Below are 61,526 nucleotides of genomic sequence, written 5' to 3'. Positions count from 1 at the left end.
TGCTGGGAGCTCTGAGCTGAATTCTACCCCCCCCGCCCCGCCCACCACCGTGACAGGTGCTTTGGGGAAGACCCTCAGCTTCTCTCATCCGATTCCCCTTCTGAAAATGGAGATAGTGAGGCTGGGCCCCCAGACTTTGTGAAGACATGGAGGGGATGTGACCTAAAAATGAGTCTTTAGTGCTCGTAAGTGATCACTGGTGAAAATGGAAGTGGGTTCCTTCTCATCTCTCTACATAGCCCCCTCCAGCAGCTACTGACCAGCCCCGCCCGGCCACAGTGGGGTATGTGCGAGGGTGTGTGCAGGGGTGTGGCACAGCCAGGACAGGAGGGGAAGCCTTTTCCTCCTTCACTGTCCAAAGTTCTCAGGCTTCCTGAGTGGCCACTGTGGGAACTTTCTTCCCCACCTTTGCTCCCTCTGCTCCCATCTCAATTTTTTCCCCTCATGTTCATTCATACCTAGGCCTGGTGGGCACTGAGGATGCAGAAGGAAAAAGATAAGATGCCTGACGTTAGGAAATAAGCCCTAATCTAGACGGGGAGACAGGCAGTTACAACAGGACGTGATGAGGAAGAGACACCTGAGCCAGGTCTCGGGGGGTGAGCAGATTTGGGGGAGGCTGTGCCCCAGTGCAGAGACACAGCTTCCCTCCTGGCCTCCTCCTGGGGCCTCAGGGGGCCCAGCAGCACTGTGCCTGTCATTCTTCCTAGTGCTTTGGGGACCCCTCAGGAGAGGGTGTTGGGGAGAGAATACACAAGTGAGCTCTTCAGACAAAATCTCAGTCTCCTAAAAGGGAACCCTCGTGCACTACTGGTAAGAATGCAAATTGGTGCCGCCACTATGGAAAACTGTATGGAGGTTCCTCGAAAAATTCAATAGAACTACCATGTGATCCAGCAATTTCACTCCTGGGAATATATTTAAAAAATGAAAACATTAATTCGAAAAGATACATGCACCCCAGTGTTCATAGCAGCATTATTTACAATTGCCAAGATATGGGAGCAACCTAAGTGTCCATCAACAGATGACTGGATAAAGAAGATGTGGTATATACATACAATGGAATACTACTCAGCCATAACAAAGAATGAAATTTTGCCATTTGCAGCAACATGGATGGACTTGGAGGGCATTATGCTAAGTGAAATAAGTCAGACAGAGAAAGAAAAATACTGAATGATATCACTTATATGTGGAATCTAAAAAATAAAACAAACTAGTGAATATAACAAAAAAGAAACAGACTCACACATATAGAGAACAAACTAGTGGTTACCAGTGGGGAGAGAGAAGGGGGGAGGGGGAAGATAAAGATAGGGGATTAAGAGGTAAAAACTACTGTGTATAAAATAAATAAGCTACAAAGGTATATTGTATAACACAGGGAATATGCAATATTTTATAATAACTATAAATGGAATATAACCTTTAAAGTTGTTAATCACTATGTTGTACACCTGAAACTTATGTAATATTGTACATCAAATATACCTCAATAAAAAATTTTTTGTTTTTTGATTTTTATTTATTTATTTTAATTTTTTTATTTTTTATTTTTTTTTTCCACAAACACACACACACTGTATTTTATTTTTACAAGAGATAAATAGACTGACACCAAGCATTGTACATGGATGACCACAACAAGAGCAACAATGATTGCAATTACCAAACATGAAACACACTCATACTATGTCATAATATTGACAAAAAAAAAAAATCTCAGTCTCCTGCCCTATTTGAAATCCCCTTCCTAAGCATCTCCCTTCCTCCCTGGCTGCAGGGTTAAGAGCATCTTTGGGCAGAGAACATTTGATGGCTCTCTCCTATTTTTTTTTTTTTAATTTATAAATTTATTTATTTTTGGCTGCATTGGGTCTTCATTGTTGCACGCGGGCTTTTCTCTAGTTGTGGTGAGTGGGGTGCTACTCTTCGTTGTGGTACGCAGGCTTCTCATTGCGGTGGCTTCTCTTGTTGCGGAGCATGGGCTCTAAGCACGTGGGCTTCAGTAGTTGTGGCACATGGGCTCAGTAGTTGTGGCTCACGGACTCTAGAGCACAGGCTCAGTAGTTGTGGCACACGGGCTTAGTTGTTCTGTGGCATGTGGGATCTTCCCGGACCAGGGCTTGAACCCACGTCTCTTGCATTGGCAGGTGGATTCTTAACCACTGCGCCACCAGGGAAGCCCTCTCTCCCATTTTATACTGACCCAACCTAGGAAGGGATTTCCAAGACCCACATTTATACATTCATTGTGAAGAGTGAGTGTGAATCTGTTTTACAGCCAAGAGGTGTGGGCTTCCAATCCAGCACGAGACAGACATTTAAACTGGTTCTATAACCCCTTCCCCCCAAAGCAGCCTGATGGAGGTGCCCCCGCTTACTAGCTCTATGACCTTGGGCAAGTCACTTAGCCATTTTGGTTTTATCACCTGTGCAGTGGGGTCAATGATGCCTGCCTTGCAGTCTGATTACAAAGATTCAATTAGGGAATGTGGAGCCTGTGGCGCAATGTCTGGCACCCAGCAACATTTGCTAAGTGAGAGCTCCACCAATAACTGCACGACTGTAGGCGTGCTGAGAGCTTTCTCCACCCCTCCTTCTGGGTGTGGGATTCCCATGTACTCCATGTACCCTAACCCAATGATGCCCTCCCTCCTCCTGATGTGCCTTAATGTGAGCACAGCTAGCCCTCAGGCCATGAGGCTGAGCAGAGGTCAGACTTGGAGCTATATGAACCTTGGTTTAAATCCCAACCTCAGGACTTCCCTGGTGGTCCAGTGGTTAAGAATCTGCACACCCAATGCAGGGGGCCTGGGTTCGATCCCTGGTCGGGGAACTAGATCCCGCATGTCACAACTAAGAGCCTGAATGCTGCAACGAAGATCCCGCATGCTGCAACTAAGACCCGGCGCAGCCAGATAAATAAATAAATAAATATTAAAAAAAAAAAAATCCCAACCTCTGGCACTTGTACTCACTAATGAGGGGATCTTGGCCTCCTTACTGGGCTGTTTGTTTATCTGCAAATTGTATACAAGCTCTAAGACAACAGGGAACTTGCCTGCCTGTCTTGTTCACTGTATCCCTAGCCCCAGGAACAGTGCCTGGCATACAACTGGGTCCTTGATATATGCTTTTTTTTTTTCTTTCTTTCTTTCTTTTTTTTGGCCATGCCATGCCGGATCTTAGTGCCCCGACCAGGGATGGAACCCGTGCGTGGCCCCTGCAGTGGAAGTGCAGAGTCCTAACCACTGGGCCGCCAGGGAATTCTCCGTGTATGCTTGTCAAAAATGAATGAATGAATACGTATCTTGCAGAATGTTTATGAGATTCAAGTGAGGTTAAAATGCATGAAATGCCTGGTATAGTACTTAACTCTTGGCTAGTACTTCTTAAATATTTCATTCTTTCTCCCCTCTTTTCCCCTTTCGTTGCCCTCCCTGGACTTATGAATATTACGGACAGTCATTTGAACCCTATTCCACCTGCCACCCATCCTGAACCTCCACACCATTTTCTGACAGCAACCAAACTGTCTTTGGCTGATGGCTCCACCTGGTGGTCAAGTGGAGAACTGTCTGGTCCAATGCGTTCTCCCACTACCTCCTTTCTCCCTGCTTTAGTCTCTCTTCCCTCCCTCTGCTGCTCTCACACTTCAGTTAATTCCAGTTACTGTTCTTCTCATACTAGCAGGTCAAAACGCATCTTCCTTATGCCCCTTCCTCCTTAGAGTGGGAAGGGAAAATCAGCTGAGGGGCTGAGGGTGTGGGGATGTGGTCTCAGAGCTGTGTCCCTCTGTCCAGGCTGACACTCAGACTGGGGATGGGCACAGAGGGATCCAGCCTTGCCCTCCAGGACTCTGGAGGAGCCCTCGTCCCCGATGGCCCTATTCTCTGGGTGGAAATTCAGGCAACCCCTGTGTGCTCTTGGGGCCGGGGGTTTGGGAGGCCAGGGATCTGTAGCCATCCCAGATTGAAATACCACCCCTTGTTGCAGCTCCCCAACTCCCATACAGGGGAGGAGATGGGGGTGGCTCTAGGGGGATGATTTGAGGCCAAAGGATAGGAAAACTATTGGTATAAGAGCATGGTTCCCTCCACTTGCCTAAGAGGAATCATCAAAGGAGTTTACTAAGAATCTGGATTCCCTAGTTGCTATGGATTCAGCAGGTCTGGGCTAGGGCTGAGGAAGCTGTATTTTTAGTAAGCTCTTCAGGGGATTCTCATGGTGAGGCAAGTTCAGGAAACCGTCTTGGGCAAGAAACCACTCTGAGCCACATTTTCCTCCTTTGCAAAATATCAGTAATGCGGCCTATCATGGCAGGTTAATGGAGGAATGAGCCATCGAGGGCAGGAACTTCCCAGGAGCGGGGCTGAGTTCCTCCTCCTCTTACTTCTCCTCGTGCAGCCACTGCTGGACTACTATTCGTTTGCTCCTGGGCTGGACTCTGCCTGCCTTAGAGGCAGATGACACCTCGCAGACTCACCTTTCTCTGGACTGCGTGGGGCCAGGCTGTGGAGAGTCCTGGTGGTGGAGTCAAAGCCTAGGACCCTCAGGAATGCTAACGTCCCAGCCCAGCTCCGGGGCCTTGGACACGCTGTCCCCTAGCTGGTAGCCTGAGCTGCCTGCCTGGGAGGCCAGAGACCTGAGGGGGTATGCAGCCTGGTGGGGACAGGGCCAGCCTGACGAGGGTCACAGGACCCAGAGAGTCATGGACCGTAGGAACGACTGTCACCCCAAGGAGCTTAGAGAGCTTTGTGGCCTTGTGAGTTGGAAGAGGTGTTTATGGCTTTTAGTAAAAAATCCTGTGACACCCTGGCCCACTCACCTGGTGAGAAGAGTCCAGCTGTTAAGCTGTTTTTCATGACTAAACAAGGTGAGACAGTCAACCTTTGGCCAAGTTCACCCCGAGTGACAGGAAGCAGACTTGTTTGCAGTTTGGGGGAAGGGAGCAGTCATTAGGGCCAACGTAGCAGCTGCCGGGAGGAGAAAGGGCTTGCGGGTGTTGGAGAGGGCGGTCCACCCCTCTGCTATGGAGCTATTGGGTCTAAACCAGTGACCCTGAAGAGATGTTAAATATTAATTACAAACAGATAAGGACAGTGTTCCCTGGTGCTGTGTCGCAGGGAGGGGAGGGGAGGGGTGAGGAAGAGGAGGGGACTCGTACTGGGTACAGAGGAGGGAGGGCGTTGCACGCTCCGGAAAGGGTCTCACCGGGGCAACTGGACTTTGATGCTGTTCCTCAGAAATGTTCAGACAGGGCTTTGGGACAGGATGGGGTCGGGGGCGCTTGCCCCTCGGGGACCCCATGGGGCCCTCCCCTCCTTATGCCTCAGGAGTCTCATCCTACAAGAATCCAAACTGGTGTGGAAAGTTCCTTCTCTTGATGAAGACAAAAATCGCTAGGTTTGAGCTCCAACTGTGTCACGGGCTCTGTGGGGGCCTGTGGGGGGAGCCCCTTCTCCTCATCATAGGGGTCACGTGAGATGCAATGATACAAAGGATGTGACAGCGTGCTGAAAGCTCAGACAAGGACCCTGTGCAAGGGCAGGAGGACAGGGTAGCCCTGTGCTGCCTCTGGTGGGGTGTCGGGGAGGAAGGTCCTCTGAGAATGCTGCTGTCACCCCCAAAGCATCTTCCACCTGTGAACTCAAGGAGAAGGTTCCATTTGTCCCTGGACCCTGTTTCCTGCAATCCCTTCCCTCGCCCCCTCCTAGATAGTCCAGCTCCTCCAGCTCGGCCTGGAGCATCCTGAGGAAATCAGGATAATTTAAGCCCATGAGAAAATGCCCGATCCAAAATCAAGCTGAATTGGGGGAGTGGGTCACTCCTGTACCGTCCTATTTTTAAAAAATCACGACAGGAAATACTACTGTTTATTGGGCACTGTCCATGAGTCAGGCACTATGAAACACTTCGCAGACATTATCTAATTTCATCCTCACCACAACCCTGTGAGGTCAGTGTTATTATCCCCATGACACAGATGAGGAAACTGAGATCTTGAGCCATGATTCATTTGCTTGAAGTCACATGGCTGGTAAGTACTAAGTCCGGAATTTGAACCCAGGTAGGCTGAATCCAAGGCTGAGTTTCCATAGTTGTGAAGTAGGTACAGTTTGTAGTTGTGTCTCCTTCAGTTGCCCCATGGCCCAATGTTCCTTTCAAACCCTGCTGCCAGGATAGGGTCTGAAACTCCTGCTGACAGAAAAGGCTTCTGTGTTCTCCCTCCCTGGTGGACCTGCATTTCACTTGGGGTAAAGCCTCTAGCAGAGGAATGAAGCTGAAATGGTGCAATTCCAGGCAGTAGCCCTGGTTGGGGATGAGCCGCAGGCCGCACCCCTCCCTGGAGTCTTGCCATCAGGCTGCCTCTGGACTTGGCAGAAGTGCAGGTTGTTCTGGTTCTGCCCAGTCTGCTATGAGGGGTCCTTTTTCAGGCTCCTTTTCTCACCTTTGGGGAACCACAGAGGAGGCAGAGGCCTCACTCTGCTGAACTAGATTATGAAAGTGGCCAGGAATGAAGAGAGGTAGGCTCATGGAGAACTTTGTGTCCAGCGTATTAGGAGCCGGGGCCCTGGATCTCCGGGAGATTCCCCATATTAACTCCTGCACTCTGACTGTCCGTCCTGCCCTGCAGAACTTGGCGTGCACGTGCTCATTTGCACTTGCTCGTTTGTATATGATGCACTTCTGTAACTCCTCTGGCTGGAGCCCTTCTCACGTCTTTTTGCTCCAGAGGGAGCTCAGCCACGGCAGGGGTCCGGCAACCTCCTTCCGCTGGTTCCTCGAGGGCCTCCACCCGGAGCTGGGCTGCAGAGTGCGTAGCGCCGCTGGGTGCGGGAGTGACGGCCAAGGATGCGAGGTGAGGGTGGGGACAGGAGAAAGCCCCAGGCCCACCCTGTTCCCTCTCAGGACTCCCACTGCACCGTCAGGGCCAGGCCTCTGAACAGAGAGTCCAGCTCCGTGGGCGACTCCAGGTCTGGGGCCCGAGGGCCTGGGCTCTTGGCCTCAGTCTCGGATGCTGGACCCTCGTCACTGGGACACACGAGGGACTCCAGCAAGCCCCAGGGACTTGGACCCTTGTCTGTGGGGGAACATGGGCGGGAAGGAGTCTGCAAAGGGAGGGACATGGGGTGACCCTCGATCTGGACAGAGGAGAGGAGGGGCAGCTGGCCCTTTACGTAGCTTCGTGTCCTTGGTTCCCCTCTGCGTATGACATCAGAGTCAGGTTCTCTGTCCGTGTGAACCCCCAGATGCTGGTGGAAGGATTTTACTTCTTGGGGGTCCTCCATAGCCAAGGAGGTCACCTGCTGCAGAGAAAGGCCACCTGAGCTGCAGCTTCCAGCTGGTGCCTCTTTCTGGAGCTGACCTTTAGTTCCGAGGTGTTTGGGACCAGAGAGTGTCATGGGTGGGGGGTCTCTGCCAGAGCCTTCCCCGCATATCCCGTAGGAAGGAGGCCAACTGTCCGGAGTGGCCTGAGGGGTGTAGGAAGGGGTCTGGACCTCCGAGATGGCCTGGGGAGTGTAGGAGGGGGGTTTAGCTTTGGGGGTTACCTGAGGTGCATAGGACGGGGGCCCGCCCTCAGGGGCAGCCTGCGGGGCATAGGACAGTGGGGGGAGTGTCTGGAGAGGTGGCCCGCCAGAGGGCTGGAGGATGGAGAGGTCCGGCTGCCCAAGGTAGGCGATCTCAGACAGGCTGTGTCGCGGTGGGGCTCCTGGAGGCTCGATGGGCCCGGAGACCTTGACTTGGGAGTACTGGACAGGCTGGGCCAGGCCGCTCGGGCCACTGAGGTCAAAGACGGGGCTTAAGATGTGCTCCTGGATGAGCTGCAGAGGCTGGAAGGTCAGTACGTGCTGGACATTCTGTGCAGGGAGAACAGTTTGCCCGTTAGAGTGCGTTCAAGCTCCCCTGGGGTGCCGTGCGTGCCGCGGTCCTCCACAGGGCTGGGGGTGGAGGGGAAGGGGTAGACCATCTGGGGGCTTTTCCGAGATGTGTGAGCCCCGTATCCCTTCCCAGGGATTCCTCTAAGTGCTGGGGCCTCTGTGAAGGGACAGGCCTCCCGGCCTGTTAGCTGAGGGCCGCTTCCAGAGTCTGGGTGTCTAGGGAGAGCGGGTAGGCTGTGACTTCTCTAGGAGGCGGGCACTCTGGAAGCAGCTGACTCGGATTTGGGGTGCCCTTGGGGAATGCTCTCGAGGTGGTGGCTCAACTGCTCCTCAGCTCTGGGCCCCTAAGGGCCTCACGCGGGGAGAACGGTGGGGAAGAATGGGGGGCAGGGGAGGCCCGGAGAGTTTTACAGGAAATGGCTCATCTGGCCTTTGACTTGGAGGGGTGGATGGACGTGAGCTGTCTCTGCGAGCCCCAGACTGTGCAGGCGCTGCAGCGGGTGTGGCTGCTTTAACAAAGACGCAGCTCTGGTGGCCAGACTTGGGCCGCCGCTGTGACGTGTATGGTCTGCAAGGGCTTAGTTTAAAAAAATTAGTTGCCAAGATTTGAAACATGGGAGATTTCACATTACAATCTGAAATTCTGACTTCGCTGGAAAAAATGTGAAGATGTGGCAACAGTGGGCCTGCAATCCCAGGTGGCAGTACCTGGGCTGCCCGTTCAGGCAGGGTGTGCGTCCCCTTGAAAGCCACGTGGGTTTTCTATTCCGTGCCTTCTCTTCCTGATCCCTAGCTCTCTTCCGTACACCGGGGGAGCTGCCAGCCACATCTTTAGGCTGGAGGGAGAAATGAGGGAGAGCTGGGGTCCCAGGGCCCGTGCCCTCCCCTCGGCCTCTCCATCCTCCCCAGGACCCCTGCTCACCAGGGAGTTGGGAGGCAGAGGCGGCTTGGTGATGTATCTGTAGCTCAGGTAGCAGAGCCCTGCGAACAGGAAGCCCACGGAGAACAGGAAGGCGCCGGAAAAGGAGTAGGTCCACGTCTGATCTAGGTGAGCAAGAGGCCAGAACAGGAAGGGTGAGGCTGCCAGTGTGGGTACTGCCAACTTGGGCCTTTTCCTCCCCTGCCTCTCGGGCCAGGCTTGGGAAGGCCTCTCCTATCCCCAGTACTTACAGGGCCCGGGGCGAGGGCACAAATGGAGGGCCACCCACCGTACGTCTAAATATTCGGAATTTCATCATGTTTTTACATTGTTAAGTAAAATATGTTCTGTGCTCCCACCTTGACAGATATACTTTTCATAACAACACGGAAGGCTTGACTTTTGATTCTTGGACGCCTCGGGGTGCCGTGCGGAAAGGTGGAGGTGCAGGGGGAAGCTCCCGCAGGCCCAGCCTGGCTCCAGCCCACACTGCCAGGGGCCTCACGCCCAAGGATACGGGCTCATGGTCAAGCTCATCCACGCCGCCTACAAATACCCACCCGCTGGCCACCCTTTGGGCCGAGGGCCTGAACATCAACAGAGTGTCTGCCCTCTGGAAGAAAGACCCAAGGAGGAGATCTGCCGAGACTGGACACAGGCTCTGGCCATCTGTACAGGGAATTTCGGAGCTCACAGATTCCAGGGGGATCTGCCCATGTGGACCTAAGGACTCTTCATCTTGTGGGGAGGGCCAGAGCAGGGCGGGAGCGGGGCTTTCTAAAGTGCGGGGCTCAGAAAAGGGTCCCTCTTGCCTGGGTTTAAGGACAGTCCTGCCTTCCTGGTGGGGGCGGGGGAAAGAGTCAAAGGGAGGGGAGATGTGACAATGGGAGGGGTCTGTCCTCCCCACCTCTCTACCAAGATCTGAGCTGGGAAGACCTCACTCAGAAGTGAGCCTGGGGAGGCACCACCCTTCGAAAACGAAAAGGAGAGGATGGCTAAGGGCTCTACGCTGAGCCTCCTCCTTATGGCCCTGCATCTTCGGGATGGGTGGGTGCAGCCAGGTCTTGGCATGACACACTTCCTGTCACCAATTCAAGTGGGACTGGCGAGTGGCTTGGTAAGGAAGAGGTAGCTGGAGTTTTTGTTAATACTGGAGATTTGTATTACCTGGGGGTCTTGACTCTCCAAGTCACCATCCTTCTGTTCCTGGCCCCTGTGTGGCTTCAGCTTGGGGAGTTGATCATCAGTTGCCAGTGACCTTGGCAATGACTGTGAACCCTGGGAATTGCTGGAGCCTTTACTTCTAGCCCACTCCTCGCTCCTCCCCCAGCCCCTGTGGCTTGGGCCTCTCTGGGTCAGCTTCCCACTTCCCCTGTCACATGTACTTCCACCAGGGAGAAGACAGGACCCAAATGCCTCTACATGACATGCCTAATGTAACTGGAAAACTGTTGCTCCCTGTACCAGGACAGGACAGGGACTTGGAACATTTCTGCCATTTCACTCACGGGGAAGTAGGAAGAAATAATGGAAGCAACACTGGAATGTGGGATGTTAGAGGTCTGGCTCAGCCACTGATGAGACCCTCATCTTCTGCACGACCCTCTCTGGTCTACCATTTATTAATAACAGTAGCCAGCGATGATTGAACTCTTACTACATGCCGTGCACTGTGTGGGGTGCTCCACCAATGTTATCCCACCAAACAGATGGCCATGGATGTTCACTCCTTACAGATAATGAAGCTGAGTCTCAGAGAGGTTAAGTGACTTGAACAAGGTCACACAGCTACTCAGTGGAGAAGCCAGGATTGACATGTATAATTCCAAAGCTCATTCTCACAGCCACTACACAGTGATGCCTCCGTTTCCTCATCTGTAAAATTAAGAGATGGGGTGAACCAACACCTAGAGCCCTTTCCAGCATCAAGATGCTGGGTTGATGGTCCAAGACATTCTGAGAGGTAGATAAAGGAGGGATTCTGGGCTCTGGGGATAAGACAGACCCCGGGATACAGGGTCAAGGGCAGGACGTTTCATTATGATATGGAAGTAAAAGGAATAAATGTGCAGTAGAGGGGACAGGCTCTAAACAAAATTGCAAAGTGGTGATTAGAGCCCAGGCTTCAGGATCAGATGAACTTAACTAGGTTCACTGACCAGCTGTGTGGTCACCGGCAAGTTGCTTAACCTCTCTGAGCCAGAGCTCCTCCTCTGTAAAATGGGGATAATGCTATACAACTTGCAGGATTGTTATAAGGATTCAATGGGATAATATATGTAAAGAATTTAACACAGTGCTTGGCAATAGAGTAGGTACTTAATAAATGGTAGGAATTGTTATTAATATACTTGATTATAAAGGATAAGGTGCTTTCTATATGTCACCAAGAAATAGCCACCATGAAGTATGATTCATATAAAAGCAGCTACAGTCTTAGAAAAAAATGATATCATATCATGAGCTAGATCACATAAGGACAAACCAACAGAAGGATATGGGTGGAGTGGTCCACATGTTGTCAATAAGCAGGAGGGCAGGGGTGGGCCAGGAATGAACAAGATTTATCTAGAAGGTCCAGGGGAGAGTCACAAATCGTATACACACTCCCAACTCAGTGCCTGTGAAGTTGGTTTCCTCTTTCTAGTTCTCTTATTGCCAAATTCTATTCTGGTCTTCATGTGGCCCTTTCCCCGGGAAGGGCATGCCCCGTGCAAGAGGTCAGTGCTGGCTGTTGTTCCACCAGGCATATCTTCCCATGAAAACAAATGCACTGGGACTCGGGTGGAGAACTGAGTCTCTTGTGGGCTTTTGGGGAAACCAATGAGCTGAGTTTCTGAACAAAGCTGAGGACCAGAACCTGACCTCTGATGTTTCTACCAAGCTGCAGTTATACCCTCGGGCCCAGCCTCTAGCAGCTGCCTTGCTTCTATTCATCAGAACAGAAATCACCTACTGACATCATTAATCTAAACAAGATGACTAAGGTGGAGACTGTTTTCCAAATCCATCCAGTCCAATGCGATCGCTTTTTTCATCCTCTAAACTTGGAGTATTACATTTCTATCTCTATGAAAATAAGCACTAATAAAAACATTAGGATGCTTACGATGAGAGTAGAGTTTCAATGTGCTAGAGTCGAGTGGGCTGGGACACCATCCCACTGAGCCAATGACTCAAAACTCTTTCTGTGGTAGTGCAGTGGTGAGAACGTGTTCTCTGGAATTAGGCCTAGTTCCATCCCTCACCACCTGTGCAATCTTGGGCAAGTTACTTAACCACTCTGAACCTCAGTTTCCTCAGTGGAACAAAGATGCTTCACAGAAGCACGAGAACTGTGTTTCGTAGTGTCTGGTCCCTGGTTGGCACTGCAGAAATGCTATTATAATCACTGTTATTTTTATTTGACTTTAGAAGGTACGGAGGGATCTTTTTATCTTCTCTGCTCTCCCATCTGCAGATTATTTCCTGGGATCTCTCACTTGAGTTAACATCAAGGTGAATATGCTTTGCCAGGATACACACGCAGCTTGCCAGAGAGAGGAAATTCAGACATAGGCTGGAGTGTGGAGATTAAACATTTGCTATGATAACCCAACAGCTAACTCATTTATGAATAAACAAAGATTGACTTTAATAATACACTAGTAATCCTTCTATGGTTTTTTAGAGCACTGCCAAGCCTCACCTTGGTTACAGGGGGGAAAGCACAGAGTCAAGGTTTGAATTCAGGAGTCCCCAGTTCCCTCTGGCTTCAGCTGAACTTACCTGGCAGCGTTTTCGCTCGGCACATGTAGGGGGTGCTCTTCTTGGACCAGGTTGGAACAATACTCACGATGGTTCCAAGGAACTCCGTGTCAGGGGTCAGGCCAAAGAACTCAAATTCTCTCTGCTTCCCTCCAAGGTGCTGAATTTGACAGAGAACACAGAACAACATCTCATAAACACCAACCTCTATGTGGAGGCTTGCTTACACCTCTGCCTGGGTTACTGCACTTAGTAAAATGGTACCACCAGCTGCCCAAACCATAAACTGGTAGGTCAGTCTGCAGTGCTCCATTCCCATTCCCCTACCTTCTGCTTTCTCCCTAAATCCAATCAGATGCAAACTTCATGCACTTTCACTTGGAACAGTGTCTGGCACATAGCATGCAGTCTCTAAATACTAGCTGCTGTTATTATCGCCACCATCACCAACACCAACAATACCATCACCACCACCCCACCATTCTTCCTTCTTCCAATTCTCTTTCCCCCCCTTTTTTAAAATAAAATATCAAAAATGCTTTGAATATCCATCCCTCTCTTGCCTCCTCATTGCTTCTGCCTTAACTGGGCCTCAATATCTTTGGCCTGGACTCTTGCAGTGGCCTCCTTACTGGTCACCAGTCTCTGGTTTTGTCCCTGTCTACTTCCAAATTTATCCTGGTGCCACAGTGATCTTTCTAAACAATTAATATAATTATAAAGCTCCTCTATTCAAAATCCTTTGGTGGCCCGGGTCATATTACAGGTCCCTGCTCCCTTTGTTCACTCTTCCCTCCCTACAGCCCGCTTGGTCCTTTAGGCTCTGGTGAGGCTGAATGCCTGTCGCTCCTGCAAACACTCTGCTTCTGAAGTAAGCCCTTGCTCCTTTGCATCTGCCCATCCTTCTGCTAGAGCTTCTTCTCAGTTCTTGCCCTCGTGTATGTCTCGAACCTCTCTGACCTTGAACTCTTCCCTTGGCTGCCTCATTCCATCATTCTGGTTCTCCTCTTACCTCTCCGATTGCTCTTTTACTGGTTTCAGCCCCTCAGTGTTGTTCTGCAAGTTTCACTCTTCACCCATTCTTTCTTCTCTTTCCACGTATTTTCTCACTTAGTGATCTTTTCTGGACCCGTGGCTCTGGTGATCACCAACGTGTGGATAACCCCCAAACTGATCTCAGTAAGAGCTATGGAGTTCCTGGCACACACCGCCAGTGTCCTGCTGGACAGCGGTCTGTGGGCATCTCTAACTTGACATGTCCAAACATCCTGATCTCCTCTCTCTGGGTCCTGCCCCATTTCCAACCCCAAACCCGCACCTGTATTTGATTCCCTAATTCTGTTAATAATGTCTCTCTTGTTCTAATATCCAAGGCTCAAACCTTAAAACCATTCTTGACAAATCCCTCTCATATCCTTTGTATCTGATTACCCTGAAATAATCCATGAAATTTTCTTTAAAGGGCCAGGAGCTATGTTCTTGGGAGCTTAAAAGCTAAGAATTTTCTTTTTGGTCCTTTGCATTTCAGCTACGCCTTCTCTTTTCCAGGCACATGGAGGCCAAGGTTTAGGGTTATTTGTTGTTTTTTCTTTTGAAGGGGGTGAAAGTGGGTGAAGAAGTGCATGAATGGATTTAACAGCTTATTGTTTTGTGGAACTCATATGGTTGAAATTAACCCCAGTAGAGTTGTCAAGGCCCCAAGAATCCTCCTTCCCCAGGTTTTCACTGCCTCCACCCTGGTTCAGGCCCTTATCGTTTCCAGCCTAGTACCATTGCAATAGCCCCCCTGACTTCCCACCCTGATCACTCTTTCATTTCTACATTTGATCTCTCCTCGTCCTGCTCCCAGTAATTTATAGCTTCTATTGGACCAACCTTCCGTAAAATAACAGCTATAAACTCTGGCCAAAATGAAAACTACCTATAAGCATTGGAAAGTAAGTAAAAGCAGGCAGATACCAGAGACAGGAGGAAGGGAATGGCACTGAATGAGTTTCTCTCTCTTTTTTAATGTCTTATAGCCTGGAGGCAGGCCCCCATTTATACCATGTGGAGTGGGTGAAACCTAGATGAAAAACCCTGTAATCTTACTGGTTTGAGTAACCAGAAGACAGAGTTCAGGGCAATCACAAAAGTTGGAAAGTGAGGGAGAAATCACAGATAGGAGAGCTTCATAGAGAGAGAGCCTGAATTCTGTGTATAAACTTTGCCCAAATCCCTGGCTGGTGCCTGAAGTACGCATGAGCAGGGTAGACTCCAAGCAGCCCAGCTAAAGTTTCAACTGAACTTTACTGAACTGAGATTTTGGAGTTTGAAGTTCAGCCAAATTCACTGCCTACTAAGACAAAGAAACAAACAAAAATCAATACTCTTTGGAGGAATATGACAGAATCCAGAGTCCTTTCAACATATCATTCACAATGTCCAGGATGCATTCCAAAATTTTTAGACATGTAGAGAAAGAGAAAATGTAATTCATATTCAGGAGAAAAGACAGTTAACGGTGACCTATCCCAAGATAACCAAAATGTTTGAATTATCAGACAGTGTTAAAGTGGCTGGTATAACTATGCTCAGGAAGTGAAGGAAAATGTGCTCATAATGACAGAATGACTAGGAATTTTCAGTAGCATAAACTATAAGTACTAGAGACTATAAAAACTAGAAACTATAAAAATTAGAGAATTTAGAACTGAAAAATACAATATCTAAAGTAAAAATTCCCACTGAATGGTTTTAACAACAGATTGGAGATGACAGAAGAGTCAGAGAACTTGAAAATAGAATAGAGAGAATTAAATAGTGGTGACGGTTGGACAACTTCTTGAATATACTAAAAACCACTGAATCCTACACTTTAAAGGGGTGAAGTTTGTGGTATGTGAATTATATCTCAATTTTTAAAAAGGGAAAGGCTGTCAGAATGCTGTCTACAAGAGATACACTTTAAATATAAAGGCACAGGTAGGTTGAAAATAGATGGATGTAAAAAGATATACAATGAAAATTATAAATATAAGAAGGCTAGAATCACTATATTAACAGCAGATAAGGTAGAGTTCAATAAAAAGAGTATTATTAGTGATAAAAAGGGAAATTTCATAATGATAAAAGGGTCAATTCACCAGGAGGCTATAACAATCATAAATGTGTATGTGTCTGATAATAAAGCTTCAGATAGGCACAGAATTAAAAGGGAAAATAGACAAATCCACAATCAAAGCTGGAGATTGTAATACTCTCAGCAATTAAGAGAACAATAGACCTCCCCCAAATCAGGAAAGACATAGATGATATGAATAATACTATTAGCCACCTTTATCTAATTGATATTTATAGAGTACTCCACCAAACACCCGCAAAATACATATTCTTTTCAAGTGCACGTGGAACATTCACCAAGATAGCCCATATGCTGGGCCATAAAACAAGTCTCCATAAAGCACTGAAATCATACAGAATATGTTCTCTGATCACAAACTGAATTAAGTTGTAAATCAATAACAATAAAATATTCAAACGCCAAATATTTGCCAAAAATTAGTTGTGATAAAGACTCTCCTTGCTCTGTAATCTCTAATCGCTCCCCCTGACTACTGAAATAAATAAAGATTCCCCCATCCGCCCTCCCGACCTCTACGGCATGGTCCCAGCCTGGCTTCTTAGGGTTAGCGTTGTTCCTCTCCATCAGTGTTTCTCAAACTTCAGAGTGAGTAAGAAGCACTGGGTTGTTCACTAAAATTCAGATCCCAGGGGCGCAACTCTAGAATTTGATGAAGCGGATTATAAGGGGGCCCAAGAACCTGCATTTTATGGGTTTTTTGTTTGTTTGTTTTTTGGCCGTGAGGCATGTGGGATCTTAGCTTCCCAACCAGGAATTGAACTCGCACCCCCTGCATTGGAAGGCGAAGTCTTAACCACTGCACCGCCAGGGAAGTCCCCAAGAACCTGCATTTTAAACAAAGGCTGCAGGAGATTCTGATGCCATTGGTTTGGGACCATGTTTTGAGAAACTGTTTTACATGTCCCTGTGCTTCAGCCCAAATGGGCAGTTTTGTGCTTTCCAACAATATCCTAAGTGTTCCTGCTTCTCTCTCTGATCGTGGTGGGACAGTGTAGGCCATTGGAGCAGGGAGGGGAGGAATGTGGGCTTGGAACAAAGCTGGATTTGAATCTTGACTATGCTATTATTTGCTGAACAATCTTGAGCAAGTGACTTACCCTCTCTGAACCTCTGTTTTCTCATTCAGAAAATGGAGATAATAGCAACTACCTCATAGGTTTTGTGATGAAGATTAAATGACACAGTAAGCATATATTACCTGGTACACCTCAGAAATTGATATCAGCGCCAGAAAGTTTTCTGTTCTAGAGGTCTTTCCAGATCTCTCTGAGCTGACATCTCCTCTCTCCCCTCCCAGCCTCCATTCTATCCCACACAACACTCTTATTTCCCTCTACCTATAGCTGTATGAATTTGAATTTGAATTCTTGTTTTAACTCTCTCCCCACCCATTAGATTATAAGCTCCTTGAGTGCAGGAATAGTCATTCAATGTAATTATGAATTAGTGGCACACACTGCCGGGGGAAACACTACATATTTTATTTTTTGAATACAAAAAGAAATGTATAACATTTGACAATTTATGCCTTTGCCTTCCACATTTCAGTATTACTGATCTTAAGACACTGCCTGTATCCAGTTCCCACAGAAAGTGGAGAACCAGCAGAAAGAACTGCAGCAGTAGAAATTGATTCCAGTGTTTCCCAAAGTGGACACCTGAGGATGTTAATAGAAGTTGTTCCCCTGGATGTTAGAAGGCATTAGGCAAGAAAAAAATACATGTAATGCAAAATAAAAGGAGTTTCTCTGATCAAATACATGCGAGAGAAGTTGTATTAAGCAAATTGAAACTGGAGTCTTGACTTTGCAGGACTTGTCAGAAGCTTTAGCATGCTATTGTGTGTGTGAATCTACAAGAGGTAGGCTGTAGACATGTTCTGGGAAACACTGATTTATATAACACACCTCCTTTCTACTTGAAGCAATGCAGAGAGGGAAATGGGTTTCCGAGGCAGGGAAGGACCAAGGTGGCACATATATTTACCCTTCATTTACCATTTGGTAGGTGTGGTTGATATGCAGCTTTAAGTGATAGAACAGGTCCTGGAAGATGTCCTCCAAGGTTAGCCGGTGGCCATTCCCTGTGTGGATGGGCGTGTAGGTGGGATGGACAATCATCTGGATGGATCTCACCTTGGGGATACAGGTCACATCAGGTGGTTTGATGATAGCTGGAAAAAGGGAGAGAAAGAAAAGAAATGAAAAAGTTAGAATCAGCCAGGAGTGTCTGAGAGGCTGCCTTGGACCTTGGGAAATGACTGCTTTCCACCCCCTCCCACCACAACCCCAGCCATGCTTCCGAAAGCATCAGCTAAATGAAAAGGTGAGAAGAGAAGCAACTGGTGTTTGGGTGTAAGGCTGGCAAAAGGGTGATCAAGGGTGAGTGGGAAGAGCCCAGGGAGAGGGGCCCTGGACCCCTAGGCTGATCATACCCTTGTCCCAGCCTCCACACATCCCTACCTTGAGTTTTCCCGGAGCACCTGCCCCCTAGTCTACTGGCAATGACAGCTTTGGGGACTGATGGTTCAACTACATATCCAAACAATGTTTGCGGTGCCCAATATTATTGATTCAGCCTCAAAGGTCAGGCCTAAACTTCAACCTCTCTCAAGATGGAATTTCCAAATAACCAAACGACCTTGACTGGTTTATAGACCCCTTTGGGAATTTGAATGCTATGGTTTGAAAGCTATTGAATGCTATGGTTCTTTTCTCCCCCAAAATGTACATATACAAAAATCTTGCACTCAGTTTCAGGGTTTCATGAACCTCACTCCCCCGAAGCTAATTTATAGAAAGTCCTCAAAGAGTCCATTGACCTCCAAGATTAAAAAGATCTGAGCTAGAAGAATGTTCACTTCAGTGTTGTTTATAAAATTGAAAAAGGTGAGTTAAGTGTCCTCCAAAAAGGAATTAGGGAAGTCAATTAGAGTACCTCCATCGAATGGGTCATGTTCGCAGCCGTGAAATATCGTGTTGTGGAAAAATATTTAATGACATGGGCAAATGTTCATGATACCATTATATAAAAAACAACCAACCAACCAACCAGATCACAAAAGAGTAGATACAGTTGCTAGTAACTGCGGTTATGTTTAAGTGTTCAGATTAGTTGGGCCTACTTTTATTTTTCTTTGTGTATTTCTATATTTTCCAAATTTTCTACAATAAGTATGCATTAACTGAACAAGCCAAGAAACAATATAAAATAACTTGTTTAACTTTATTTTTTATTTTCTTAAAAAACCCTGTGGCTTTTAAATCAGTTAGTGAACATCACCTACTTAACATGTGTGAGGAGTTTGGCAACTCATCCATCCATCCACTCAATCCTTCATCAGCTACGTATTGAGCGTCTCCTATGTGCCAGGAACTATGCTAAGGGCTGGGAACCCAGTGGGTTCCACTGCCACACACGCCCTCATGGAGCTCACTTTCAGTAAGGGAGGCAGATGATGTAAGTGCCAGCAAACACAGTAACTGCAGATTGTGATCTGAGCTCTGAAGACAGTGAACAGTTTATGGTGACGGAGAATAGCAGACGATGACCTAGTGAAACGGGGTTGTTGAGGCTGGCGGTGGGGATGCTCACTTAGGAGGTGATGTCGAAGCCGAGACCAAGACCGAGGATCGGAAGAGAGTCAAGGCAGGAGTAGGAGGGCCGAGTTAGGGGGGCCTTGGTTGCACTCAAGTGGCAAGATTAAGGTGGTCTGAACTAGGCAGGTGGGGATGGAGATGGAGAAAGATGAACGACCACACTGGGGATGCCATCCGGTTGAGGGCGCCTTCCCTAAAAAGCCACATCCCTAACTGGCCCTGGGAGGCAGAGCCCTTCTGGGCCCTCCACCCACTCCGGAGGGGAAGAGGCCATCCTTTTCCCGTCCCGCACCCCGTGCAATGAGGGGCTGGCACTCACTGTGCTGCAGTGAGCTGAACCGGTCGGTCATCTTGGTGGCGGACCGGCCTCCCGCATCGATGGCGGTGACCCGGGCGTAGTAGAGATCCGTAAGGTTGCCTGTCTCCACGGTAAGGTTGCAGGATTTCCGGGTGATCCGCTGGCAGCCCTCCTTCACCTGCCACTCTGTCTCTCCGTAACTGTGGGCAAGGGAGGGGCCAGAGCACACCTTTCATGAACAGGCTTGGCACCAAGCCTGTCGTTTATTAATAATGGTAACGATATCGAATATTTACTTAGCACGTGAACCCAGGCCCTTTATGCGGATGATCCTCACAACGGTGCTGTGAGGTTCATACATTATTCTCCCTCCTTTTCAAGTAGGGGAGCTGGGGGTTAAGGAAGTGAAATTTGCCCAGGTGTCTGAAGCATGCATACAGGGAAGCAGGATGTGAGGCCAGCCAGCCTGAGTTCACGCTCTGGGCACCGTTAGCCCCACTGACAGATGAGGGACCTGGGCCTCGGAGAGGGCAAGTGCCTTGCCACAGGATGAAGTGGCAGGACCAGGAATGGAACCCAGGTTTGCAGACTCCTGAGCCCATGTACCCTCCTCTCCTGCCTGGGAGAGGAGACGAGCAGGAACGGGGAGGGGTGGGGGCCCGGGAGGGGGTGGGCACGACTTTTTGTTGACCCAGTCTAACCCAATATAAAGCAATGATTGGGAGCTTGTTGTTTGCCAGGCACACGTGCTAATGACTGTCTCATTGAACCTACCTAACAACCCTAGGAGGAAGGTACTGTTGCTAACTTTACTTCATGGATGAGGAAATGGAGGCTTGGTGAGGTTACCCAACCACCCAGAGTTATAGGGAGAGAGCTGGCGTCTGCCCCCAGAGCCCGTGCTTGTAACCATTATTCTAACCTCCCCCTGCAGCTGCAGAAGAAACATAAAGGAGCAAAGCTATGTCTGGGAGAGGGCTGCTGTGTGACACCAGTCCGGGTGGGGGGCGTGGGGACATAGGAAGAAGGAAGGGTTTTCTTGGAGGGGTTGGTTCCAGAGCAGAGTCAAAAGGGGTTGTGTTGGAGGGATGCCTACGTCTTATACTGCACACTGTAGACGGTGTCTGGGGCACTCTCCGGCCTGCTGTCCCACGTTAGGATGTTTTCGAAGTTGCTGGACTGGAATTTCACGTGCTGAAGAAGATCTGAGGTGTCCTCAGCGATGTGAGCTGCAGGAAGTGGAAGCAGGGTGAGAAGAAGGGCGCAAAGACTCTGCCCCAGCCCCCTAGCAAGCTGCCCCCGAGGGGCGAGCCGGCACTCACTCAGCGGAGACTGTGCTAACTGACCAGCCCCGCTCCCCTTCACTTCTTTTTTCCTTGGTATTGAGCTATGACTCTCATTCCATGAAATGCACCACTTTAAAGCATACAATTCTGTGGTTTCCTAATATATTCACAAAATTGTGCAACGGTTGCCGCTAACTTAGTCCCAGGATGTGTTCTTCGCCCACAAAGAAAACTTGTATCCACGAGCAGTACTCCCATCCCTCCCCTCCTCCCAGCCTCAGCAACCAAAAATCTGCTTTCTCGATGGATTTGCCTATTTGGACATTTCCTGTAAATAGAGGGATCCAGTATGTGGCCTTTTGTGTCTGGCTTCTTTCATTTAGCATCATGTTTTCAAGGCTCATCCATATTACAGCATGAATTGATACTTATTTCCTTCTTATGGCTGAATCATATTCCACTGCGTGGAGAGACCACATTCTGTTTATCTTCTCATCAGTTGATGGACATTTGGGTTGTTTCCACTTTTTGGCTATTTTGAATAATGCTGCTGTGAACATATGTGCACAAGTTTTTAAGTGGACACGTGTTTTCAGTTCTCTTGGGTATACAGCTAGGAGTGGGATTTCTGGGTCGTACGGTGATCCTATGCTGAACTTTTTGAAGACCTGCCCAACTGTTTTCCAAAGTGGTGACTGCACCATCTCCTATTCCCACCAGCAAAGTTCGAGTGGTGCAATGATTCCATATCCTTGCCAACACGGGCTGTGGTGTTCATTCATTTCTCAGCACCGTCTGAAGTTAGTGTCCTCACCAGTGGAATATTTTAGAGGTATTCAACTAAACGTTGACTGTCTAAGAAGTAACTTGCCCAGAGTCAGTAATTTCAGACAAGGGTGGAGAAGATGTCTGTGAATTCCTGCTTCTCTGCTGCTCGAACCAATCCCTGCCCACCCACCACATGCCTTCTGAGGAGGGCAAAGGCGCCTTCCCCAGCCACACGGATATCGTAGGAGGTGGATTCTGACTGAGGTTACATATGGGCAGCGTGACCTTGGGGAAGCTGTTTAAGCAACCAGAACTTCAATTTCTTCAGCTCTAAAATGGGAATAATTGGACTTACCTAAAGATAAACAATAATGACCACAGCAGCAGCTGACATGTCTGAAATGCACGTAAAGTGCCGGGCACTGGGCTAAGTCTCCTTATCAAATCCTCCTGACAACCTGATGAGGCAGGTACTATCATTATGCCCATTGAATGGATGAGAAAAACTGAGGCTCAGAGAGGCGGCCTGCAATGCCCATCACAGCGCTAGGCTGCTTGTGGGGTGGATACAATGGGGCAAGGAAGGGGCAGCAAAGGCCAGAGTCCCAAGAAGAGGAGCCGGGAGGGGGCACTGCCCCAGAAGCAATCTTCACTGTAAATGAGAGCCCTTGACTTACAAATCTCTTCTCTCAGCCCTCCTAGCTCGGTCTGTGGAAAGGAAGAGAGCGCAGGAGAATGGCGGCCAGAGCCGGCAGCTGCCTCTGCGCGTGCTCAGAGGTTGGCTGGGGTGGGAAATAAACAGGTGCAGATCCGGTTGAGTCAAGGCCTTGAGGTCTGAGGGTACACGTGTCTTTGATATGATGTGTGTGCACCTCCCTTCCCCCACCCCCCCATGATCATGAGCGCCAGCAGGTCCGGAGTGTGAGGGAGTGAAGGGTTATTTACCCCTCCACTCCAAGTCTGCATACAGTATTTCTGTAAGGGAGGCATTTGTGGGGAAGGGGAAGTATATTAGGACAGTCCAACCCTGCTGTGCATCCACCTGTTAAATCTAAGGCCACATTCCTCTTTGAATCTGGGTTGATCAGGCCCAGCAGCTGCAGAACTCTTTGTGTTCCAGGCTTCCTGGAGCCCCCAGAATGGGGCCTAGGGGACCAGGGGGTTCCTTCTGCCTCTAGCCAATGTGATGGATGTGCTGTCCAGCCTCAAGTTGTGGCTGGTATCTTGTTTGGACCCGAGTCTGGGCAGAATTGGGGTCTGTTCTGGAGGGAGGGACATGGGTTCAGGGCTGGGTCTTAAGTTGAGGGAGGGAGTCCACTTGAAGTCAGAGCTCAATGGTGGCTTTGGGTGAGGTGGTGAGGTCAAGGGCAGGCAAGAGAGAGGGTGGGATTTGAGAGAAGGCCAGGGTGTGTCTGGGGGTGGGCTTGGCTAGGGTCTGCAGTGGGAGGGTTGCTGGTTAGGGTCAGTATCCTGGGGGGGCCATGTGGGTTTGGAGGAGGTAAGTGGCTGAGGTTGGGACATGCTCGGGAGGTGAAGGGCCCAGGCTGGGTGGAGGTTGGCACCACTTTTCAGGAGGGAACTCAAGTTGGCTTCCTGAAGTCGTGTGAGTGGACCTTGGCTGGCCCCTCTCTTTGAGGAGGTGTTGAGGGCTAACGAGATCTTCTGTCTCCTCTCGCCTACTCATTCCTTTTCCTCCTCAAATCCAACACCGGTTCCTCAGCCCAAGTCGGTTCTGCACTTCCTGGGTGAAAGTCTACATTGTGAAATCGTGGGGAGATGTGTATTGTCTAGAAACTGACAGCCTGGGAGATGTGATCAAAGGAAGTTTTCTCATTTGCTTGAATAAAACAAGTCTATGTCAACCAGTTGGGAGGCTAAGGACAAACAAACAAACAAAATCAGTTCAAACATGTTCTGGAATCAGCCTAAGAATGCCAGGGATGAAGGCACCTGGGGCTCCAGAGTGACCTTACTGACTCCTAACAACCTCCTAAGGGCTGTTTCCCCTGTGTCCCACATTGTAAAGGGCCAAGAGCCTCTAAGTCTTCCAACCGGAATGGGTGAGGGTCTGGAGAGACATGTCTGAGGTCTCTTGGGAGATGCATCAAGTCTCCCTAGATCACAATGAGTCCAGTGTGCTGTGAATGTTCTGTTTGATGCCAGGGGGAGGACGGACTGGAGAGCCAGGGTGGCAGCTAGAAGCGCTGTGGATCTGGTCAGCACCTGCAGGGCACAGCTGTGGCCCCTTATGGCCTTCATCCTGCACTTAAGGTAGAAGGGGTCTTGCAGAGGCCAGCCCTCCCCTTTCTTCAGTCAGGACTATGCTTTCACTTCCTCAGAAAGTTCCCTGAATTTTTTAAGCATCTCAGGGAGCAGAGAGACAATCTAGGATCTCATGCATTGGTCTGGAAGTTCTCCATAATGATACATCAAAAAAGTCCACTTTATTGGATTTGAAAACTGTGCCTTTTCGTCCTGTTTTCATAAGAGCTCTGGTGTTTTAAGACCTATTAATGCAGCAGACCTGGGCCCTCTGGGAGAAAATGTTCTTTCAGGTCTGGCACGAGGGGCTGGAAGAGGCCCCCTCAGGGGCGTGGAAGGAGGCAATGGCTGGACTCAAGCTTTGTCCTTCCTGACGCTCCCTCACCTCCCCACGTGAGGCCAGTGCCAGCCAGAAGCAGAGGAACAGAGGTACAATTTCTACCAGAAAGATTTGAGGGGTCCAAGGATGTCTAACTCCCTTAAGCTAATTCTCCATCCACTGGAGTGGGGGGATCCACACCCCCAGTTCAGACAGGTGTCTGCATCCCCAGAGTCTTGAGGGTCAGTTGAGTCTCTGAAGAACCCAGGGTCTGAGGGACCCTCTCATCCTCCCCAGCAAACTGAGCTGGCATCTACTTCTCCAGGGAAACTCGGCACCCAGGTCAGCCCAGCAGAGAAGAAATTGAAACTGGTCGTGCTGGGGCTGGATGCAGTTCTGGGGGAGACGACCCTGATCCTTGGCTCCTGGGTGGGGGTCAGGTCTGACCACAGGGTGACCGGCACTCACCGACCAGGGATCCGGCCGTCAGGATGATCAGCAACGTCCTCATCGGGGCCCGGCACAGAGCCCTCTTTTGGTCTCCACTCTGGACTGAGCACAGAGGGAGGGCTGGGAAGCTTTGGCGCCTTGGCAGCTGGCTCCACCCAGGTACGAGGGCGGGGAAAGGAGGGAAAGGTGGGACCTGAGCCATGGGGAGCTGGGTACAAAGGTACCTGGCCCGTTGCTTCGGAATTCCAGGTTCTGGGCGGGATCCAAGGGAGTTCCCTTCTTAGTTGCAGAAAACAGCAACAGTGACAGACTGGCTTGTTTATCTGGTCTGGTGGCTGATTCATCCCAAGATTCTTCAGTGCTTTATTAGGGAACTGAGAGGCAGAAAACGTAAAAATAATCCACGACATACAGCCTTATTAGAGAGCAGCTTGGCACCGGGTATCAGAAGCCTGCAACTTACAAATACCTTTTGCCTCACTGATTCCATCCTCAGGGATTCACCTTGAGGAAAACAACTGGAGCAGATGAAGGAGCAGAAAATATGTTCCGGAATGTTCCTGGTGGCAGAGGAAGAGCTAGACTCCTCGGCTTTGTTCTGGCAGGAGGAGATATAGGGTGTCTGCTGCCCCTGCTTATGCCACGTATTAAAGCAGGTCCGCCACGCTGGATGCTGGGCTTGGGGATAGCATTCCTCCTAGAGAGGCTGCTGGGGGTGAGAAGTCCAGGCACTCCTACACGGAGCCTTTGGGGTCTGGGAACTGCAAACGTTAGGAAAAAATGGATCAGAGATTTCAGTGACTCTTACTACTGTGCTAGAGATGGGGGCAAAATTCAGGAGTGGGCCTTTGGTTTGGGACAATGAAGGCTCAAACTGCTCACCCAAGCTGTTCCACCATGTGGAGGTGTATCTATAGGGATAACATGAAATCCACTGGGATGGGTGTTTAGGAAATGATTTTCCTCTTCTTGCTGGGCCTCAAGAGAAGATTGAAGGGGCCTGGACTCTGGTTAGGGTAGACATGATCAGAGATCGCTGCCTCTGGGGAGAGTCTGGTCGGCCCCAGCCACACAACAGCAGGCTGAGTCCTATAGCAGGACAGGCAGACCCTAAGGGAGGCTCTAGAGGGCTTGGCTTTGGGATGTAGTAGGCCGTGATATCCAGGGATCTGTATTTAAGGGTTTTTTTTTCTGTGTTGTTAATTGTTTTCTGTCATCTCTGAGTCTTTGGCAAAGTTTGTTTGACAGCACAGCCACATTTGAGCTGTGCTTTGGGGGAATTAAGGTATGATATTGTGCCAGTCCTTTCCTATTAATTGCAGGAAACTACATTTCCCAGGCTCCTTTGTCAATGGTTTCCTGTTAGGTCCAGCCAATGGGAGGCACTGGAGGACGGCCAGCGAGCTGGAGGAGAGAAGTCAGGGTATTTCTCCCCTTCTTCCTCAGCTCTGAGTGGCATCCCCTGCAATGGCTGTGTCTCCTCTGGAGCTGCAGCTGCCTCCAGCCAGGCAGCTGCCACCATTTCTCTGTCAGGTGGCCTGGGCTCTGATAACAACATCTCCTCCTATTTTCCCCTTTAGCTCAAAGGACAGAGCAGCTGCCTGCTGTGGTGACTCTCTGGGCTGCTTCCCATCCATGATTGGATTCTCAGCTCTTCCATCACCTGGGTAACCAGTTCCCCTTTGTGAGAGTCTCTTGGTTTGAAAGACTCAATAGGTTTCTGTGTTCCTGAATGGACTATGATGGATGTGGGGCCTTTGATGACTTTTGGGACAAAGGGGCGTGGGGCGATCAGGGCCAGAGAGGTTACAAAATGCCAAGAAGGGCCCGTCGGGAGAGGTGCAGTCGCTGGAGCAAGCTGGGCTGGCTGGCCGAGAGGACAAGCTGCAACCCAGCTTGTCTGGGTCTGTGGAACACGAGGTCTTCCTTGGGGACTCTCAGAAGCACCTGGAGGAAGGAACCTATGAAAGAACTAGGACCCCCATAGTCATGAGGAACTATGATTGTGGGACTATTAATGACAAGGAAGACACCTGGATTATTTTTATTTATTTATTTATTTAGGCTGCATTGGGTCTTTGTTGCTGCGCGTGGGCTTTCTCTAGTTGTGGCGAGCGGGGGCTACTCTTTGTTACAGTGCGTGGGCTTCTCATTGCGGTGGCTTCTCTTGTTTTGGAGCACGGGCTCTAGGCGCGCGGGCTTCAGTAGTTGTGGCACGCAGGCTCGGTAGTTGTGGCTCGTGGGCTCTAGAGCGCAGGCTCGGTAGTTGTGGCACACGGGCTTAGTTGCTCCACGGCATGTGGGATCTTCCCGGACCAGGGCTTGAACCTGTGTCCCCTGCATTGGCAGATGGATTCTTAACCACTGCGCCACCAGGGAAGCCCCTGACATCTGGATTATTGAAGAACTTGGGAACATCCAGATATCATTTCTAACAGTAAAAAGAATAAAAGTAAAAGAGAACAGCATCCATGTCTGACAATAGGGGTTTGGTTAAATGCATAATGGTAAGTCCATCCAATGCAAGGCGAATGCAGCCTTCAAAATAACCCTGGAGAAAACTGTTTTGTGGCCTGGTAAAGAGTCACCGTATTTTGTTAAATGAAAAGAAGCATGGGGAATTCCCTGGAGGTCCAGCAGTGGTTAGGACCCCGCGCTTTCACTGCTAAGGGAACTGGTCGGGGAACTAAGAAGCATGGCACAAACTATGTACGGTACAGGCTCGTTAAAACACATACACACGTAGAGAAAAAAGTCTGAAGGATATATGTGAAAATATTCATGGAATTATCTCTCGATGGTAGTAGAATTAAAGGTATTTTTATTTTCCTTCCTTTGCTCATCTGCATTTTCTAAAGTTCTTACAGGAAATGTATTATTTTATACTAAGGAAGAGTAAGGTGACTACACAAGATAAGTACACTGAAGAAGTGCCTTTATCTGAACTGGACCCGTCTCTGGGGATGCCATTTCTTCTCCCTCAGCCAGAGTCCCTCTTCTTCAAAGCCAGCTGGGATGATTTCTCCTCCTGCAAGATGCTCATGACAACTCCAGCCCACCACAGATTCACTCAAAAAAATCCTTCTAGAAGATGTGGTACATATATACAATGGAATATTACTCAGCTATAAAAAAGAATGAAATAATGCCATTTGCAGCAACATGGATGGATCTAGACATCATCACGCTAAGTGAAGTAAGTCAGACAAAGACAAATATATGATATCACTTATATGTGGAATCTAAAAAAATGTTATTTACAAAACAGAAACAGACTCACAGACTTAGAAAACAAACTTATGGTTACCAAAGGGGAAAGGTGGGAGTAGGGATAAATTAGGAGGTTGGGATTGGCATATACACACTACTATATATAAAATAGATGATCAAAAGGGACCTACTGTATAGCACAGGGAATGCTATTCAATACTCCATAGTGACCTGTATGGGAGGGGAATCTGAAAAAGAATAGATATATGTATATGTATAGCTAAATCACTTTGCTGTACACCTGGAACTAACACAGCATTGTAAATTAACTATATCCCAATATAAAAGAAATATTTTAAAAATCCTTCTAGAGCTCTGGTCTGCTGTGCACTTGGCATTGTCCAATATTTTTCTTCAGTTATGCTCACGTTTATGACTGGAAAGAAGAGACTTGGGTGGGGGCGATGTGTGGCGCCAGCACCGTCTGCAAGTATCGGAGGGGCAGCTGCACGGAGAAGGGTCGAGCCCATTTTTGTGTAGCTACCCCTAAACAGGAAAACCAGGGTGGGTAGTAAGAGGACATATTAAGGAGGCAAATTTCTTTTCTTTTCTTTTTTTTTAAAGATTTTTTGATGTGGACCATTTTTAAAGTCTTTATTGAATTTGTTACAATACTGGTTCTGTTTTATGATTTGGTTTTTTGGCCGCGAGGCATGTGGGATCCTAACCCCCCGACCGAGGATCAAACCTGCACCCCCTGCATTGGAAGGTGAAGTCTTAACCACTTGACAGCCAGGGAAGTCCCGCAAATTTCTTTAGATTTAAGGAAATAGCTCTCCCTGCGAAGGCGTGGCTGCCTTTAGGATGGGCTGCTCTTGGTTGCGGGGCGTATTCAGTGAGAAACTGTGACCAATGGTAGATGTTCCCTAGATAACCGCATAACCTCATTTATCATAAATGTCTCCTTAGAAGTTTGAGTTGGTGGTAGTTTCTGAGGCCAAATTCCAAGGATGGGGGAAGTAAGGCATTGCAACCTGCAGTTTAGGCTTTGAGGCTGGATTAGAGCTACTTAGAGGAGGCATATCCCATGAAAGGGCCTGGAACTCAAAGATGGGATTTGGAGTGGGGGATTCTGAGCCCCTGTTGGAATCTGGCTTCCACGACATCCATTTAGTGTCCACAGAAGCCAAGGCTTGGAGTGGGGTGGGATATGTCGAGCAACACCCAAGAATGGATGGGACTCACCCTGGAGGGACCGGCTCCTGGAGAGGGGCCTCCCACCCCTTGCTGATGGTTTTTCCCACCAGGACAGTGTACTCTGAGGCATTCTTGCCTTGGGATCCCCACCTTCTTCTCCTAACCCACTTAAAGAGGCAGTAAGGGGAAAAACAGACTGCTGATAATGTAAAAATTGCAGTCACACGCCTGCATCCTATATCATCATAAGCCAAGGGGTGGGGTACCCTGGGCTGGAACAGGTCCTGGCGCCAACCAGTATCTCTTGAGTAATTGATTCATGGAACTGACTCACTCATTTAGATAGAGTATAACTTCTAGTGTTTTTTTTAACCCCCTCAAACTCCCATCGCTTTAGCCTAATTTTGTGCACACAGGAATGAGTCTCCCACTTCTGCCCCCTCCCTCACCATTTCACTCACTGGGCAGCACTGATACCCCCTTGGAGCAGACGCTGGGTTGAGGGAGGACAGTCATCCACATGTGACAGGATTTGGGATCTGGGATAGAATCTAATGCAAGATCTCTGGCTGCTTTATATGTAAGTCAGCCACAGCCAGCCCCTTACTGACTCCAATTCATATACCAATTCACTCATTCATTCCTTCGTTCACTTATTTAATATCAAGTTTCCACCCTGTGCCAGATGCTGGTACCGGGAAGAAAACAGTCCCTTCCCTAAAGGAGTTCTCAGGATGTAACATCCATTACCCCAGCGCTGCCCATTCTCAGCGGCCCTGAGCACTGTTCTTTTAAGAACCTGTGCACTTGGCAGCCCTGCCATCCCACCACTGTCCCGAAGCTGGCAGCACACAGGCAAAGAGGAGCTCAAAAGGTGAGGTGGGCAGGATGGAGGCCCTTGGGGATCACCTGGAGAGGAAGTTCTGCCCTGGTTTCTGGAAAGGACCTACTGCACACCCATTCAAGGGGGCAGATGCCCCAACCTGACTACAAGCTGCAATATGCATGAAATGTGAATTGGCAAGGATATTTGGTCATGAGTAATAGAAGGCTCTGGAAGTTGGCTTAAAACTAGGATGCAGGGAAGCCGAGGACAGGGCTGCAGCTGGGCCTCAGGAATGGACTGGATCCAGTCCATTTCTCATCCTGGAAGCTCATGTGGAGGTCCCATTCTCCTCTTTGTACCCTGAGCTTTCCTGTTCTTTGGAGTGGGAAATAGTGTCAGGGCAGGTTGGAACTTACTTGTTCCAGGCCAAGCCAGCCAGGAAGACATCTGAATGCCAGGGAAAGGGACTTGTTGCATCAGCTCATCTTGGGTCTAGAGCCTGCCCTGGCATTAGTAAATGAAGACAATCTGCAAGCACAGCTCTGGGCAGGGTGAAAATGAACAGAAACCTCATTTTTTTTTTTTTTTTGTGGTAATTTAGTTTTGTTTTTATTTTTCAATAAAGTTACTATTAGCTACACAGTCTTGCCTGAAATTAACTGTTCAGGGTTAACAAATGGATTTTTCTATTGAATTTATAAAACATTTAGCTTTGTAAGAAACAAATTTTTATCTTTTTCTTCATTACTTACTAATACACAGCATTCAAAGATAATAAAGCTGTCTTAAGATTTCAAATCTGAGAAGTCTATGGCAAGAGTTTAAAGAAGTACATTAGTCAAAGTGTACTTTAAATATGAATACACACATATTCCATAACCCAAATGTACTTAACATGAACGTTAGCCTTTCTTTTTGATAATTTTCCCCCTACAACACGGCCTGACTCAGCAGAACAGTGGTTCTCAACTGTGGGTGACGCTGTCCTCGAGGAGACATTTGGCATCTGGTGTCACTGGGGCTGCCATGGGGGGAGGGGTGCCAACAGCAATTTTTTATGTAGAACCTGGGGATGTTGCTAAATCCTACAACACAAAGGATGAGCCCCCAAAAGAATTATCCAACCCAAACATCAGCAGTGCCAAGGTTAAAATACCCTGTTGTAGAGTATGACCCAACTGACCCAAGTTCCATTTTACAAATAGCCTGTCTGTTCCCAGTAACTCTGAAAACCACAGACTTTGCTAATCAGCAACGATTACTTAAATGACTTAACCTAGCCAATGTCATTACCAAAAACAATGTTTGACTTTAAGTATCAAAATACTTCCAGAATGATTAAAACACAAAATTAACAATGACAGAAATCAGGATATATACCATTTAATTCCCTTGAATCTGGTCTATATTAATCTCAATCTGAAAAGTTAATTTGAACTGTTTTGAAGTAGATAAGCAAATAGTTTCCACTGCATATTTTTCTGGACTATGATAAAAATTTAAAGATATGTCAAGCACCTGGCAAACAGCAAAGTGCTCTACAAGTCTTCTGAAAATGTTTATCACAATATATAAAAAAATGAAGAACTTCACTTATTTGTTCAAATTTGTCATAACCATGTGTTTAGATAGGTTAAATTGTTTATTTGCTCTTTTTATAATAATCTCATAAATATTTTTAACAAATTGCAGTTAACATATATGGGTTGTATGACACAAATCAAGAATACTCTTCCACACAAATTCTGGTTGTAAAGTATCAATATTTCCAATGAGAGTTCTAATGGGGAACCGGGTTTTTTAAAAATTCATCTTAAATTTACTAAGTAGAGAAATTCTTTAGTACTTTAGTAATCATTCATCTCCACATCTACATTCTGTGTATTTTCTCATGGTCAACAAACTGATTCAAATGATTTAAGTTATCCCACCACCTAAAGAGAAAAGGCTCGGCAATAATTTGAAACCACGGAGTTATCTTAATTTCACCATGGGCTGCCTTTTCCAGAAGTTCTTCTAGTTCTTCCTTTGATGTGTAACAATAGCTTTTAATCTCATTGGGATCTGGATTCAAGGTCACGTTCTTCTTCACAAACAAAATGTAATCAATTTCATGTTCTCCCCAGATACCATCAGATTGAGCCTTGTAATGAATTCGTGTTAGATAATTAATTTCTTCTGGAAGAACCTCTTCCATGGGAATTCCCAACTCGGCCTTTAAACGCCTCTGTGCTGCTCGCCTTACTCCAATTGCATTGTTTTCTTCAAGCTCTAGTGGATTATTTAAGGGATGACTACAGCAAGTATTCGTAAAACAACCTGGAAAGGTAATTTTAGCGTCTGATCTCTGCTAAAGCAGGAGCTTATTTTCAATGTTGAATAAGAAAACACTAAAAGCTCGATGCAATAATCCTCTCTCGATGTTCTCGTTCAGATGGCAATTCTTCTTGGTCTCCGCCCCGATCCTCCGGTCGTTCTCGTCGATGAGGATGCACATCTCCGCCAAGAGCTGCACTTGCGGCTCGTCCAGCTCGTCAGTGCTCACCTCGGGCATCGCGGCCCAGCCTGCGCACCGACCCGGGGACCTCAGAAGACGACCAGCCGGAGGACGATACTCAGAAACCTCATTTAAGATGGAGTTGGGAGGACTGAAGGGAGAACTCTCAAGCTCTACTCTCGCTGTCAATTGCAGACTCAACAGAAAGAGACATACCTTTGCATCTCCAACAGGAAGAGGGTTACTATTTTACTACCCAGCAGGAGGAGGAATTTCTCTTTGCCTGGCAACAGCCTAGCCAATAAGAGACTGTTGTAACTCAGCCAATGAAAAGCACTACACTTCGAACTCCCAGTTTCCTCCAATAGACTCTGTGTTTATAATGGCCCCTCCCAACTAACCTCTTTTCCCCTGTAAAGGAACATTCCTCTCCGTGTTCTCTGGACTTGCCTGTGGTTCACCATAGATTGCATGTCCCAAATTGCAATTCTTTGCTGTTCCTGAATAAACCCGTTTTGCTGGTAAAATAACAGGCTGTTTTATTTTTTTTTAGGTCTTCAGCTGTTACCTTGTGGGAGAATTGGTGGGACCTGGGAGACCCTCCCCAGTAGAGATCTACTGGAATGAGTTTGGGTTGCAAGGCCGCCACATAGGATTTTCTGTATCCTTCCATGGACCATTGTCGCAACAGGGTGAGCTGCCAGGGTGGTAGGTACAGCTCTGGCTTCATTGTAGCACCCTTCTCATGTACTCAGCTAGACGGATTCCAACTGCAAGTCCCTGCAGCTCCCTGGGAGGGAGTGGCTCTCTACACAGGACTGATGGGAGGTGGTGGATAAACCTCTCAGCTCCTGTCCCTGGCAGGGGAACAAATCTGGAGGGTCCAACACTGAACTCCCAAAGCTCCCTAGGAGGACTGAATCCTAGTTGCCCAGAGCCATGACCTGTTTGATTATGCATCTGGACTGGCTGCCTCCCCTCCGTCTCTTCCCACTCCCCTGTTGATGCTTCCTGGAATCGCTGCACTCTTTACACCCCCCAGTCCTCGCCTCTGGGTCTGCTGCTGGGCCCCCAACCCAAGACCCTGTAGTCTCAACAGCGAGAAGGAGGTGAGGAACCTTTGAGAAATAAGAGCACACGCTCTTCCATTCGATTTTGCCTTTTTCTCTAAAAATAGAGCTCTTTATTTATAGAGCTCTTTATTTAAAAGTTTAGGGTAGGCCCCAACAAACATTAGGAAATTATCTAAATACGACATAAACATAAAATAAAATTAGATGTCTAAATATGACATAAACATAATAAAATTAGATGTCTAAATATGACATAAACATAAAATAAAATTAGATGTCTAAATAGGACATAAACATAAAATAAAATTAGAAATAACTACAAATATCTTAGAACAATATATACTCTCCTCACTACCCTAAAGAATGGGAATGTTGCTTTCACCCAGGCATCACCCGCTCTGCCCCTGACATCTTTCATGCGTGGCCCTGGAGTTTCCACTATGCAGTTCCTGGCTGCTGGGGACGTGAAAGGGCTTTGTAAACAGTTCAGTGCTGAGCACACCTGACAAATGATAATATTGAATAGCATGCTCTTTCCTAAAGCTGCCCACGGTTTTTTGTTTATGACTTAATGACCATAAAGGAGCTGGAGTTTAGAATTAATAGAAAGCTCAGCCTCTGTCAGAAATTAAACTTTGAAAAAATGCTTAAGAAACACACAAGGTTTCAGAACAGAGATAAAGCGGTTCCTTCACACAAGCCTAAGACAATAGTGAGGATAGCTTTTAGTTATTTGGAATTTACTTCCACGAAGCAGCTCGGCTGGTTCCAGAAAGGACGCTGGGCTTGGTCTGGGTATTGTCCTGGGAACTGGCCCTGAGCCCCAGCCTTCCCCAGCTCCATGGTTCCAGTTTGTTCTTCCTCTTCTGTGCTCAATCATGGATGTGGACAAGCCTCATTGCAGGGAAACCCCTGCAGAAATGCATGTATGTGTGTGAGTCCCAGGAGTGGTGAAGGTCTCCTGCCAGCCTCGTGCCCCTTGGAAACCCTTGCCGAGACCTCGGTACTGTTTACATGGCCAAGGGAACAGGGGTTGGCCCAGCTGGCCAGAGACCGACAATCTCACCCTCAGAGACGTACACAGTAAGTCAACATTTTAGCTTCCTCGTTTGAAACAAAAGACAGGTGTTCAATTTAAAAAGGGGTTTGCGGGCTTCCCGGGTGGCGCAGTGGTTGAGAATCTGCCTGCCAATGCAGGGGACGCGGGTTCGAGCCCTGGTCTGGGAGGATCCCACATGCCGCGGAGCTACAAGGCCCATGAGCCACAGCTACTGAGCCTGCGCATCTGGAGCCTATGCTCCGCAACAAGAGAGGCCGCGATAGTGAGAGGCCCGCGCACCGCGGTGAAGAGTGGCCCCCGCTTGCCACAGCTAGAGGAAGCCCTCGCACAGAAATGAAGACCCAACACAGCCAAAAATAAAATAAATAAATTTAAAAAATAAAAATAAAAAAAAAATAAAAAGGGGTTTGCTAACGTTTTCTTTAGCAGTTGAAACTCCTAAGCACAATCTTACGTAGAGGGCCACTGGAGAAAATCAGGGCCCAGGGAGGCTGCTCTGGTTGCACTGGGGTGATCCTACAGCCCACGGCTCCCCCTGAGATTAAGACGCCTCCCGTGAAGCCCAAGGCCTTTTGGGAACACAGTTTGAGAACCCCTGGACCAGATGCCCTCGAGAAGCTTTTCCAGATCTTTCATTAATGTCCTACCCTCGCGTTGGCTTCAAAACAGCACAGCCCGGTGGATAAAATGCTTATGAAGATGCTTTTTACACAAATGGAGGAACTTAAGTCCTGGCAGGTGAAATGGCAGAGCCAAGGATTGTTCTGATCCCTGTGGTCCCTGCAGGGCCACAAAACTGACCAAACGTTGGTCTAACGAGTGAAGACTCAGCTCTGCTCATCCATATACTGGTGGGTGTAGGTTAATAAAGCTGTTGTTTGAGAACATCCATCACTACCTTCCGGTAAGGACAGTCACCTGTTTCCAGAAGACAGTGGTTTCTCAAAACTGGAAGAGGAAATGGGATGTCTTTACAACCACAATGGTCACCTAAAGGGTCTGAAGTGCTAAGATGGGGATCACAGGCCCAGGGGTCCGACTCCCTGCTGGGTTGCTACCCCACCACCAATGAATCAGACCCCCTAGAAGGTGGGCCATTTGGTATTTTCTTCGCTGGGAAAAGGGAGAGGGACCCTTGGCTGGGCTCCATCTTCTGAGAACTCAGTTTCCTGACCAGGAGGCAGGGGTCAGCGAGAGCAGGAGGCAGGAGAAAGACTAGAGGTGAGAACTCCAGTCACTCTGAATTTAGGGTCACAGGTGGGAGATGCCCAGCGGTCCCCTCAGAGTCTGGGTGGATGGAGAATCCTACCAGCCACCACGTGGTGAGTGCCAGTGGTGTGGCAGGCATCACACGCCTCTGTCGGAACCCTCACCGTGCCCCAGGTGGGAGCTGTAGAAAGGAGACTCGGGTACAGAGAAGGAAGGTATCTCCCCTAAGGCCACACAACTGGGAAATGGCAGAGCTGGGATTTGGACCCAGGCCTCTTTGATAATGGCAACTGTGCAATGCATGACTCAGAGACTGGGATTTGAAGGACCATGCCCTTCCTCTTCCTCTCCAACACCCTCAGCCAACTGGATTTTTCTTCACTGGGGCCCACCCTAGGGGACTCATAAATCAGGATGCCGAGCCTCGGGGAGGAGGGAGCCCAGCGGGTGCTGGAGAAAGGCATGAGTCCTGCTACACTTGGTGTGCCTCCAGATTTCTTCCCTCCCCAAATCCAGATGGGCCCTTGTGCTGTCAGCCTTCAATGTCCCCTGTGACCTGACCTCGCCTCTTTCATGTTGTGCAGGGATGACTTTTCCAACTGGCCTGTCACCCCGGGGACAGTGGGGTGGTCTGACACACAACCAACCTCTGACCTCCGCCCATCCCTGTCTCCACCCCTCTTGGCTCTCGGCCCAAAGCTGGCAGGTCACAGGACGGGGTGGCTTCTGACTGCTCAACCTGGCAGACACCTCTAGCTGGGTTCCCCGAGGTGCTGTAAGAACCCTCTGCTGCCCCAGCGATGGTGCTCCCAGGATTTCAAGTCTTGGTGGCATGCTGGGTCCCCAGAGAGCTCAGCAGCACCAGACTGGGAGGGATGGCTCACCTGGCCAAGTAGTGCCCCAGTGTCCTACCTCTGACCTCAATCCCCTGGAGGCTCTCAGCCCCGCAGCTGCCGCCACCGCTGTCCTCACTTTCTGATTCCCTCCCACCCTCTTCTTCCTCCTCCTCCTCCTCTTCCTCTTCCTCGGGGCTGCTGTCCCAGCAGAAGGTCAGTGTCTGAAGAGAAACTGGGGGCTCCCTGGGGACCAGAATCAGCCCTGGCGATGGTAAGCCCCAGCTGACCCAGGAGGATGGGTTGTCTTTTGGGGGCTCTTCCAGGGAACTCGAGTCCTCGGAGAATTCGGGTGGTGGGAGAGGCTTCTGGAGCTCCTTCCCACCCGGTCCTCGGCCTGGCCTCTTCTTGGCCAAGTAGCCAGAAGACCCAGCCCCGTCCCAGGGGGAGGAGCCTGCAGCGCTGGCCCAGCTTCTGTCTGAAGAATCGCAAGCAGGGGAGCCTTGGACCTGGACCAGAGGAGTCCAAGGCCCTCCCGCCTCAGCATGCCCCGGGCTCTGGGCTTCCTGCCCCAGGAAGCGGGGTAGCTCAGTGTAGGGCTGGAAGCTGACACCTTCGTCCGTGTCCTCCTCATCTGTGTTCTCCTTGTCGTGCTTCTCCCCCTCAGCGCTGTCCTTCTCGGATCCCGCCTGGACGGTGGCTGGGGCCCTGACTCTAGGGGTCAGCCTGACCCGTCTGGTCAGCTCCTTTTGGGGACAGAGGATCAAGACATGCAGGCACTCTGGGCCACTGGGTTGAAAGGTTGCCCCGGGGTGTCTGTGTCCAGAGAGGTCCTGATTTGGGGAAAGGGGAGAAGAACAGAAAATTCAGCCTTTCCAGAAGAGTGACTGTTCTAATTTGGGTTCCCCTGGAAATAGACTCTGAGACAAGGCTTCAAATGTAAGTAGTGTCTTTGGGAAGTGATCCCAGGAAGTGTCAGCAAGGCATAGCAGCCAAGAGCGGGGTGTTATCAGGCAATTTACCCCAAGGGCAGCTGGAACTTAGCCCTGCCGGGGACACAGGCCTCAGAGCACCGTCGGGTGAGGCATGGAGGGGGTGGTGGCGGTGTGAATTCTCTGGCACATGCAGCTGGTGATGTGCTCGGGCAGAGTGGACGCCAGAGGCCAGAGAAAGCCTCCAGGTTTCAGGTGCCAGCTGCAGGAGGTCGAGCTGGTAACTTACCACATAATGGGAAGGCAGAGGGATAGGGCAAGGTGCAGACCCATCTAACACAGAGGCTGTCCTTCAGTTAGTGGGAATTCCCTGCAGGTCCCATATCCAGGAACGTTGAAACACTCCCGTGTGGCAGGGACTCTCAGAATCCATCCTCAAAGCCCCCACGGACCCGAGTGCCCACGGAGCCTCATCTACCACAGCCTCACTTTCCAGGCCTTCATCTGAACAAGTCTGACCTCTCCAGGCTTCCCCTGTCCCAGCTGGCCCCAGGTTCTAAGCAAGCGAGCTGGCAGACCGGTGGGGAAATTCCAGCGTCTTCCTGGGCAAGACTGACCCTCGGTTAGATTGTGAATGAAGTGCTGGGACCCTTTTAAGATGTCCCCTTTAGGTGCCACCCTCCCGCCTCCCCTCTGGGCATCTCTCCTGAGGCATATTTGCTATTTTAATTTGGTGCCAAAGGAATGAATTACTAATGGTGAAAATTTAGACAGGAAGATAGATGTTTCGCAGTCTGGGCCATCTTGATATTCTAGCTGAACTACCTCTAAGTCTAGCTCCACTTCCTTGCTCTTCGACAACCCTCCCTCTCTGTCGCACACCCCCAGATTTGCCATACCAGGGCCTGTGGCATCTTTGCCTGATGAAACCAGGGGTTCCCCCTGAAGCTCTTCCAGATCACAGGCCCTGTGACAACGACCAACAGCAGTGGCAGCAGAAGGGGTAGCAGCACCAGGAGTGCCCAGTTGGATCCTAGGAAGAAAAACATAATAACAACTAGAGAAGCAGGGGCTCCTGTCTATCAACGGCATCTGTGCTGTGGGCTTCACATACATTACCCTATTTAATCCTCATCAGAATAAACCCATCCTACAGAGTGTGGAAAGCAAGGTTCAGAGAGGTTATGTAAGCTGCCCAAAGATACAGTGAGTGGGGTGGAGCTGGGATTTTAATGGAGGTGAGTCTGTCTCTAGACTTGTGCTCTTAACCACCATATTATGAAGATCCTAAGGCCCAGGGGAAAAGTCCCCACCTCTGTACCACTTTTGCACCCACCTGGGGCCTCCAGGAAGAAGCAGGTGGGCTCAGAGAACTCGCTGTATTTAGGGTAGCCAAAGGTGTAGATAGTTCTGGCGCTGAGGCAGTGGTGTCCGCTGGTGTCTGGTTGGAGAGAAATCTGGACTGGCTGGCCATGGGGAGTGGCTGGAAACGGGGTCTGTTTGGAGAGAGAAGCAGAGGTGGGTGGACCTGCTGGGGGGCACTGGCTCCATGCAGCCAGGACAGGGCAGGGTTGGCAGGACACAGCTGTGACTCCTACACCTTTTCTTGCATTAAGGCTTAAGCTTTCAGGGAGCACGTCCCAACACTCTCTGGTTTCTCTTCCACGGAGTTTCGAGGTAGAGATGGTCTGGGTTCAAAAGCAGCCCTGCCACTCAGGGTCACTCCCATGCACACCCCACCAGGGCCCACAGGCCCTCACTTTCAGGGACAGATGCCTCAGGCTTCCTACCCTCAGGGCGTGTCAATCAATTAGGGCGGGGGCGGTGGTCACTCAGCCATGACAGACACAGAAAACTCTAGGGCTGCCTGTCCAACACAGTAGCCACTGGCCACATGTGGCTCTTGAGCACTTGACGTGTGGCTGGTACCAACCGAGATGTGCTCTAAGTGTAAAATACACACCGGCTTTCATGAAAAAAGAACATAAAACATCTCAGTAATTTTTATATTAACTACATGTTGAGAAGAAAACATTCTATTGGATGAAATAAAATCTACTATGAAGATAAATTCACTTCTTTCTTTTTACTTAATTTAATGTGGAACACTTAAATGACACAATGTGGCCTGCGTTATGTTTCTACTGGACAGTGCTGGTTGAGAATATCTGTGAGGTTCTTGAAGGCGAGGACCACATCGGATGAAGATCTATCAATATATCTCTGGGATCCAGAGTGTGCAGGAGGTTAGGAGTGTGAGCGCTGGTTCAGTAAAAGACAGAATGGACAAGAACGGGAGTCCGTAGACTACATACAGCTCCATCTTGTTTTTTAAATAGAGTTTTCCTGGAACACAGCTATGCCTGTTCATGTACCTATTTACTTATGGCTCCATTTGTGTTACAGATGGAGTTGAATAGATGTGACAGACGATAAGGCCTGCAAAGCCAAAAATATTTACTATCTGGCCAATTACAGAAAAAGTTTGCCAACCCCTGCCATAAATAAATATATACAGACATATGCACATGCATACACAGAAACAAGCCTGACATTGGATATACACCACATAGTTATTTGCGATCATCTCTGTGTACTTTTGGTTTCCTTCCTAGAATTTATCTGTATTTTCTAGTTTTTTTTTTCTAATGAATCTGGTGGCTTAACAAGTAGGCTAAGTAGGTTCTTGGAGCCTGTCATACTTCAGTCAGATTAAAAAAAAAAAAAGCTTTCATAATTAAAAAAAAAAATAGGTAGAAAACGGCTGTTTATTACCTGTAATGTGCAGGGGAAGGATGTCCTGAACTTGGCCTCTTAGGGGGAGGAGGGAAGAGGTGGGCCACAGGCCAATCACACTGTGCAGAGTCAAGGGGTGACTGCCAGGAGTGAGGGGTATGCAGGGAAGGCTTCCTGGAGGAGGCTTTCAGGGCTTGGAGGGTGAAGAGCACTGGGGCTTGGTGGGAGAATGAGGAAGGGGACCCAGCCTGGGGGCATGAAAGGGGTTTCTCACCTTATTCCTGGCCCCCTCTTTCCAGAAAGCCACCTCATAGTTCAGATCTGGTTGGGGCATGCAGTGGGGCAGCTCGTACGTGGCATTGACACTCAGGATCTCGTCTGTCCGGGTGAATACCAGGACAGGTGGGGCTGGCTCCACTGGCAGAAACAGAACAGGACCCATCAGGACCTTCTGGGGGCCACAGGGCATCCATCCCCCTGCCTCCAGGCAGGCCTGCTCCTCTCCCAGCCCAGAGACAGTTAACCTTCCTTTACTCGTGTCATCCCTTCCACTTGGGTGCCCTTCACATGTCACTGGTCTGTCAGCATCCTGCTCATTTGTATTAGTTTGTGTTGCTGCCATAACATATTACCATGAACTTAGTGGCTTAAATCAACACGGATTTATTATCTCTCAGTTCTGTAGATCAGAGTCTGGGTGGGCTTGATGGGGTCCTCAACTCTGGGTGGAAATCAAGATGTCAGCTGGCCTGGGCTCTTATCTGGAATTTTGGGGGAGAATTCACTTCCATGCTCATTCATGCTGTCAGCAGAATTCAGTTCCTTGTGGTTGTGAGGCTGAGGTTTATTTCTATGCTGTTGTTAGCTGGGACCCTCTCTCAGCTCCTGAAGGCACCTGCATTTTTTTTTTTTTTTTTTTTTAATTTTTGGCTGCGCTGCACAGCATGTGGGATCTTAGTTCCCTGACCAGGGATTGAAACCGAATCCCCTGCAGTTGAAGCACAGAGTCTTTATTGGACTGCCAGGGAAGTCCTGGCACCTGCATTTCTAATCACGTTGCCCCTTCATCTTCAAAGCAGAAACACCATGTTGAATCCTTCTCACACTTCAACTCTCTCTGATTTTCCCTTCTTCTGCCTCCAGCTGGAGAAAGTTCTCTGCTTTTAAGGGTTCATGGGATTAGATTGAGCCCATTTGGATAATCCAAGATAATCTCACTACTTTAACACCCATAAATTTAATTAAAATCCCTTTTGCCATGTAATAGTAACATTCAACATATTCAGAAGTTCAGGGATTAGAGCATGAATATCTTTGGGGGAGTCATTCTGTCTATCATGGTCCTCCCTCTGACTCCTTGAAATTCATGTCCCTCTCCAGTGCAACATACATTCTCCCCATCCCAAGGTACCCCAGGGTCTCATCCCATTACAGCATCAACTCAAGTTCTAAAATCTCATCATCTAAAGTATCTAAATCAGGTTCAGGTGAGACTCTGGGTACAATCCATTCAGTACAGCTCCTGGGACACAATTCCTGTCCATTTGTGGACCAGTGAAAATAAAGTACAAGTTATCTGCTCCCAATATAAGGTGGTGGGATAGGCGCTGGGTAATAGTTATAGACATTTTGGTTCAAACAGGGAGAAATAGGAGGTAAAAAAGAGTCACTGGGCTGAAGCAGTTTTGAAATCCAGCTACACAAACTGTACTAGGTTTTAAGGCTTCGGAACTACTTCTCCTTGGCTTTCAGCTCTGCTCTCTGGGCTCTTGGTTCCACCCTCTGAATCATCCTTCCTTTTCATGAAAGGTAGCAGATATTTGCAGCTAAGTAGTTTTACCAGTCTGCTTCCTTCCAGTAGAAACTGGGGGACCAGTAGCCTTCTTTCTTTTCCTGTCCTCTCTGCCCCTTTTCGTTCAAGCTGGCAGTGTTTCTGCTGATATAAAATTCTCAAGAATTTTATGGGTCTCCTGTGGATGTCATGAGGACCCACTCCATTAGACAGAAGCCAGTTCCACAAATCTTTTTGAGATAAGCCCTTCTCTATTTTTGGCTTTAGCTGAGCTGGCTGAGGGATGACACTTCAGCTTTCTAGAGGCTCCTTGATTTGACTGAGGGGAACTGAACTGTGTGTCATACCCTTAAATCTCTTCAAAGAGCCTTTTTCTTGACTAAACACTTTGATCTTTCTGAGGTTTTAGTAAATGATTGTACAACCACACACTTTGCTGTTTCTCTACGTCACACTCTTGGCAGCAATTTCTTAATTTTAGTATCTTTTGCCATCTGGATAGGTTAATAATTTCCCAAATCTTCAAGTCCTGGTTCCTTTTTCTTTAGGCTCTTTCCTCAGTTTCTCTCTCTCCTCCTTGCATTTTGCTATGATTACCAAGAATAAACCAGGCCATGCCTTCAACACAACATTATCAAATCTCCTTGATAAATGTCCAAATTCATCATTTACAAGGTCAGCTTTCCACATACCGACAGGACACAATTTTGCTAATCTTTTTGCCAGTATATAAAAGGCATCCTCCTTCCTGAAATTTTCAATAACATGTTCCTCACTTCCTTCTGTGAGGCAGTGCTTTTAGTATCCATACTTCTGCTAACAGTCTGTTCACGATGATTTAAGAATTCTTGAAGGATACTTAGATTTTCTCTATGATGCTCCTCGCTTCCTTCCGAGCTCTCACTGGCAGAATCTTTTTTTTTTTTTTTCTGGCAGAATCTTTAATGTCCATTTCTACTGACAGTCTGTTCGAGGTCATCTAGATTTGACTGATGGTTTGAAGATGGTGGGGGCAGTGACTTGGAATAAAGCAATGAGAGAAAATTAATACACCATTTTCAAGGTCCAGCTGAAATGCCACTTTTTCCATGCAGCCCTCCCTGAGTACCAGCCAGCAGGAGCTCTGGCCACACTGGTCATCCCTGTCCTGTGTTTGTGCTCAGGGAAAATGTGTGGCTTCCACAAGGTGCCACTACTTATGTGTTCAGGAAATATCCACTGGACACTGATATGTATTAAGCCCTGGGCAGGGAGCTGAGAGGAATGGGGAGATGAGGCCTCCATAAATCTTGACCTCAAAGAGTTGGAGGAAATTAGGGGGAAATGAAATACGTAAACTACCAAAACTCAAGAGAGAAAGTGACCAGGGTCACAGCTGAGGGCAGAAAAAGGCAGGAAGGGTCACTCAAGCTTGAGGTGTGCTGCAGGAGAATCAGAAGAACTTCAGGGAGGAGGAGGCAAAAAAAAAAAGTAACCTCCTTTTTGCATCTTTCCCTCTATTGTTCTAATTCTTATTCCTATTCATCCAGCGTCTGCAGTGGTTCATCCATCATTCTTCTAGCCAGACAGCCTTTCTGCCTGCCTTCCCATCTTTCTTTTCCTTTCTATCCATCTATCCATCCTTCCCAACTATGCTTCTTTTCCTTCCCATCCACGCATCCTTCTCAACCATCCTTCCTTCTTCCTAAGCATCCTGTCTTCCTTTCTTTCCAATTGACATTTCTTCCTTCCTATCCATCCTGTCTTCCTATTCATTTATACTTTCTTCCTTCCTTGTATCCAGCCAATCAGCCTACTTTTCTACTCCTCCATCCTTCCTATCCATCCATTCTTTTCTTTCCATACATCTTTCCTTCCTGTTTTTCCTTTCTCCTTTGCCTCTCCTTCCCTTTTACCCTTCCTTCCCTTCCCAGGCAGCCAGCCTTCCTTCTGTACTCTCTACCCACTGATCCATCTGTCTGCCTTTCGTTCCTATCCTCCACTTCACCATCCATACTAGCTCCTTCATAGTAAGCATTTACCCATCCATCTAGCCTCCTCCTTCCCACTCATCCATCACTTCTTCCCCATCCTCTCCACACTTCCTTTCTTCTTACCCATGCATCCTTTTCCTCCTTTCGTCCAACCAACCAGCCAGCTTCCTCCCATCCAAATCATCTCTTCTTCCTTCTCTGCCATTCTTTCCTGCCATCCTTCATTAAATCCCTTCTTCATCCCCCTTCAAGCCCTATTTTGTCCTCAAACATTTCTAGAAGCCTGGGTGGTAAGTTACAGATCTCAGCTCCATAAGGCTATCGCCTGAGTATTTATCCTCTCCTCCTTACTCTTGACCTGATCAAGCACCTTGTCCAAGATCAGAAAGAGCCATTTCACATCCCATGTCCATCACTTACTAGCTGGCAAGTTCCTTAACTTCTGTGAGTCTTGCTTTATTTATTTTTTAAAAATAGGGTGATGAAAATGAACCCCACAGGTCTGTTATGAGGATTAGAAATAAAATACATTGGGGAAAAAAAGCACTCCCCTCACTCAATGTTAACACTGGTGATTTATGAAGGCTGTAAGCATGGGGAATGTTTTCCTCTCTATTTTTATCTCCTTCCCCCCCCCAAATTTCTACCATGTACAGAAATTACTATTGCAGCCAGAATTTTTAAAAATTGTTTCTTAAAGAGAGAGATTGAACATTAAAAAAGTAGGAATAAATATATAAAGTGCCTTGTGTGGTTCATGACCAAGGTTGTGCTCAAAAGAAGATCATGAACCTCATTAGGAGGAGGTACAAACTGAACTGCTGGGGCTGGTGGACTCCCCTAACACCCTGCCATGAAGTCAGGCTACTTGGACGTGGGCCAGGGCCCATGGCAGGTGGCCCCAGAGAGCTGCCCACCGCTTTGGGGAAGTGGGAGACAGATGGCTAGGATAGCAGCGCCTCTGAGCCAAGCTCCTGAGCAGACAGCCTCCCACAGGTCCCTCACTTACCTTCAAAAAAGTAATCCATGGACTTGGACTCCACCCAGGGCGACCTGGCTCTGGGAGAAACCGCTTGCACACGCCCCTTGAACTTGTTGCACAGGTCTTGTTTCTCCAGGCACATCAGAGAACACACTAGATCTTTGGTTCTTGCACACTTTTTTACTCTCCGCCACTTTGTGGGGGTTGCAGAGCTGAGGGAGGAGACAGGAGAGTGTGGGTCATGGATTCAGCCTCTTGGGGGTGAGGAAACTTAGAGAACACGTGATCACTCGTCCCTCCATCCCACCTGATCGTCCATCCATCCATCTGTCCAGCCAGCCAGCCATCGGCTGAGACAGAATGAGAACAGTCCAGTTAAGAGCTCGGGCTCTGGAATGATAGACAAGGGTGGGAACCCTGGCTCTGCCCCTCACTAGCTCTGGGACCTTAATGCAGGTCACTGCCCCTAAGCCTCAGTCTCCTCATCTGTCATGGCTCCCCCACAGGGTCGTCATGCTAGTAACCATTTTCCACGCGTTTATTCATTCAGGCATTTATGGACCCCCTGCTGTGTACCAGGCACGGTGCCAGGTGCTATGCGGATGTCAGAGGGGAACACACAGGTCCATGACTACAACCTCCTGAGAACACTGAGGTCCAAAGGAGGGACCTGCTTGCTGGGAATTATTCTTGGGGAATCAGCAATTCATGACAGACAGGTCCTGCCCTCGGAAACTTACACTCTGGAGGGAGGGGATGGGAGACCATCACCACATCAACAAGATAAATCCAGGAGCTGGTAAATGCAGTGATCATAGGGTAGTGCGGGGGTGACTGCTCTCTGAAGGCGGCTCAGGAAAGGCCAGGAAGATAGTGCTGAAGCTGAGGCCGGGATGCTGAGAAGGGAGCCAAGAGAAGGCCTGGGGGAAGGAAACGCAAAAGCAAAAGCCTTGCGATGGGAAGGGACTTGATCTGTCCAGACAAAAACAAGGCCAGGGTGGCCAAAGCCCAGTGGACAAGGCCGGGAGAGGGTGGACAAACTGGACGTGAGGGTGGAGGGGGGTGGGCAGAGCAGGCAGGGTCTTGCCATCTTGGCAAGGGGTTCAGATTTTCTTCCAAGTGTCATAGGAAGCTATCAGAAGGTTCTGAAGAGAGGAACTGAGGTCATCTAATTTATGTTTTTAAAATATCACTCTGATAAACCAGCTAGGAGACTGCAGCAGTGGTCCAAGAGAGAATGGTGGGTGAGATGGCAAGAAAAGGTTGGATGTAGGACGCATTTTGGAGGTAAAGCTGATGAGACTTGCTCATGGACTGGACGTGGAATGTGAGGGAAAGGAGAAATGAGGACTCTTCCTGGGTTTGGAGACTGAGCAACAGGTGACCAGAAAAGGCTGAGATACAGGTAGGCAAAGAGAACAGATCTGGGGGAAGAATTCCCCTGTTTTGTGCTTTGGTGAAGTTATACTAGGTAAACATCAACGAAAAAAGGAACTGGTACAGGCATATTAATATGAGACAAAATAGAAACTTCAAAGTCCAAAGCGTTAGTAAAGGTGAAAAGAACCACTACACAGTAGTGAATGATTCTACTTACCAGGAAGATATAAAAATTCTAACTTATATGTGCCTATTAAATAGCTTCAAACTATATTCAGCAAAAATAGATAAAACTACAGGAAGAAAAAGAAAATCCACTATTACAATGAGAAATTTTTAATATATCTCACTCAGTAATCAACAATTGAATAAAGAAAAATTATTAGTACATATGTTAAAAAAATGAACAACATAATTATCAAAGTTCGTCTAATGAACGTATACAGAACAAACAAGAAACTGGTTGAGCCACATACGAACCCTAAACAAAATATTATCAAAAATATTAACAAAAATAAAGCAACTCTCAAATTTCAAAGAATAGGTATCTCTCAAACTATTTCCTCTGACTGCAAATAATCCAGTTAAAAATCATTAACAAAAAGAGAACTAAAGGAAGTTTGAATATTTTAAAATGTTTTAAAATGACTCATGGATCAAATATTTGCAAATGATGCAACCAACAAGGGATTAATTTCCAAAATATACAAACAGCTTATACAACTCAATCAAAAAGACAAACGACACAATCAAAAATGGGCAGAAGACCAAAATAGACATTTCTCCAAAGAAGACATACAGATGGTCAACAGGCACATGAAAAGATGCTCAACATCTCTAATTATCGAGAGATGCAAATCAAAACTACAACAAGGTATCATCTCACACCAGTCAGAATGGCCATCATCAAAAAGTCTACAAATAATAAATGCTGGAGAGGGTGTGGAGAAAACACGACCCTCCTACCCTGTTGGTAGGAATGTAAATTGGTGCAGCCACTATGGAGAACAGTATGGAGGTTCCTTAAAAAACTAAAAATAGAGTTCCATATGATCCAGTAATCCCACTCCTGGGCATATATATGAAAAAGACCAAAACTCTAATTTGAAAAGATACAGGCACCCCAGTGTTCATAGCAGCACTACTGACAATAGCCAAGACATGGAAGCAACCTAAATGTCCATCAACAGACGAATGGATAAAGAAGATGTGGTATGTATGTATGTATGTGTGTGTATATATATATATACGGGAATACTACTCAGCCATAAAAAAGAATGAAATAATGCCATCTGGGGCTTCCCTGGTGGTGCAGTGGTTGAGAATCTGCCTGCCAATGCAGGGGACACGGGTTCGAGCCCTGGTCTGGGAAGATCCCACATGCCGCGGAGCAACTGGACCCGTGAGCCACAACTACTGAGCCTGCGTGTCTGGAGCCTGTGCTCCTCAACAAGAGAGGCCGTGACAGTGAGAGGCCCGCGCACCGCGATGAAGAGTGGCCCCCACTCGCCGCAACTAGAGAAAGCCCTCGCACAGAAATGAAGACCCAACACAGCCAAAAATAAATAAAAAAAAAAAAAAAAAAAAAAAAAAAAAGCCATCTGCAGCAACATGGATGGACCTAGAGATTATCATTTTAAGTGAATTAAGTCAGACAAAGACAAATATCATATGATATCATTTATATGTGGAATCTTAAAAAAATGATACAGAAAAAAAAAATTAATTACATGGGACTGAGTGAACTGATGAGGATGAGTATAATTTTTGTGACTTTCTGTCTGAATTAAAAAAAAAAAAAATCCCACAAGGACTCAGAGGCAAAGAATATACAAATCAATTTTCACTGCAAGGTAAAGGAGCTGTTACAGTGGAGGATTACTGGACTGAATGTCAATATTATGACATAGTATGAGTGTGTTTCATGTTTGGTAATTGCAATCATTGTTGCTTTTGTTGTGGTCATCCATGTACAATGCTTAGTGTCAGTCTATTTATCTCTTGTAAAAATAAAATACAGTGTGTGTGTGTGTGTGTGTGTGTGTGTGTGTGTGTGTGTGTGAAAAATAAATAAATAAATAAATAAACCCAAAAAAAGACAGTGAAAAAAATAAAAAAAATAAATAAAAATAAACCACAAACAAAAAACCCAGTTTTAAAATAGTCAAAGGACTTGAATAGACATTTCTCCAAAGAAGATAGACAAATGACCAATAAACATATGAAAAGATGCTCAACATCATTAGCCATCAAGAAATACAAATCAAAATGTCAATGAGATATTACTTTACACCCATTAGAAGAGCTACAATAAAATTTTAAAAAATAAATGTCAGGGAAGATGTGGAGAAAGTGGAAACCTCATGTATTGCTGGGAATGTAAAATGGTACAGCTGCTGTGGAAAACAGTTTGGCGATTCCTTGAAAAGTTAAACATAGAAGTATCATATGGCCCAGTAATTCCATTCCTAAGTATATACCCAAAAGAATTTAAATCAGGGACTCAGTGCCAATGTTCAGAGCAGCATTATTCACAATAGTCAAAAGGTAGAAACAATCCAAATGTTCATTAACAAATGAATGGATTAACAAAATGTGATATATACATTTAATGTGATATACAATTAAATATCTTACAGCCATAAAAACAAATGAACTTCTGACACATGCCACAGTATTGATGAACCTTGAAAACATTATACTAAGTGAAATAAGCCAGACACAAAAGAACATATACTGTATGATTTCACTTATAAAAAAAAAAAAAATGATGCAAACTTATTTACAAAACAGAAATAGACTCACAGGCACAGAAAATAAATTTATGGTTACCAAAGGGGAAAGGGGACTGGGGAGGGATAAATTAGGAGTTTGGGATTAATATATACACACTACCATATATAAAATAGATAAACAGTAAGGTCCTACTGTATACCATAGGGAACTATTTTCAATATCTTGTAATAACCTATAATGGAAAACAATCTGAAAAAGAATATATATATGTATAACTGAACCACTGTGCTGTACACTTGAAACTAACACATCATTGTAAATCAACTATACTTCAAACAAAAAGACAGGAGACTCAAAAATCACACATTGGAAAATAAAATAAAATGACTCATGGATCAAAGAAAGAATTATGATGGAAGTTAGTAGATCTCTAAAATTGAATGATCAAAAATATAATACAAATAAAAATTTATGAGATGTAGTTAAGCATATAGCTTTAAATATTTATAACAGAAAATAAGGAAGGATAGAAATTAATAAGCTAAGTGATCAACTGAATGAGTCAGAAAACGCATGCTAAAAACATATCCATGAACAGATTGAAACTGTAAACTACTACTTCAAAATGGATTATAAAAGACATTTTTAAATGATATAAGACATGGAAGAACAACACAAAACAGAATCAGAGAAACTCAGAAAGGAGATAACAGAACACAGGAGTCAGATAAGAAACAACAACAACCACATTTCATAAACTAAGAATAAATTAGAAGAACTATAAGAGCAAATTAATACAGCAGATAATGCCTTAAAAGAAACAGAAAGTGAAAAGAGAGAAAGTTTCAAAAAATAAAAGAGAACTGAAATGTAAATGCTAAAGTTTGAAAACTTCTAGAAGAAAGCACAGAAGAGGATCTTCGCAAACATTTCTTAGGACACCGAGAGAAAAGAAACCTGATGTGTTAGTCTGCCAGGGCTGCAGTGACAGAATGCCAGGCTTGGGGGCTTACACCACAGAAATTTCTCTCTCACAGTTCTGGAGGCTGGAAGTCCAAGATCAAGGTGTCAGTAGGTTTGCTCTCTCCTGAGACCTCTCTCAGGAGATGGTTACCTTCTCTCTGTGTCCTCCCCTGGCCTTTTCTCTGTGTGTGAGCAGCCCTGCTGTCCCTCTTCTCATAAAGGCACTAGTTCTATTGGATTAGGGCCTCACCCTTAGGACCACATTTAATCTTAATTACCTCTTTAAAGGCCCCATCTCCAAATACAGTTACTTGGGTGTTAGGGTTTTAACATATGAGTGACTAAGGGGGGGAACACAATTCAGTCCATAACAGGGAATTATGAATTAAGCTGCTATGAAAGTTCATGTACAAGTCTTTGTATGGACATATGTTTTCATGTCTCTTGGATAAAGATCTAGGAGTAGAATCTGGGAAACTCGGTAACTGAATGTGTAACTTTACAAGAAACCATCAAGCTGTTTTCCAAAGCGATTGTACCATTGTAGTTCCCATCAACAATATATAGTCAGTGTCCACAGGGGATTGTTTCTAGACCCCCCCCCGGAGATACAGAAACCTGTGGATGTTAAGGTCCCTTATATAAAATGGTCTCGTATGTGCATATAATGTATGCACATCCTCCCATGTACTGTAAATCATCTCTAGATTACTTATGATACTTAATACAATGTAAATGCTATGTAAATAGCTGTAAATACAATGCAAATGCTATGTAAATAGCTGCTAGTGTGTGGCAAATTCAAGTTTAGCTTTTGGCACTTCACGGATTTCTTTTTCTTTCTGGATTTAAAAAAAAATTTTTTTTGATCCATGGTTGGTTGAATCTGTGGCTGCAAAACCCCAGAATATGGAGGGCCATCTCCATGAGAGTTACTCCACATGTTTGTCTATGCTTAGTATCATCAGACCTTTTAACTTCAACCATTCTAGTGAGTGTGAAGTAGTATTTCCTTGTAGCTTTAATTTGCACTTCCCTAATGACTAATGATGTTGAACATCTTTTCATGTGCTTATTGGCCATTTATATATCTTCTTTTGTGAAGTGACTATTCAAATATTTGGGGGGTGATTTGTCTTCTTATTTTTGAGATGTAGGAGTCCTTTATTTTGGATATAAGTTCTTTGTCAGTGTATATACTATGAATATATTTTTCTCAGTGGCTGGCTTTTTCATTTTCTTTGGGCTTTTTTTTTTTTTTCTTTTAAAGAACAAAATTTTAAATTTGGTGAAATCCAGTTTATCAGTATTATTGACTAAATTGTTTACACACATCTCCCACCCAATTCATATGTTGAAGCCCTAATACCCATGTGACTGTATTTGGAGATGGGGCCTTTAAAGAGGTAATTAAGATTAAATATGGTCCTAAGGGTGAGGCCCTTATCCAATAGGACTAGTGCCTTTATGAGAAGAGGAAGGGACGCCAGGGCTGTTCTCACACAGAGAAAAGGCCAGGTGAGGACACAGAAGGTGACCATCTCCTGAGAGAGGCCTCAGGAGAGAGCAAACCTACTGACACCTTGATCTTGGACTTCCAGCCTTCAGAACTGTGAGAGAAAAACTTCTCTTGTTTAAGCCCCCAGTCTATGATATTTTGTTATGGCAGCCCTAGTAAATGAACACAGATTTTGGTACCATAAGTGAGGTGCTAATGTAACCAATATCTAAAATTGTGTTAGTAGCTTTGCATCTGGGTAACAGAGGCTGAAAGAGTTTTGAGGTTCATGTGAGAAAAAGCCTAAATTGCCTTGAAAAGACTGTTGGTCAGAATATAGATGTTAAAGGTGATTCTGGAGTGATCCCAGATGGAAAGGAGGAATGTCTTATTGGAAACTGGAAGAAAATTGATCCTTGTTATAAAGTGGCAAAGAACTTGACCGAATTACGTCCTAGTGTTTTATGGAAAATCAGAAGTGGAAAGTGATGAACTTGGATACTTAGCTGAGGAGATTTCTAAGCAAAGTGTTGAAGATGTGACCTGGTTTCTCCTTACTGCTTATAGTAAAATGAGAGAGGAGAGAGAGAGATAGAAGGAATTGTTAAGCAAAAAGGAACCAGAAATTGAAGATTTGGAAAATTCTCAGCCTATGCATATTGCAAAAAATGAGAAAGCGTGTTCTGGAGAGAACACCAAGGTTGCGCTGGAAAATCATTTGATAAGGAGATCATGGGTGCGACTCACGGATTTAATCAGCCACCTCAGCAGAAGCCAGGAATAGATATGGGATTATTACATGTATCACCCTAATTCTGTTCACTGAAAAGATCTCAAAGCAATAGTTCAGTAGTGATCAGACAGCTACACAGACTGTGTTCTTTAAAACCATTTCTCACCGAATGGAGACATGGCTGATTTCAGGTTTTAGGTCAGGAATTGTGCAAATGAGTCTGGAACATCTTTTCGCAACAGATAGCAATAAAGATATCATGACTTACTAGGGTCAAATTCAAAGGACTCAGGAGCCAACCTGAAGAGACATTCACGGGCTAAAGATGAGACAATTCAAGCTTCAATGAGTAGAATAAATTGCAATGAATTGAAACCATCACATACGTTTAACTACTTGAGTTCGTAATGATAATAAAAAAACAAGTCAATCACCTTTGGGACATGATAGGGAACAAGTTCGTTATCTTGAAAACTGGTAAATTAAAGGAAAAAAATTCAAGCATTTATTCTGTCTTGCCTACATGAATAGTACCACTGAATATCAAACACTACATGAGAGGAAGCATCTCTTTATAAAATTAATTCCAGCTAATAAATGAAAAAATACCATTAGAATATCATGGTTTTGGAATCCTCGCAGGTGTTTCAGAAGTGTAAAAGGAAAGGAAAATATCATAAAGGTCCAGAGGTTAGGCTTTCAATTCTTTCATCAATTTATCCCACCTCCGCTATGCCCAGCTGTGTGGCTTTGAGCAAAGTACACTCTCAGTGCTTCAGTTACCTCCACTGTAGAGCAGAGTCACTGAATCCTTCCTCGTAGGGCGGTGTGAGATTAAATACGTTTCATGTATGGACACAGTGCAGACACAGAGCAAACACACAGGCCGTGTTAGGTATTGGTATTTCCTGCCTCCTGATACAGTTCTATACCATTCTTTCTTTTGAAAGCTCTCTCACAGTCTGTCCTTTCCCAAGCCAGGCCCCCATCACTCACATCTGGATGCTACAGATGGAGGGACTGTAATAGAACAGGAAGAGCACAAGCTTTGGGGTCAGACAGACTTGGGTTTTTCTTCTGGTTCCATCACTGGCTTCCTTGGGCAGGTCACAGCACCTCTGAGTTGTTTCCTCACCTCTAGAACAGGGGAAATGCAGGACCTACCTGGTGATACTGGGAGGAAGAAGGGAAATGCTCATGCAAGGCTCCTAGCACTCAGCCTGGCACAGGGTGGGTCCTGAGTACGTGGCAGTTCCTGCTTCCTCCTTCTCACCAATTCTAGATTAATCCTCCTGAGTATCTGCTTTCATTAGCTTACTCTCTTACGAAAGAACTTCAGATGATTTCCATCTATGTGCAAAGATGGCAAATCTGCTTTCATCTGCAAATTCCTCTGCATCAGCAGCGGCTGCCTGGGCTGCCAAGTTCAGAAGGATTCCAAGGCTCCGTGCAGGCTCCGTGGGGAAAAGGGTAATCATCTAGCGATGCCTAACACAGCTCTGCGAGAGATACACCTGCCTCCCTTGTCTGCTGGAATGCCAAGCACCTCATCCAGGCCCTAAAGAATTCCCTCACTGGGCCCTCACAGCTCCATCCAAGCCCTGCTCTGACTTTTCTCAAAGACCTGCCCCCACTCCCGGCAGGTCTTTCACCTGGGCGCTGTTCTCCATCCAGCATGATCCCTACCTCCAGAGCTTTATCAAACGCCCTCTTCCAATACCTGCTGCAGGCCGTCACCCGTGGACACAGAGAACCAAGCCCCTCCAGCCCCTGCCCACCTCCTCGTTCTCCCCCTACCACCCCACCAGCCCGGAGGCGCCCCTCCACCTTTGATAGGCCACAAAATAGGTCATGTTCTGGGGATTGCCAGGTCCTGGGAGCCACGTCAAGTACACACTGAAGTTCCAGGAGAGCAGTGTCACGTTCTGGGGAGGGGCCAGATGGGGCCTCCCTGTGGGGGAGAAAGAGGTCATGAAGTCTGGAGCCATTCCGAGCAGCACGGGCGGGCAGTCGGGTGCTCAGCGAGTTTAAGAACCAGGAGTTATCTGGGGTGGCTGAAGCACAGGGAGCGTGATGTAGGCTGGGAAGCTGGGGTGTGGGATTCCAGTCACAGCCATGCCACCAACTGGCTGTACTGCAGCTCCTTCCCCTCCTTAGACCTTAGCGGCCCATCTGTGACACGATGGGAAGCCCACCCTGGCACCTGAGGGTTCCGGCAAAACAGTGCAGCACAGGACCATCTAATAGATTCCCGGACTCCAGGAGGGAACGGCCCTGAGGGTGTCAAGGAGCAGAGGCTCTGTCTTGTTCTCAGCCATGTCCCCAGAGCCTGCCTGCAATGGTCCCTGGCACATAGTAGGTGCACAATAAAAATCTGTTGAGTGAATGAATGAATACTGTGATGACTTGGATTATTCCTAAGGTCTCCTAACTGGTCTCCCTGCTTCCAACCTTGTGTCCACAATCCATTTTCCATATAGCAGCAAGGGTTAAAATGAAAGTCACATCATGTCACTCTTTTGCTTTAAAGCTCCAGTGGCTTCTGTTTCATTCAAGGTAAAATCCAAAGTCTTTACAATCACTCACAAGACCCTACTCTATCCAACCCATGACTCCCCTTGCTGGCTCCTCTCCAGCCACGCTGGCCCTTTCCTGTTCCTAGAGCACGCCGGGCACACTCCCACCTCTAGGCCTTTTCACGAGCTGTTCCCTCCGCCTAGACTGTTCTCCCCCTGGATATCCATCTGGCTCACTCCTCTGCTTCCTTCACATCTTTGCTCAGATGTCATTGTCCCAGTGATTCTTTCCCTGACCACCTCTAACTGGCCCCTACTTCCCTCCTTGGCACCTCCTCCTTCTCACTGCTAACCCTCATCTTCTGAAATATGCATCTGATTACACAGCTGCCCAGTTTCTGCCCTTCCCTTGTCCTCAGGATAAAGTCTATGCTCCTTATCAGGATACGTGAAGCCCTGCCCAGCTTGGCCTGGCTGGGCCATCTCGTTGACCTCTTCCTGACAGCTCACCGACACACCTCACCAGCCTGCTCACCTACATACGTCACCAGGCTGCAGCCAATCTTCCTTCTCGCCCTTCTCAAACCACCTCATTCTTCTGTGTGTCTTTGAACCCAGGTGTCTTTGACAGCGTGGTATTCACCATCTAATCTTTTAAAGACTTGATTCAAACGTCACTTCCTGACATCTTTCAGAGGAGTCTTCCTGACATCTTTCAGAGGAGTCTTCCTGACATCTTTCGGAAGTGGTGGTGATGCTGCTGATAATAACAGCAGCTAATGTGTGTTGTGCCCTAACTATGCGCCAGGCACTATGCAAAGCACGTTACCTGCATTTTCTCCTGCAATCCGCCCCACATCCCTAGGAGGTAGGCACTAATTATGATCATCACATTACAGATGAGGAAACTGAGGCCCTGTCAGCTAATAAGTTGTAGAAACAGAATTCAAATCCAGGCCTAGCCAACCCCAAAGTCTGAGGTTTTTTTGTTTTTCTTTTTAACATCTTTATTGGAGTATAATTGCTCTACAATGGTGTGTTAGTTTCTGCTTTATAACAAAGTGAATCAGCTATACATAAACATATATCCCCATATCTCCTCCCTCTTGCCTCTCCCTCCCACCCTCCCTATCCCACCCCTCTAGGTGGTCACAAAGCACCGAGCTGATCTCCCTGTACCATGCGGCTGCTTCCCACTAGCTATCTATTTTACGTTTGGTAGTGTATATATGTCCATGCCACTCTCTCACTTTGTCCCAGCTTACCCTTCCCCCTCCCCGTGTCCTCAAGTCCATTCTCTACGTCTGCAAAGTCTGAGTTCTTGATCACACTTCCTCCCCTAGGTTCTCATGGGGCCTGTTCAGCCTTATTCTTCCAACATCTATGGATCATTATTGGTCAAAGACATCTATTGATCACTGTGTGCCAGAGGTTTCAGAGAGGACTACAACTCCTGCCCTTTAGGAGCTCATGGTCCCGTGGAGAATGCAGTGCCTTGAAGTGTCGTGTGGGCCATGAGGGAAATCCACACAGGTTATAGAGCGGCATCAGGGACGGAGGGCCCTTTCTGCTGATGGCTCTCAGCTCGGCTCCACACCCCTGGCCTTTTAGACCAGCCCATCCTGTGTCCTCTAGCTGGGACTGCATCACCAGGATGCGGATGCCGACAGCCCTCCCAGCTTCTGGACGTCCTAGCAGGTGGCTGGCACGAGGCCAAAGTCTGTCTACAATCGTCTTATTTGAGGACGGGCCTCAATGCTGAGCTTGGCCACAGTGGAGAAACAGCAGCTAGAGTAGTTGCCTCCTAATGAGCCTTCGAAGGGTGCCAGGCGCCGGCGTGAAACTTTATACACAAAACCTCATTCAATCCTCAGGACAAACCACCCTGTGGGGTAGGTGTCATTCCCTTCCACGGAAGGCACTAGGCTCGGGTACAGATGGTGAATAATTTGCCTGAGGCTACACAGCCAGTATGTGTGCGAGCCAGGATTAGAACCTGGATCCCGCTGCGCTTCACCCTAAACCTTCACACCACAGTTTGTGTTGTGTACACTAAATATTCCTCGGGTGTAAGGATAGCTAGGTCTAGACAGCAAAACTATTGAGTTTGATGGTGAAAAAGGGGTACAGAGGACCCCCTCCTCTCCTCCCCGCATAGGTACACTGTCCCTCATCAGCTGCAGTAACACTGCTGCGAAGGTTCCAGGGGCTGGGGCATCCCTGAGCTGACCTGGGTGGGTGGACCGCCCTGTACCAGCTGCCCATCCCACGGCCAAAGCTGGCCATGCTCACTTCAGCTTGTCTTCTCTGTTCTGTGTGTCTCACCAATGCCTTCCTTCTTGGCTAATTCCCCTTAATTGCTCTGAGCCTCAGTTTCCCCCTCTGAAACGGGAGGAAATAATACCTATCTTCTAGGACAGTTGGGTTGTGATGCTAAACTAGAATAATGTGGTGCCCAAGAAGTTGCTCAAACAAATGCTGGCTTTTAACTTTAGTATTAGATGATGTCCAAGGGCCCTTCTAGCTCTTAAATTATTAGTCTAAGACTAGGGACATATCCTGGGGACATTTTGGTGTTCTTCTCCCTGGATTGGTTGGGGTTTGGTGGTTGGTTCCTATCCCAAGGTATTTTGAACCCTGTCACCTTATTTACCAGTGAGAGCTCAGAAAAAAAGGTGGCTTGTTAGAATGACGGCACGGCATGGGCTAAGCTGGCACTCCTTCCCCTCAGGCCTGGGTGGAACTTCTGACACCCCGAGTCGGGAGGAAGGGGAGGGCAGGGCACTTCTGCTTGATTTCCCCTACTAGTCAGGGTCTGTGATATTAATGCAGCGGATAGGGCTTTTAGGAAACCTTAAAAAGCACTTTATAAACAAAGGCAGCTGACTTTTGAACGGCCACTATCTTTTTTCCTGTTCGTTTGAAGCTGAACTGGCATTAGGAAGCTGGATCAGTTCCTTCCCGGAAAGGAATTTCAAAGACCCGGGTCTGTTTAGTCCTCAGAAAAAGAAAACTGGTGGTGGGTGGGCTCTGCTAATTCGCACGGGTTGCAGCGCACAGACTGATGCCCAAGGCACTCCCTCCCCGGAGCTCTGGGTCGGAAGGTGGGTGCGGACCGGACCGGATGGAGCACCCCGCGGCCCCGCGCCCACCCCGCGGCCCCATGCCCTTACCTGGAGCGGACTGCAGCAGGCACAGGAGCAACGGGGCCCACCGCCGGGCCCCGGTCATACCGGTCCTCCTGTGGCCCGGGGTGGGACCAGGTCCCTCCTCCAGGCCCACCCAAGGCAGGTGACGCGACTGGCAGCCAATGGGAGGCCGGGCCGCGGGCCCGCCCCTCCGGGGCCAGGACTGGGAAGCTCCCGGGGCTTCCCTTGCGGCGGCCCCGCTCAAACCCTCCGGTAGCTCCCAGGGCCTCTACTTCATTTTGTTCTGCCCGATCCCGGGGGTGGGAGGTGAGGGGGAATCAGTAAATCCGTGTATGGAGGGAGGGGAGAAGAGGAAAACTGTTTATTATTAATAATCACAGTTAGGAATTCCAATACGAGACTTTTAACAGGACAGACGAGTTCAGGGCCAGTTTAAGAACACCATTGGCTGTATCCGAGAGCGTTCTAAGTGCCAGGTTCTAAGCCAAGCACTTTCCCATATTATCTACTTTAACCCCCGCGAGCATCTGGTGGGTCTGTCCTGTTATTCTCTACATCCTTCACGCGGGGAGTGACAGCCTCCAGAGCTTCATGGGCTTGCTCCTGGGAAAGCTGGTCCCTCTGGTGCCAAAGCCTGTAGTGTGTTTGTTACCAGTCACCCAAACAGTAATCGCTTTCAAATAGAGGAACCAGCCTCCCCACAGAATAGTCTACAGCCATTAAAAACGATGTTGCCAAGGCATATGTAGTGACTCAGGGATGTTTATAATACACTCAGCAGCAGAAAAGCAAGTACCGAAATACGGGCCCATTAAAGAAATGTGTGCCTATAGGTATGGATAGTTTTGGAAGGATATACATCAATATGTTAGTGGTTGTTATCTCTCAGTGATGAGGATATTTTTAAAAGGTTTTCTTCTTTTTGTTCATGTTTAATTTCTAAATTTAAGTAAGTAATCCTAAACTAAATTAGTCATGTTAGTTTCTAATTAATATGTCTTGCTTTTCCAGTAAGAAAAGTCACTTTATTCTAAAAATAATCATAGCTCTTCTTTATTAAATATGTTATTTTCTGTTCTTCCACAACTCTCAAGGGAGGTATTGCTTCCTCTTTTCAGAAGAGGAAACTGCCATTCTGAGACCCCAGAGAGCTCATGCAGGTGCTGGATTCTGGATTCAGACCCAGGCCTGACTGACTCCATGACCACACTGCCTCTGGGTAATTGCTTTGTTCATTCTCTGGGTCTAAGTGACGGACCTGGTGACCGTTGGTCAACTGTGACCCAGCCCGTGAAGTAGGACCAGTTATGTTGCAGAGAGCATCCTGGGGCTCATCTCTGGTTGGATGCTGGCGCTCAGTTTGGATCCCAGCAGTTTTGGGGAGAGAGACAATGCCTTTTCACAGGACTTGGTTGCCCAGTGTTTGGCCCTGGGTACAGACATTCAGAAATTTCAGGATACTTCTGGGATTTGCCTCAGGCTTTCAACTCAATCAGCACTTCTTAACAGGGGCTCACAGAGGCCATGTTCAGACCTCAAAGGCAAGGAAGATGGAAGAGGTCTCACATGGGAGCGCACTTAAGTATCTTTGAATCTCCCTTGAAGCTGTGACTTCATCTGACCAACTGCAGTTCTTTCAGACCCGGAATCCCACTGAACTGGGAGCAGTTTGGCAGGGGGCACAGAAGTGTCTTCCTTTGCCACCTGCTCCACATGTTTGGCTCATCTGAATCTGGCACCTGTTCTTTTTTCTAAATAAATAAATAAATAAATAAATAAAATTTGTTGGCTGCGTTGGGTCTTCGTTGCTGCGCACGGGCTTTCTCTAGTTATGGTGAGCGGGGGCTACTCTTCATTGTAGAGGGGGCTACTCTTTGTTGCAGTGTGCGGGCTTCTCATTGCGGTGGCTTCTCTTGTTGCGGAACGTGGGCTCTAGGCGTGTGGGTTTCAGTAGTTGTGGCACGTGGGCTCAGTAGTTGTGGTGCACGGGCTTAGTTGCTCCGTGGCAATGTGGGATCTTCCCAGACCAGGGATCAAACCCGTGTAGCCTTCATTGGCAGGCAGATTCTTAACCACTGCGCCACAAGGGAAGTCCCCACCTGTTCTTTTTGACAAAATCTGCCACATGCTTGCTCTCCCTTGCTCCCTTCCTCCCACCCTATGATTTCAAGTTAGGAAATTGTGTGTCTGCATCAATACCTTGCTGCATCAATACGAAAGGACATTTTGTGACCACAAAGGTCAGGTAAGTTGCATCTCTCAAAACCTTAAAAGACGTCATCTTGAAAAAATGGAAGAAAGATGAAAGAGAAAATCTCAGCCAGTTACCATGACCTAGCCTCTGTGCAGGTCCTCAGGGTGTTGCTTCAGTTTCTTTCTGGTATCTCAAATACTGATAATAAGTCAATTCTGGAATAAAATGCGTATATCTCTATTGAGATCTCTTTATCTCAAACAGTATTCAATAGCATTAATATTTATTTGAGTCCTTGTTACACAGCAGGCACTACAGTTTACATATATTATAGTATTTAGTACACACAACAACCCCATGAGGTGGGTATTAATATCTTTTTTAACAGATGAAACTCTGAGAGGTAACATTGCTTGCCCAAGGTCACACAGCTAGTTAGTGACAGGGCTGGGATTTGGACTTCAGTCTGGCTGTCCTCAAAGCCTGTGGGTATAAAACATCTGCTACTCAGCCTTCTGATGGTTAAGGGCAGACGAAAATAAAATGTCCCGGTCTTGATCACTTCCTGATTTGCAAAGATCATAGCATTAAACTCTCACCAGTGCTGCAGTGCCAGCTTCCTCTTTGGTGGAAGCAGTGGTGCTGGTAAATGTTTAATGCCTGGGTCTTGTGGGGCAGGGGAAGGCCCTAGTTGGTAGCATTTGCCAGTTTCTGTGGTATAGATAACTCCACCAAGGTCAATTTCAATTTGAGGCCCTAAACACAAAGTTGGGAAGAAATGCCCACAATGGGCTCTCCTGAGTCTGCAGGAGACTGCTTCAACACAACACAGAGTGGAAGAACCACAACTGAGCTCTTCCATGTTTGGAACAAACTACATCCCAAGCCCTAAGTGGCACATGGGGCTCGTATTGAAGTCTCTGGTCCATAGCGTGAGACTCATGATCTCTTACGTGGCAGTCAAAGGTTTTTACAATGGGGCCTCCACCTACCTTTTGAACCTCTCTCCAGTTCTCTGTGCTCCACCCACACAGAGAGTCCTCCTGGAGTCTCTCTCTCTCTCTTTCTCTCTCTCTCTCTGTCTCACTCTCGTTCTTTCTCTCTCTCTCTCTCATCTTTCAAACACTGCACCTGGGATTCCCTTCCCAGGCTTATCTTCCCCCTAGTCTTCTAGTCTTTTAGTCGACTCCTATTCTTGCTTCCTGTCTCAGCTCATGAGTCACTTTCTCAGGGAACCTTCCTTAACCCCTGACACTGTTTTGTTCCCAATCCCTATATATGTCTCCTTTGGCAGTACTTAATCACCATTTCATAGAAATCATTTTTCTGCCTTTAATATCTCTCCTCCTGGATATATCCTCAAGGCCTGGCACATA

The 61,526-nt window shown here is 47.3% G+C and overlaps 2 protein-coding genes and 1 pseudogene across 4 annotated transcripts; all 3 read right to left on the bottom strand.

Moving 5' to 3' along the window:
• Positions 1-1,832: 1,832 nt before the first annotated feature.
• On the bottom strand, positions 1,833-27,855 carry IL22RA1 (interleukin 22 receptor subunit alpha 1). Its single transcript, XM_082397889.1, has 7 exons — positions 24,680-27,855; positions 20,673-20,805; positions 19,598-19,776; positions 17,677-17,852; positions 12,577-12,715; positions 8,812-8,933; positions 1,833-7,868 (listed from the first exon to the last, which is right to left on the bottom strand). The coding sequence occupies exons 1-7, from the start codon at positions 24,861-24,863 to the stop codon at positions 6,915-6,917; spliced, it is 1,887 nt and encodes a 628-aa protein (XP_082254015.1). The 5' UTR covers positions 24,864-27,855; the 3' UTR covers positions 1,833-6,914.
• A 2,787-nt stretch (positions 27,856-30,642) lies between these two features.
• On the bottom strand, positions 30,643-34,702 carry LOC309631488 (isopentenyl-diphosphate Delta-isomerase 1 pseudogene; annotated as a pseudogene). Its single transcript has one exon. The product of its transcript is annotated as an isopentenyl-diphosphate Delta-isomerase 1 pseudogene (transcript).
• IFNLR1 (interferon lambda receptor 1) lies at positions 30,643-58,130 on the bottom strand. Of its 2 annotated transcripts, XM_082397897.1 has the most exons (7): positions 57,981-58,130; positions 54,119-54,242; positions 45,009-45,193; positions 40,509-40,651; positions 38,835-38,994; positions 38,398-38,531; positions 30,643-37,399 (listed from the first exon to the last, which is right to left on the bottom strand). In XM_082397897.1, exons 1-7 carry the CDS (start codon positions 58,036-58,038, stop codon positions 36,614-36,616), a joined length of 1,590 nt encoding a protein of 529 aa, XP_082254023.1. In that variant the 5' UTR covers positions 58,039-58,130; the 3' UTR covers positions 30,643-36,613. The 2 variants fall into 2 exon arrangements, with proteins under 2 accessions (XP_082254023.1, XP_082254024.1); XM_082397898.1 differs by lacking the exon at positions 38,398-38,531 and having other exon boundaries at positions 37,152-37,399; positions 57,981-58,129.
• Between the last annotated feature and the right edge of the window lie 3,396 nt (positions 58,131-61,526).

The sequence above is a fragment of the Balaenoptera borealis genome (genome assembly GCF_965194805.1).
Source record: "Balaenoptera borealis genome assembly, chromosome: 1".
NCBI lineage: Eukaryota > Metazoa > Chordata > Mammalia > Artiodactyla > Balaenopteridae > Balaenoptera > Balaenoptera borealis.
The sequence above is the reverse complement of the archived record's forward strand: the minus strand, read 5'-3'. Positions and strand labels throughout refer to the sequence as shown.

What these genes read in the sequence shown, in the direction of transcription:
- IFNLR1 (XM_082397897.1), bottom strand. Translation starts at nt 58,038, where the DNA reads ATGACCGGGGCCCGGCGGTGGGCCCCGTTGCTCCTGTGCCTGCTGCAG. An exon ending in CATGGATTACTTTTTTGAAG is followed by an intron (nt 40,652 to 45,008) that starts GTAAGTGAGGGA and finishes TGTTTCTGCCAG; the next exon opens with TGGAGCCAGCCCCACCTGTC. An exon ending in CAAAGATGCCACAGGCCCTG is followed by an intron (nt 37,400 to 38,397) that starts GTATGGCAAATC and finishes TCCCCAAATCAG; the next exon opens with GACCTCTCTGGACACAGACA.
- IL22RA1 (XM_082397889.1), bottom strand. Translation starts at nt 24,863, where the DNA reads ATGGCTCAGGTCCCACCTTTCCCTCCTTTCCCCGCCCTCGTACCTGGG. An exon ending in GACGGCCGGATCCCTGGTCG is followed by an intron (nt 20,806 to 24,679) that starts GTGAGTGCCGGT and finishes CACTTCCTGCAG; the next exon opens with CTCACATCGCTGAGGACACC. An exon ending in CCGAGCGAAAACGCTGCCAG is followed by an intron (nt 8,934 to 12,576) that starts GTAAGTTCAGCT and finishes TTGCTCACCTAG; the next exon opens with ATCAGACGTGGACCTACTCC.